The sequence below is a fragment of the Styela clava genome, chromosome 14, assembly GCF_964204865.1.
Source record: "Styela clava chromosome 14, kaStyClav1.hap1.2, whole genome shotgun sequence".
Lineage (NCBI taxonomy): Eukaryota > Metazoa > Chordata > Ascidiacea > Stolidobranchia > Styelidae > Styela > Styela clava.
In genome coordinates, this window is record NC_135263.1 from 18,681,734 (window position 1) to 18,742,681 (window position 60,948).

Here is a 60,948-nt window from a genome sequence, read left to right on the forward strand (position 1 = left end):
AATCTCAAAAGGCATTGTATGAAGTGGCATATTTAATCACAAAAGATGAAAAACCACACACCAGAAACACTAATCAAAACTATTGCATTTAGTCAAATTATGAATGGAGACAAGGTAACTAAGGAAATAAAGAAATATCAATGTCTGTATTTACCATTCGCCGACGTATCAGCGAAATGGGTCAAGATATTAGGTGCCAACTGATTGATATAGTCAAAGGAGGAAATTACGCTTTGCAATTGGATGAATCCACGGATACGTCTGGTTTAGCGCAGTTGATTGTGTTCGTTAGGTATATAAGTTACTCAATTGTGACAATATGATGCTGATCCGAAATAAGCAATAGTGCTCTGGTACGTATAAAGTATTTTTCTTCAACATTTTATAGTAAAAGTGATGCCAAAGATTACGTACGAACTGCGTCCTTTGCAACTTCATTAAGTTGCAGATAAGATAAGTTCAATTTTGGGAGTATACGCTGAATTAAAGGGCAGTTGGCAACGCCACATTTCATGGCTTAAAAATAGTTTGGAAGGGATTACACTCACTGGGAGACATATATTTTTGACTTTTCAGCCTTCTCAGCCACGCAAAAGAAATTTGTATATACACCTATCTGAGTTGGATTAAAAAATGCAGGATATGGCAGGACATTCGTTGAAAAAGACCAAGAGTGCCAAGACCATCGTTTTGCCTTGCACGGAAATACAAGCGACATTGAATGAGTTGATGAAAAGGAACTCAGATATGTCGATATCGAATGACCTGTTAAAATTTTAAAGATAGTGACTCCAAACCTTATGGTTATTGATAACCAATTGAGATTCCAGCCTACATTTACAAATGACGTCAATCATGTTTTGTCGACGTACGATTGAATCATCTCAATGGCATTGTCGACCAGTATAACACATGGAAGTTAGTCGCAAGATGGTAAAGTTTATTTTGACGATCGAGTCGTGATTATAGCGCCGTTAGGTTAAGTACTGAGTAGTATAGAACCGTGGGCTGAAGGTGAGTGAGTTGAGGGAGGTCGGACAGTGGGTTGAGGATGGGAAGTTTGAGGCAGATAGTGCAGTGGATCGAGGATAGAAAAAAGGAGATAGGGCCATGAGTCGAGGATAAAAAGGTTTAAGGGGATAGGAAGGTTGGGAAAAATAGGACAGTGAGTCGAGTATAGGAATGTTGAGGGAGATCGGACGGTGGGTCGAAGATAGGGATGTGAAGCAGATGTGCGAGGGAGACAGATTAGCGGATCGAGAATAGGAAAGTGGAGGGAGTGGAAATCGTATTTTTGAGTTGCTCTTCCAGCACCTAGGATTATCGCAGTGTTTGGTTGTTAAAGGGAGAGTTTGCAGTTATGAAGCCAATTATATTTAATACCTTGATATATTTGATCGAATTCAGTCTATGCATGAATGTATCAGTGATTTCTAGATGCAGTAATGGGACAAATATCGGCCGACACAGTAAAATGATCAAACTTTCATCGAAGGGTTTAGATCAGGCAGTGGGTGGAGGATTTGAATTGGGGTGACTGTATATCTTCACTGACTCTAAAGTCTAAACCAGAAGTCGGCAAACTTTTCTCGTTCGCGGGCCAAAATTAAAGGTTGCAAGTTATTGGCGGGCCGCACGTATTATTAGAAAGTTTAAAACCAAATGAATGGCCAATGATTAAAATTTTTTCACCAAGATTTCAGTTAAATTTCAGGCAGTGCGCGAAGACTGATCATTTAAATGAATCGGATCATTTATCATATCAATCATTTAAACGGATCCGGCCCGCGGGCCGTAGTGTGCCGAACCCTGATCTAAACCCTTCAATGAAAGTTTGATCATTTTACTGTGTCGGCCGATATTTGTCCCATTACTGCATCTAGAAATCACTGATCCATTCATGCATAGACTGAATTTGATCAAATATATCAAGGTATCAAATATAATTGGCTTCATAACTGCAAACTCTGCCTTTAACAACGAAACACTGCGACAATCCTAGGTGCTGGAAGAGCAACTCAAAAATACGATTTCAATCCATTCATTGCTAGTAGATGATTTAACAAGTATTTCATGGTTGCCGTAGTATATTAGTCAACTCAAAGACGAGCAACGATGAACACAATTGAATTGATATGAAAAGACATTTTAAATTCTCGGGTCGGCCATGGATTGAATATTTTACGCAACAGAAATCTCTTTATTCGATGAAAAAGACGTTTTTTATAAAGTGGTCTAATCGCGATGTGTTGTTCGGGAATTTTCTATTCTGAACCCTCTCCCTTTTAGAAAACCATGGCTGCTGCGCCCTTAGTTATAGATAATGTTATATTTGAATCACTACCACATTTCGACACCACCGTCGTCAAATTTTATTAGTGACGTTAATGCTTCTTCACAGATACAAAATTAACCAAGTCAGTTTTTTAAGTGAACGAATAGCTCGCGGATCCCTGAGACTCCGTATGGAGCACTTATAGCAGTGGGGATCAACGCCCGACAAAAGACTCATCTTTTCACCCTCATCAGATAGAAACACTTCTCTCAAACTATACATGTAAGAGGAATAACAGCGAACTAATGTATAAAGATTGGTTTCACGTTTCTTCTTATAAATGATGATTCACGTTCTCAATGTGTTGTTTGTTCCAACGAACAAACGTTCCTCATGTTCTTACCAACAAAAGCTTGAAAGCAGCGATCTTGAAACGCAAAGCATCCAAAATTAATTAAAAAACCAATACATTTTTTCCCGCCTATCAGCGTTTTCATACATAAAATACAATCACAGATCAAGGCTAGAGGTAGAAAAATATTTTCGAGCTGCCGTCTGCCAAATTAAACCTCGATAAGATACGTTGTGTATTATGCACAAAGCTTATAATTTGCATTCGTCAAAATAAACGCTATTATTCACAATTTTATGTGCTAAGTTCCATATAATTTTGTGCAAGAAAAATGCTAGCGTCGACAATAGTCTTAAAATCAATAACTAATTACATGTTTACCAAATGCTTGGGTGGCAAGAAGTCAAAAAAAAATATTTTGGGTCGCGATAAAAAGTAGTTGCGGACCCCTGGTCTATACTGTGACAGATTGAATACCAGTACTAATTCGTTTTCGCCTTGATATATTTGATTATCGCTCACTTGTTTACATTTATTATTGAAGAGCGATCGGTCTGCATTCCGACGCGCTGCATTAGTACGTTTTTATTCATATTTTACACTACAGGGTTAGGTGACATTCTATGCCAGGGGTGGGCAATTTACGATCCGCGGGCCGGATCCTGCCCACTGGAATGTTTCATCCCGCCCACTTGGTCCTGCTGGAATTATGACTATAGTTTTCGTGGATATAAATTTCCGTTGAAAATATCGAAAAAATACCAAATCGTATAGCGTAATTCCCCTCGTATTATCAGCACCTGAATATAATGTGCAAAATCATCCATCCGAATTATTTATGTCATCCAAACACCCTAGGGCCTGATATATCAGCGTTTAGACCTGCCCATTTTTTTTTATTTCCGCAGCACATGTTCTCTACTTTTACCCGGTACATCAATTTCAGTACTTAAATCCAATTATTCTGCCTCCCATCACTTGCTAATCTTTCAATGTTATTACTGCACCCCCTGCTGCAAATACATACCTATTGCAGGGTGGTCCAAGGTTATCGGCCTCGAGGGCCACACTATTATTTTTGTATTATTCGCGGGCCACAATATTGCCAAGAATAGGTAAACAGTGCAATACAAAACAAACACACAGCAGTTAATAATTTAGACTAGCCAAGCACATTATTCGACTACGCTAGTCTCAGCTAGCCATAAATCTAGTCAATTCAGTGACATTAGTGATGTAGCAATATGTCAAAAGACTTTTCTGGCTATTTTTATGACGAAACCACACCAAATGAGATTTTTTTGTTTACCCTGACTGAAATTCGACGCGGAACACAGATAATGAAGCGACGGGTCTGGGTCTGGACCACCCTGACCTATTGCTTTACATCAGTGAATTTGAATTTATCAAAAAACGTCTTAATGACTCTTGTTGCTACATTGTACTGCACTCACTTTTGCTTAATGGTTAAATCGGCGCTGACTACAGAATCCTTGATTTATTATAAGCCTAAAACTAAATAGAGTTAGTCACTTTATTAACCCAAACTGATGCTTTCAGTAAAATCGGGTATTAATGGTATTGAAGCTACGGCGAAATGCTATTTGAACGTTTTAGGACTGGCGATTTTTAACTGTATCACTGTTAAAAACGGTCAGTCATTAAATATTTTACCTAGTATTTCACCGTAATTTTAAGGAGTAACGGTTAAATGCCATTTGAACGTTGAACGACTGTTTTTTTTTAAAAGTATTACAGTTAAAGACGGTCAGTCATCACTTATTTTACATAGCATTTCACCGTAACTTCAAAGAATGACGGTGAAATGCCATTTAAACGTTGAACAACTGGCTTTTTTATCAGCATTACTGTTAAAAACGGTCAGTCGTTTAACAATTAAATGGCATTTTTCTGTAAGTTTACTACTTGAAAAACGTCAGTTGTCAGTAATTCAGTAAAGCGTCGCGGGCCGGATCCGGCCTGTACCCGTATAAGAGTATGCGCAAAGCCATTAGGGAAAAGTGAATCTGACTGAATACGTGAACAGACTGCCATTTCGGCTAAACTTTACTAACTAATATAGGTCTTTCTTTAAACGCCAAACACGGTATGTTGTGATTCCGGTATTCTGTTATCATATAATACGAAACACGGGAAGTTGGAGGGCATATTTTACAGACCACAACCCGTTGGCAGAATGCCATGGTGTAGTGAGAAAGACCCCAGCGGAAACACCACGCCCCATATAATTTCAATGAACGATTATCAAAAATCTTGACCATGTTCATCTTAAGAAAAATATCAAAAAATCTATAAAATATATTCTATCCTTAAAACTACACATGTCTACAATGAAAGATAACCGAAAAATTCCAAAAAATGCAAATTTCTGCTCTGGTGATCACATTCCCCATAATAGCTAATGTTGAAATTGTTTTTGTTTATCCCACTTTTATTTTTCGCGCCTAGGATGGGTTGAATGCCCTAGGTCTATTACGCATTTTTATTGAAAAAATTAAAATGAACAAGAACTAAAAAGGAGATATCATTTTATTTTCAGGAATGAAGCAAACGCAAACGATAGTTTCAGATGAACGACTTCCATTCAGCTATAAATACAATTGCTTTCAAACAATTCAGTACGTGGATTGTAATTTTTGAGAGTTAATTAGCCTCGTCGTGGGCTGTCATGCGTGACGTTGTTAATTAAGTAAGATTCTGATACAACCATTCTTCGTAAGTAGCGGTAGCGCAGGGGGTACGTAGAGACTTTAGATCGGACATTAGTCCAGGCATCAGGAGTTCAAACCCCACCGAGTTGTAGGGCAGGATCAGCATACAATATGGTAGTGTTAAAAAGGAGCCGAGGGCAGGGCGGCAGCCCAGGAAAATAAAAAGGGTGAAGATGCTAGTGGAAACCTGGGTAGAGACAGCAGGTAGAGACGCCAAGGAAAAGCCAGTGAAGTGTCAAGGAAATAAAAGAGTGTAAAGAGGTGAAGAGAGGGAATAGAAATCAGCGAGTGGGGAGTGCGGTCTCAGGGAGGAAGGAGAACAATATAAACGTGCGAGCAACGTCAGTCGAATGTAAAGTCAGTCAGTAAAATGAAATATGGCGAACTCAGCGGCCAGGCACCCGCGTAAGTAAGTAGCGCCCACGTACATTTATTTGCACTTATGGATGGACATTTCTATCTATATTACGGTTACACTCATGGTCATGGGTTAAAAAATTACACTTATGAATCTCTCTACCCATGTATAGGAATTGGTTATATAACCATGGAATTCCTCATTATGTACAGGCAAGACATATTTAAAATATAGTCTGTTGTTGAAGATGAATTAAAAGAAGTAAAGTAATTACTGACGTGAAATATAACAAAGAGAACTTTGCTAAGTATTTGTGTGGTGCAATATCAAATTATATCAATTGACACAATAGTGCAAGGGTAGAATGGTGCGAATTACTAACGTTCGCACCTAATATATGACTAAGTATTTGACTTCGGTACTCCCGAACCAAAATAGCAGATGCCGGGACGAAGTATGTGTACCAGGTTAGGGTCAGGCCATAATTTTGATCCAATTTTCCTTATTTTGTTTTATCACGAGTTCGGGGACTAGCCAAGTGACTCCCGTAGTATTTGTACCTGAAATTATGTTCTATCCCTAACGTGGAACATATACTATGTTCCGCCATCTTGGTACACATACTTAAGGAGCACGACTATCGTGTTCATACATCTGAGTGAGTATTGATCTCTTATTAATTAAAATTTAGTCTGATTGTGAAGATGAATAGAAAAAAAGTAAAGTAATTGCTGACGTGTAAGTATTTGCGTGGTGCAATATCAATCAATATCAATTGACGCAATGCTGCAAGAAAGTATTGGCTGAAGCAATGAGGTATCTAGTGGCACATTGTAGAGCGTATATGCTGTGTAGGCAATATGCTTTGTGTATAAAAAAAATTATGCCAATTGCAAAGCGAAATAAGGATCGCAGATAATCGACTTTTTCAAAGTATACAATGTATTCAATTTCTACGTATAGCGAGCGACTCCTACGAAAATTAGTCTAGTTAGTCTGTTGGCGCTCTTCTATTTTGGTGTTAGCAAAATGTAATTTGGTGACGTTTCTATGCAGACAAACTTGTCCACAGTCTGTACGGAGAAGTAGTTTATGATATCCATACCAAACTCGTAACTATATGATCAGGCTCATTGACTAGATGCGAGCATTGAATTTCCAGCTTTTTCGCGCAATATAATAACCTAAGGCTTTCTCAATTCTTTTCTCACACAATGTAGCCGAATTGTTTAATTTTGGAACGTTAGATAAGTCTTTGACAATATTTAATGAAGCAAAATCGTAAAAGGGTTATTGACCCTGCACACTGAACACAGATCTGCATAATGAATTTCAACATTTATTTTGTCATTACTTGTGACAGGTATCCTTTGTAAGTTAAGTAGAAGTTGCCAACGCCTATTTTTATATAATTTTTGATAAAACTATATAGCACTATAATGTTTTTGTTTCTAAGAAATACATGCCTCCAGCCTTTTTTTTTATTCCATGTATATTTTAACATTTCAGTTCTGTAATTCAAGAATTATTCTCTTTAACTTTTGAGTCGACCTGACATGACTCAACACAGTATGTAACTATGATTTTCACAATATAATATACAATTCCCATTATTTATTCTTCCAGGGAAAAATTAATTTTAAAAATACTCGCAAAGGATTGCAGATATGGCTCAACTCTTCTTATCATATAACGAGGTATTACAAAAACTATTGTGGACATTTTAATATATTTGTAATGGTCATTGATTTACAAAGTACATTATTGGCATACGTACCCGTGGGTTTATGTCCACTAGGCGCCGCAAGAGACTATCACCCCTTAACTTTGTGTTTGAACCACGTGTTCTCGCTTGAGTTAGGCTAATTGCCCTGTCTTCAGTTCTTTCTTAGATATGACTCCCCCAACATAGACTTGTATTTGTAATTGATTCGGGTTCTTTTAGGTGTCACAATTATGTTTTCTCCCAGTTTAGTCTATTGGTACTGCATTTGTTTATACCCGAGTAACACTAAAATTAATTACCGGCTTTTTCCTGAAGGGGCCGTCCCGTCAAGAGCATAAAAAGATACCGCGTTTACAAGTTAATTATAGTACAGTGCTCTTCAACAGGGGTTCCGCGGAACCCTAGGGTTCCGCAACACATGCAGTGGGGTTCCGTGAGTTTATAGGGTTCCTTAGCGGTTCCGCGTAAAGGAAAATTTGACTGCCGGGCCAGTAAAGTTGCAAAAAATGATTATTCTTCTTTTCCGTTTTTGGATGAATTTCCAAGTGCGCAACAGCAAGAAGGACTTCTAGATATCCGTAATGATATTAATTCGGAGGAAACCTCCGAAAAACATAGGAAGGAACATTTTGGATTTCTCTTCACAAAGAGTGTACAGCAATTGCAGAAGAAGCATTAAAACTTCTGTGTCAATTTCCCAATACCTATTTGTGTAAATCAGCATTTTTTGCATTAAACAACTATTAAAAACAAAAAAGAAGTTGTTTAAAGAGTGTAGACATGAGTATGAGAATTGCTTCGAGTGCCGTGGAGCCACGATTCAGAAGATTGCAAAGGAAATGCAAGAACAAGCTAGTCCTTGAATTTCACGCTTGTTACCTTCTTTCTGTTTCGTTGTTGAAGTAGAAATATTTGAATTACAAATATTTTGTGTATACGAGTATTACGAGCATTACAGTAATTAATTTGAGTCGGGGGAACAAACTGCAGTACACAAGTAATACACATGTAATCCAAATATATTGTCACACCCAATTGAAACGAATTCGGTGAGAAATTTGCTGCTGGATTCTTTTCCCGACTACTTTTATCCAAATTTGCTTAAATGGAAGTGCTAGCAATTTGATATGACGCCCATTTTAGAAAAAAAATATGTAACCTAAAAGTGCCATATTTGAAGCCATGACTTTTTTCAAATGTGGAAAGTTATTTTAGTTAAGATGTTCATTTCCAAATACTTTGCTGTCAAATCTTATTCTAGATTAGATTTCCTCGCGGGCCGTATTTGGCCGACGGGCCGCACTTTGCACACCCCTGCACTACAGTAATTGGACTCTCAAGCCGGGTGACAAATAGAAGTGCAACACATCGATTATTTGTGGAACTTGGAGACAAATTGTAGTGTGAAGCAGTGCAATAATCAGTATATTGGAAAACTGTACACTCAATTACTAGTTGGGACGCTTTTGATCATGGCGTCAAGAAATGGTTCATCCAGCACCAGTACGAGTAGAAAAACTGAAGAAGATGCAGAAGACATTTTATTACCGTAAACCTTGACTGAAGGAAATTCAGAACTAGAACAGCCCAGATCTGAAAGTGGCAAGCATCCACAGAAAATTGCTGTTGTCAAGATTTCGTAGGTGATAAAATCAAAGTCCAGTTTGTTGAAATGCTGAAATTTCTAAAGAGAATCATTGCGAGATGAAAAAGGCTACTTTTATGCTGTGATAATAAATAGAAAATTAAAGACTTTGTCAAAGTTATTGATGATCAAAGCTCATTGGACATATATTTCGTGGGATGAAAAATTGTATTTCACACGATGAATTGAAATTATTCGAGAATCAACTTATCAAAATTACCAGTGTGATTGAACACTTGGCGCATAAAGTGGAAGAGCAAATGAGATCAATAAAGAACGTTGAGACAATATCACGTAATTTATATATTAGGAGAAAATCAACCAGGAAAAGTGACATTCCTAAAATTTCTGCAAAATCGAACTTAGAACAATTGCATGAAGCAAGTAGAACTTTGGCATTGCTAAAAGCAATGTTGGGTTTTATGGCAAACGAACATAATGCTGAACGACCAGAAAGTAATGCCCGCTTTAAACGAGAACGCCTAACATTACAGAAGAAGATAGCAGAAAATGAAGTTATTTAGAAGTTTGCTTCAAAACTGAAAAAGTACAGAATCCATTCGGATTAAATGAAGACTCAATGAAACAATCAGGGTTTTAAGAAATTTGTGAAAACTTTTTTTGTAATTTGTGTGATAAGATGCAAAGTTTTAATCAATCTATAGTTTCTGGAATGCCATTTGTATCTGGGCTAGTCAATACTAATTTAAATACCAATGTTACCAGAAACAGTGTAAATTTTAATGTGCCAGTATCATGTAATAATTCCTTTGTGCCTCCTTAGATCACACAAACTGTCAACCCTTTTGTTGTCCAAGCCCAACTACCACAAATGCAACGGTGTCGTCGGCCGGTCCGGTCTTGATCTTGCCCAGAGTTTGCTTTAAATATTAAAGTTTGGAAATTCAGTGGTGACCCCTTGGATTATCCACTATGGAAATCTTCGTTTATTGTTCTAGTAGAGCAAAGGGTAAAGAATAATTTCGAAAAGATAAATTCGCTTCGGCAATTTTTGTCTAGGGTTTTTTAAAAGTGGTAAGTGGGTTTTTTATTGTAAATACTGAGGATGTCTATAAAAAAGATAAATCAGTGCTTAAAAGGAGGTATGGGAATGGCAATGTTGTGGGCACAACTTTTCTTAATAAGCTGAAAAAGTGGCCAGATATAAGTACAAATGTGTCACAAGGTATGAGGGATTTTTTTTGATTTCTTGAAGCAAGTGAAGGACACCATGAAAAAGATAATGGAATTGAATACCCTTGATTTTGCTAGAACCCATATAGAAATTGTAGACAAATTGCCAGTCAAAATTCACGATCTCTGGAAGTCGTATCATCCTTTTTCGAATTTTGTTGATTTTATCAAGGGAGAAGCGATGTAAGATAGGAAAGCGTGTTTCACGAAATAAATTGCGCAAACCTAGTAAGTTTGTTTTTTTCAATACCAATATCAAAGTACCTAATTGTATTTTTTGTAAAGAGAATCATGATATCACCGAATGTGATAGGTTTCTCAAACAGTCCCATTATGAGCGAAAAGGAGTTATTCGCAAACACAGACTTTGTTATGGATGTGGTAGGAAACCTCTAGAGAGCATGGTATTAAAACTTGTACGCATAGAGCTAAATGTAAAACTTGTGGTAAATAGCATTTATCTTGTCTTCGCATTGGTGAAGAACAGCAAGGCCAAACTGTTCCAATGTGTGCTGGATGGTCAATCGAATTCAAGTTTTATAACTGATAATGCTTCTGAACGTTTGGGTTTGAGTGGTTGTGATACTCAGATTTCATTGTCCACCATGGGTGGACGTTTTTTTTTCTGTGCAAGAAATTTCAGAATATTGAAATTATGAGTTATAATCGTAGGGAAATTGTTTGTGCACCCCCACGGTATTTTCACGAAGTGAGATACAAGTTTGCCGTTCCCAGATCCCTAAAGTATAAATTTTCCCAACGTGGGATCATCTCAAGGACATTTCTGATAAGCTTGAGCCATACTTTCATAATTTAGAAGCCTCCATCTTGCTTGGTATTAATGTTCCTAAAGCTATCAGGCCCAGGAATATTGTGATGAAGGGTGATAATGGTCCTTATGCTCAGCAATCTGTAATTGGCTGGGTTGTCAAAGGGAATGTGTCTAAAGATGAGTTTGAAAGGTCGAATGATTCCATGTCCATCGTTTCCAATAAAATATTGGTAATGGAAAACAAATGTTTAACTTTTGTTTTTGCTTCAAGTCCAAGAATGTAATAAATCCTCAACAGGTAATATCAATGTTTGAGATGGACGTTGCTGAACATAGCGGTAAAGATGTACCACTTTCTGTCGATGATCAAAAATTCATTAAGATACTCACGAATGGTATTACCAGATCGGAATATGGGCATTATGAAATGCCACTTCCATTGCGTAATGAACCCGTTTTTATTCTCAATAATAAGAACCTCAGCACAGAAGCGTGCGCTTCAGTTGAAAAGGCCAGACTTAGAGACCAAAAGTTTAAAGGAGAATATTTGGAGTTTATGAGCAGTATTATTGAAAATTGGACTGAAAAGGCCCCGGAATGTGAGTTGTGTGTCGATGATGGTATGATAAATTATGTTTCACATATGGGTGTATATCATCATCAGAGTTGTCTTCGATTGTTCTGCTATGTATGGTGGGGTGTCACTGAATGATTACCTTTTGCAGGGTCCTGATCTTATCAATGGTACGTTGGACATTTTGTGCATATTCAGAAAAGAGAACATTGCTTTCATGACTGAACAGTAGTTGATTTTTCATAAACAATGATGGCCAAGATTATTGCATAGTCCGTAAAATCTGTTTCATCATGCTTAAATAAATAAATACATCTATTTGCTGCATTAAGGACACATACTATTTTTGCTGCAGTTGGGCCACTCGTTTTCTGTGGCATATAGTGAGCTACTCACAGCGTTTTTTTTAGCTGTATTCGATAAAAATGGTATGACAAAATTCCACGCAAGTAATACAGTTCGTTTGAAATATAGTCAAGTTGGTGCCCAATCGTCGTCGCCCAATTCCGAGGGACTACTTTTTTTACCCTATTTGCGGAAATGAGGAACATTATTGGATATGGTTGACACCGCAAGAAATAGATATAGTCATTGGCTGTTTAATCATTGTCCTTCATTAGAAACGTTCACAGCTGCCGCTAAATGCTTTGCTTGTAAGGTAAATTAAACACCGGTTACAATTTGTACCCTGAAAGAGCCGAGAACAGTGGTTTTGCATGTTTTGAGATCTGGCCCTTTTTACAGCTTGATATGTTGTTATTTTGGCGTCACAATTGATCGCTCGCTTCACGGTATGATCTCGATCCGCCGTTCATTCTGATTTCCTATATCTTCATACTCAATGCCCTCACACGGAAGTATAAAGAGTATTTGTGTATATACTGTATATATATATATATATATATTGCGTATATACGTAGGCCAAAGTGTAACCTGAAAATAGATCCAATAGCGATATTTTGAAAAAGATTCCCTAGTTGATTCTAGATAACAGAGTAAAAAAATGGGTTCAAAATATATTTTTTTATCGTTTTTTGGACAAAACTTTTGATATAATAAGAAAAACCGAAAATGTTGGTACCATTCAATTGGTATTTCAGAGACGCATTCAACGGTATATTATTTAATGGTATTGGATGGCAAAAAAAAATAATATTAAAATTCTGAAATTCACAAATAAATGTTAGGAAACTAGTTATCGCATTTCGAATTTACAACGATTTCATCGATTATTTTAATTTTCCGCCTTCGATGTCGTTTTTTTTTTGTTGTATTCAAATATATTTGAATATAAAAAGTGCACTACACGTGCTTTTCATCAACTTCAAGCAAAAAAAAGGAAAATATCGCATTATGATTGATGGTGATGTTATCAAAAAAGCAATTTTCGCCGTAATTGTTAAGTTTTCAAGCGATAATATGTTGTATTAGCAATTAAAAGTATTTATATGAGCAAGTTAAAACTATACCTAGTATTTTGGTACTTGACATCATTAAATCAAACCATCACCTGAATAATTAACCATTTTTTAAACAAATATATATAGTTACCATTCCGGGAACGAGACGAAGAATCGGCGATGTATGAAAAGGGAAATTCCCGCAGAATTAAATCTAGTCCCCGCCTAGTTAGGCAATGAACTTTCCCATCGAATGCAATGTTTCGTGTTCTGATGACCGTGATAATTATAACTGGATAACAAAGGGAATAAAAGTGGAAAACGAAATAACTCGGCATTGGCGTGAGCGACTTGACTTGCGGTATTGAAAGTTGTCTTAATTCCTACCATTCCATGAGGTTCAGTATCAAGTTGTATCCCATTCGTAAATTAGGAATACTGTCGCTAAAAAGATCACAGGGCTTTCAAATATGCCACAGTTCGTTAGAATAAATTGTGAAGCTAATAAGCTCTTTGTAATCTGAATTTCAACTGTGCAGCGTTCAATTTCCGATTTCCGAGTAATGTATTTTTGCGAGTGGGATGCGTTCAAAATAGCTCACAATGTACTAGAACCAAAAACAAACAGTCATCAATACGAAAAAAATACATAACACAAATAAAATGCTTTGGTATTGACTCAGAAAACTATTGGGGGAAGGCATGTTTTATTGAGAACTCATTTACACAAAAGCCCTGTATGCTTTAGATCAGTGGTTCCCAACCGCCGGTCCGCGAAGCTTTTTTGCCGGTCCGCGAGAAAATGTCGGTGTTTTGTGGTTTATGCCGTCTAAATCGCGTTACCGAGGACGAGGTTGCGTTGGTTAATTACGCAATGTCTCTTCCGCCGTCATATTGCGACATCTTGGCGCCGAGTAATCATACTTTTCGCTTTTTCGGCTCCGTTTCATCTCGAATGCGCTCCCATCTCTTTACCGAAGACGAGGTTGATTTATTACGCAATTTTTCTTCCGCCGTCATATTGCAACGTCTTTCGCGACATCTTGGCGCCAAGGAATCACACTTTTTGCTTTTTCGGCTACGATTCATCGTGAATGCGCTCCATCATCATCTCGCAACAGTGGCGTAGTATCCACCCCCGCAACCCCCGCGGTCGCGAGAGGGCCCACAGCGCAAAGGGGCCCAAGAGGTTAGAATTTAGAAATTTAAGCCGCAAACTAAAAGCTGCAGTGCAAAACAAGTAACGCACATCTTATAACGTTGATGTTAGTTCTGCTCAAATCATTTTTGTTACGTAACATTGTCAGGGAGTCGTCGATTTCCGGCGTCTTAAGGTTTGCACCGGCAAAATTACGTAGGCTGTCAGAATGATGTCAAAAGCAAAACCTTTCAGTGGTGCACAGAAACGCAGAAAAAGGGCAGAAGACAAAGAACGTATGAAAATTTTTTAAAATATTCAAGATGAACGGCAAATTTTAGGTTACCACTGCCTTTTTATAGCGACATGTTATGCTTTTTGACGAAATAAAAAAAAGGTTGTTTTAGCTTATGTCCGAGAGTTTTTAGGATCATTTCCACAAAATATTTTTGCGGGGGGCCCACGAGAGTCTTGCTACGCCACTGTCTCGCAAGATTCAGAAACCTAAAAATTGGCACGCTGCTTTTTCTGTACTGCATGCTTTTCCTGATTAATATGATCCTCCAAATAAAACGCTATGCATATTTCTTTGTTCAAACCAAAAAACAGTCAAGAAAAGTATAAGACTCCAGTAAAATATGGCAGGTGGCAGGAGCGCAAAAAAGCATGGACCGCTGAGATCTTTTCCAGTATCTTGAGCAGACAAAGTAGGATTTTGAGCCTGGTGCCAAATTACCGACGACCCTGTCATTGTAATGCAAATTCATCCTGTTTGAAGCATGTATCAACTGCAGAGGGATTAATATGATAAACCCAATGGAAAATCTTGATTCAAATTGTGATTCTACTTTACAGTGCAGATTTAAAAAAGAATCACTGTCACAATTTTGGATATCTCTTGATAACGAATACCCATCGCTAAGTAATCGAGATATCAAACTGTTGTCCGTATTTTCGACGAGTTACTTATATTTTTATTACTTATATATAAAAATATTTTCATCACTAGCTTTAATTAAAGCGAAGCAAGGAAATTGGCTACACGCCGCTGCAGGGCTACGTGTTGCAGAAACTTCCTTGAGGCATCGTTTGCAATCCTATATTGGAAACTAAACAGCAGCAAAATTTTCACTAGAGTTAATTGCGTTTGTACATGATTTGGCATGTACAGGTTTTTTATGTGAGATGTTTTATGTGTGCCTTTCTTACGCAAATATTTTTGGTCGGCACATTATTTGATAGTTTTTCTTCGTGTGAGCTGTTTTTGAGTGTGCCTTTTTTTGTCTAGATGCATATTGAGTGCCCGACATTGCATTGTATTACGCAAATATATGTTATTCTTTTATGTTCCGGTCATTTCAATTTTTTGCCGGTCCGCGAGTACATTTAATTTAATCTTACCGGTCCGCCAGGGTAGAAAGGTTGGAAACCACTGCTTTAGATCAGTGGTTCCCAACTGTCGGTCCGTGGACCGGTACCGGTCCGCGAGGCTTTTTTGCCGGTCCGCGGAAAATTTCATTCTGTTGTTTTTCTAACGTCTCAATCGCTTTACCGAAGCCGAAAAGATGAAGTTACGTTGGTTTATTACGCTATTTCTTTTCCGCCGTCATACTGCTGTTTGATACGTGCGGGATGGCCCGACGACGTCTTGGCGCCGAGTAATCATACTTTTCGGTTCATCGCGAAAGCGCTCCGTCAAATCTCGCAAGATTCAGAAGCCTGGAAATCAGCATGCGTGCTTTTACCGTTCTGCATGCTTTTCTTGATTAATAGGTCAAAGTTATGTTGGTTTATTACGCAATTTCTCTTCCGCCGTCATATTGGTGTTTGATAAGTGCGGTAATAATGGCCCGGCGACGTCTTGGCGCTGAGTAATCACACTTTTTGCTTTTTCGGTTCCGATTCATCGCGAAAGCGCTCCGTCAAATCTCGCACGATTCAGAGAATTGGAAATCAGCATGCGTGCTTTTTCCGCTCTGCATGCTTTTCTTGATTAATCCAAATAAAAGGTTATGAATGTTTCTATGTTTAACCCAGAATGTATCAAGATAGACAGTATAATATTCCAGAGCGTCACCATGCATTTATTAAAGATTGGATACCGAAGTATTTTTTGTAATCATCCGGCCCGCCGAGTACTTCATTTTCCCTCATCTGGCCCGCCGACTAGAGAAGTTGCCCACCCCTGTACTAGAGGTTACCGTAACTCATTTGATAGTCGGAAATTAGGTACGCCAGTTAATGTAATTAGTATTATGTATTTCCAATGTTGTGAAAAATCATAGTGACGTCATACGGTTTTCTGAGTGAAATTAATTTTGGCATCATAAATAAGAGAGATGTTCATGTAATATGTTGTCATGAATTAATTTAAAAACGCAAAATACGAAATTTCCGTTGTACGGAAGATCCGTAGGGCAATCACGCAAGTATACTGGATAACTAGTTAAATAAAATAAAAACTAATAAACCGCGTCACGAGTAAACTTGAAGTAGCTATTTCTATTTGTGCCAAGGGAGCAGGGACTTAACCCAAATCCTACCCTTTTTGTATTTTTGTAAGAAATCGCTTATCTGGGACTTCAAAGAGAGGGTGTTATTAAAAGGTATCTGGGCATTATTTGATATGAACAATAAAGATGTAATGGCAATATTGTTAGCAGCGGATCGTGGCTTTATATAGAAGTATGTTTGGACAGCAAAAATTGCCCAACTTTACAAAACTGCCAAATTCCTCAAAACCAACCGGAAACGTCCAGTAATTACAAGTAAAAAGCTCTTGTACAAGACGACCAATCCAGTTTTTCAATTGTTATAACGTCGCCCCCAAGATCAGTCTGTTAAAATCGGTAACAGCAAAATGACTTGTGCTGACCATGCAGTTCAGTGAGACTGTTCTGTACCATTGAACGACAAACAATTTCATTATGACAAGGTATTACAAGTCATCGTTGTATTAAAATCTCCGGTTCGCTGTATAAGACAGGCACGGTGGTATACACCTGGCCACACATGATTTATTTGCAAAAAAAATGTATTTGAACGAAGTACACTAGCATGCAAAAAGTACATATCCCGAATGCTCCATATATTTTCATGTATTCCATAATTAGGTAGTGAGATACTCTGCAGACTCAAAGTGATAACATTATCCCAAACTATTTCTTTGCATACGATATCTCAGAGCCTTTGTACTACATAATAACATGTCCCGCATCCTTAAGTACTTGGATCGATAACTAAAACCAACTTCTCATCACTCCTGACAGAGCAGACACAGACTATGTATGACTGACTCATAAGTCTCGTCTGAAGTTTGCACATTTTATCAGGATGAAATATACCATAACAGTGTCCCAAGTCCCAGATAAGTTTCCGGTGAATTATTGAAATACAATAGGATAGCGGATATTTTATCCCGCTAATCCTCCAATTCTGGTCAAAAGATAACCGGGTTAGAAAAGATATATATATGATAGATCATGATATATATTTGTGGCCACAATTTGGCAAAAATCACTACAGGAAATATAGCTAGGCCTAGAAACTGTCGACAAAAACCAGAGTTTTTTTTGCTCGAATTTCATATCCAACATTATGTGACTGTAGTTGAGGGTAATGTTAAAAACCACAAAAAGTTTCAGATTTTTGCTGAAAAGACTGAGACTGAAACTTATAGGCAGGGGGTATATGCACTTGGCTAACACAGACAGTCCCCGAACTCGTAATAGAACTAAAACATTCTCAGTTCAACCGGAAAGTTTAGGGAAATTCGGAATAAAATTATAGCCTAACCCTAACCTGGTACATAGGTTACACTTCTAAGGTGTGCGCGCGCACACAGCTTTCAGAGGCTGCGCACACGCATAGATTTACTGCGCACAGATGTATTTCGATGTAATGTAACAATGTGCTCTGTTGGCAGGTTGAGAAAGTTTGTTGTTGGCCCATTTATTACCCGGTTAGAACGCCAAAATTTCTTCATTGGTTTTTGCACAAATTTTCGTCATTTCCAAAAAACTGCGCACACACCAAAATTTCATCGCACACATACTACAAAAAATTAGAGGGATCATTGGGGAGTACCCATATTTTTGTAGAAACTGTGGCGGGACAACTGAAGTATTTGGCGACCTAGGTTTGGAAACAGTTGGTTGTGAATAGTTTTCAATTTTAGCTATTTCATATCGCACTAAAATTGATTATATCACAATGCCGTTTGTGGGTAAACACTGTTCAGGATGCTTGAGTATATTTATGGATATAACATAGACATTATAGATCACAGCACTTAGCAGCATGCAGTACAAGCAAGAGAGAGCGTGAACAAGCAAGGTCAAAGGTGACAAGTACATAAAGAGACTGAGCCCTATAAACAGGGGGTATATTCACTTGGTTAACACAGACAGTCCCCGAACTCGTAATAGAACCAAAATATTTTCAGTTCAACCGAAAAGCTTAAGGGAAATCGGAATAAAATTATGGCCGAACTCTAACCTGGTACATAGGTTATATTACGGGAGTACCCAAATTTACGTAGAAACCATGGCGGAAAAATGAAGTATTTGGCGACCTAGGTTTGGAAACAGTTGGTTGTGAATTGTTTTCAATTTTAGCTATTTCATATCGCACTAAAATTGAATATATCACAATGACGTCAAAACCAGCAATTGAATGAACATAAAGATGTTTACCGTTTTACAAAAATAGGTATTTGGTAGAGAATATCTTCACCTTATTTATATATATATATATTCACGCCTCGTTAATTTTTATTCAAAATCCGACAACATGAAGTTAACACTAAGCTTTAGCAATATAGGGAAATGTTTGTCAAGCTCGATTTAGGCAAATAGGTTGGAGCGTATAGATAAGTGTGTTTTCTGCACGACATGCTTATAGAACAGCAAATAGAAGCACGAGCGATTGTGTACAAGGTACGAACCATATTCCAGCAATCAGTATTACATAAAGTTGTTGGGTTTGGTTAGGTTGCTGTCATGTTTCTTTGGTGGCTGGGACTCGCTATTTTATTTAGGTATGGATTGGCACAGCAAGTGTGCAAAAGTAGTGACACCGATGCATGTAAATGCGATCTCGTCGACGGTAGAGGTGTCGTGGATATTTCCATCGGGAAGCAAGATAAAACACCGTTGTAAGTATATATATATATATATTTAGTTTTATTTTCTTACGGAGCTAAGTTATGTGAATTTTTAATATTTGATTCGTTATTTAATTACATAAACGCAAGTTTAACTTAAACTTTTAGTCGATTGTAAAGATAATAGTTGTGGCGAGCACTTATGCAGGAAGTGATATTGTGAATTCTTGTTCGGACTAGCCGATAAATGATACATGCTTGCAGGCAGAATTATTAGTTGTTCTCTATGTCAAAAAGTAAATATCGATAATATTACAGCTAAGCGCTGTGATAAGCATTATATCAGTGACTGTAATTTGCACAGTTCAGTTTATTTTTTGAAAACGAATTCTTTTGCAATAGATATCATTACATTGATCGGTTTATTCAATCAATCATCATTTTTTTAACACAATATAATATATTACGAAGAATATGGTAAATGCAAAGCAAACTAAAATAGATAAAATTTAATTGTGTGACAGGAGTCACGAGGGACCTCGTAAGGTCTTCAAGCAGAAACACCTACAACGCTGATTCAGATTAACGAATAAATTTAGTAAATGCAGATGCTTCTGATTATTAATTGCTATTATTTTCAAGACGAGAAAGAAAACGTAGAAGCAAAACAATTTAATGATATATGCATATAACAATTTTGGAAAATAAGAAAATCACAAAATAGCTATTACAAACTTTTTCTATAAAAAAACAGATATATAGAAAAATAGAAATTTAAAAGAGTAAATAAATATGAATAAGTAAAAAAATATACAATGTACGTGCTATTTTTACATTGATGATCAGACTGTGAATATAACGACATAACAAAATAAATGATATCAAATAAAAGGTGATTGAATGATTTTTTTCCAAAATAAACCAAAATATTTATTGGACACTTTCAATATAAAGTACTTCTTTAAATATTGATAAACTGTTTTCCTCACCATATATTCTGTCTTAGAACTTCCTTATTTTAGAACAGTATATTGGTAACAATATTCTACATTTAGATTTGACAAAGTAATGGATCCTGGTGGCTACTACATGTACGCCTACAATCCTTGCTATGATTTCACATCACAAAATGGATCCATCTCCGGACTAGCGGTAATTCGATGGCGACTACCATTGTAACAATATTATAGTATTTGGTTTGTGCCACGTATCGATTATTTCGATCAAAAGTGTGTATCTGACAATAACGTTACTGCGAAACAATAGGGCATTCTGCACGAAAACTCCAATCTACTAAATATAGTTAGAATCCTCGAGTGCGTAGTATGAAAAAGGGCCCTCTCCTAGTATGTGAACCAAGATGGCAGACACCGGAACATAGTATGTGTACCAGGTTAAGGTTAGGCCATAATTTTATTCCAATTTTCCTTATTTTGATTTTATCACGAGTTCGGAGACTAGCCAAATGACTCCCGTAGTATTTGTACCTGAAATGATGGCCTAACCCTAACCTGGTACACATACTACGTTCCAGTGTCCGTCATCTTGGTTTACATACTACGGGAGTACCGAAAAAAGTATGATTCAGCATATTATTTCAGAATTAAGCATGTATACATGCCAATGGTGTATACTGGTGAATGAAATAATCTATTACGTTTAGACACTTCAATATAACGATGAAAGTAAACAATTTTATGACATTGGACAACAAAGCGGCGCGACATGGAAAAATGATAGTGGAAGTTTAAAACTGCTTTACACGTCATCAGACGGAAGCTCGTGAGTCTAGTTGTAAAATATTCAGATTTAAAAAATAAAATAAAAAGTTTTCCAAAATGAAATTGTATCTGGACAATGTAAATTTAATTTAAATATTTAATTTACCTGTCAGCTCATCCACTGTGATTCTTTTGTGTGACAATAAAGCGAAGGACAACAGCTTAACAGCTCAAGGATTAGACTCCTCTTTTACTAATTACGTAAGTAAAGATGAAGTTTGATTCTTATAATACAGAACTAGTTATCGATGTGGTTTACGGTATTTATATAAGGTATAGTAGGTATGTCGCTTATTCAAGTCCGAGACGTGATTGGGTAACAACTGTAGCCAGAGAGGGTGGCAAATGAATGTCGTGGTTTGTTAACAAGACCGAATAAGCGGGCTGTGTGTTTTTTTTTTATATCTTGATTATTTTATACTACTTATTACTTGTAGCAGGTGTTCGCATCATTTATTTGTTGATTCGCTGACATTTTATTGTTTGTCAGAAGAATACTACGAATTAAATGAACGTTTTAACTATCATGAATATATCAAAACCTGGTACTCTCGTAGTGTGTGTACTCGTTTAGGGTTAGGCCATAATTTTATTACAATTTTCCTTATTTTAATCTATTACGAGTTCGGGTACTGTCTGTGTTGGCCAAGTGAATATACCCCCTGCCCATAGGATTTAGTCTCTTTACACAACTTGATATAAAGTAGGCGAAAATATTAATTGTCTCCATATAGGAACACATACTTTTGGAGCGCCAAAAAACTTAGTCGATAGCTTCATCATGTAAATTTGTTTTGCAGAACTTCCAATTTTCTGGACCAGCATTATGTCCAGGTTCGAGTGGTGGTGGTGGAGGAGGACTTAGTGGAGGGTCAATATTTTTAATCATGTAAGTCTGATATTGAAATATATATTCGAATCGATTCTGATAAGTAACTCATCTCTTTTTAATAATTTTGCTCATTTTCAGATTTTTCGTTGTTCTTTTTATCTACTTCATTGGTGGAATTATATTTCGGAAGATAACAACTGATGCTGCTGGTTCCGAATTGATCCCAAACAAGGAATTTTGGTTTTCGTTACCAGGACTAATAAAGGTATTTCGAGAGTGAAAATTTTTGTAATAAAAATTTTTCGTAAAGAATTAAATGAAGCTGCATAAATCAATAAAATTTTAAAGGTTGATTATTTTAAATTCAATTATCAAAAATTTCTTTTTCATTTTGTAAATAAAACATTCACTTTAATGCCGGTAAAATTATTTCATGGACACTTGTGGTTTATGATCTTATTGCATAAGGTGTATTTACAAGGGAAAATTTCGAGTAGGTTCATATTCATTTTCGCAAGAGAGATAGATGTCCATAGATGTTTTTATTTAACAGGATGGGGTCATGTTCCTTGTCTACAAATGCAAAGGGGAGTCTGGAAGAGACTATGATAATATTTGAATACGATTATCCGAAGAGAAAATAAAAGAAAAAAAAAACTGTTCACACTTTATATGTGCAATAAATACTATGCATTTTTATAATCTTTTATAATAGCAAAACTATTGGTAGTATTATCTCAATCAAGTTAGTGATGTACATTCGTTTCATTTCAAAAATTATTATTTCTCCAAAATGATGCTAAAATACTACGTAGAACACACAATCTTTAATTGCTTGTTTAACATTCTAATTTATCTTCTGTAAAAATTTGGCTTTAATTTTTTTTATCATATATCACGAATATGGTATATTAAGAATATTTTAAAATATTAAACTGGCGAAAAGAAATCTGAAAAAAAGATTTTGATGTAGAAATGTAAATACAAATGACTAAAACCGATTGCGAGTTCACATATCTAACGAAAGCACATACTATCTATTACGGCATCATGCAACATAAGACGTTACATTTACAACAATGTTGTATTCTGCTATGTGGTAAACGACCTCACTGAATAAATATGTGAATTTCCTGCTGGAAAAATATATCCGATTAAGGACCTTGGGAGTAAAATATTTGTTAAAACAACGAAACAACAACAAAAAAATTATATACAAAATAACAGTATTCCACAATTGCCATGTAGGCACGAAGTATTCCGTTGGATTGGTTAGAACATAATTGTCGAGCCAATAAATCCAAGGACAACCAGTCTGTTAAAAACAGTAAGTCGGTAGAGAAAACATACTTAAAAAGTGTGTGGCAACTGCATTGTTATTAATGGCTTGCAATATCGGTGTCGCTACTAGTTGATTCACTACTATAGAATTTTTCTAATTTGCGTATACTATTGTCTGACGGTAACGTACCGTATTTACTCATTGTTAGGTAAACTGCATGCAGTTAAGGCTCCGCAAATGAATATAATGCAAACAAACGGAGATTTACAAACAGTGTTACAATTCGTCACATGATCATTTTACTTGCATATATTACTTGCATGTAACACACAGCAATGAATATTGCTTGGAAAATTGTTATTTTGGTATGTTTTTGCGGAGGAATTGAGATAGAAGGGGCTGTATGTAAGGGTGGCGATACGGATCAGTGTACCTGTGATCTTGCAGATGGAAGTGGAGCAATTGATATTTCATTTGGAAATCAAGATAACACCGCTTTGTAAGTAGAAAGCAAAAATATGTATATCTAGATAAATTTTTACCTTAAATCCTTGCTATTAGATTTCTTTCATGAAATACAGAATATTTAAATCTGTTTCTGCGGCTATATCTGATAATTGAACAATCATGTCTTCGATTTTGTAAGCTCATTTTATGTGCTTACAAACGAGTTCACAAGTACATAACTAGCAGTTTGATTGAGGATATGTAAACTCACGAGAAATACCTTTCAAAACGACCTATTTTTTTAATTTAGGAATGGTCTAATAACAGGGATGGCGAACCACTGACCCGCGGGTCCCAAAGTCACAAAAGACCCGAAAAGGCACGAATGAAATTTAAAAAAAAATACTAAAATATCAGTGATAAAAATTTATAAAGCTGGCCTTAAATTAACCTAACAATAACTAAACTATTATAATGTACCGTTGGGCAGTCAGGGCTGCGATCTCTCATATTCAAAATGATAATTTCCGGACCAATACCTTGGCTCTGACATCGTTTATGACGTAACAATGCAATTGATGTTCATTTCTCGCAACGCTCGTCTCTTTCGGAGAAGCATCTGCATTCTGCAGACTGTTTTAGGAATTTTACGAGAACTGGGTGCTACTTCGCATTTTATTAGTTTCTCGCCTACAATGCCGTTGAGAAAAAAATCTTTCAGATTTGAAATAAAAACCCAGAAATCTGAAATAACAACGGGGCAGTATGAAAGTGCCTTAATTAATGTGGTTGGAAGCTGATCGAAAAATATAACATTATCATCCTAAACGTTTTGGTAATTCGTACGCGTGTTTCTTACTCTAATTTCATAAAATCGAGTGCCATAATAAGTTACTGATAGAAGTAAAGCCCAAAACTATCAAAAACCCATCACCAACAGAAGCTAATAAGTTTTGTTTCAGAGGTTTCTTATAGATAAAATTTTGAATAAATATATGTGACCCACTCTCTTCATATAATTTTTAACCCCCTCACTGGAAAAGGTTCGCCATTCCTGGTCTATAACATCCTTTTCGGGACAAGTTTTTGTTCATTGGAAGTAACCTGAAACGTTTCGGGAGGCAAAGTGAACACTGAGTTATTTGATTTATACCTACATTTTGGGAATATGATTAAAAATACCAAACAGTACGCGAAACAATTACAACGAGGTAATGTTTGCAGGCATGCTATAAATCTTTCCGCAAAAAAACAGGTTAGGGCTAGGCCATAATTTTATTTTGATTTTCCCTATTTTAGTTCTATTCAAACCCACGAGTTCGATGACTGTCTGTGTTACCCAATCGTATACTCCCCATTGTCATAGTAATCAGTCCCTGTACACAACTTGATGTAAATAAGGCGAACAAAATTAGTTGGACCCTACCTCCATATTGGTACACACACTTCTGGAGCGCCCAAATTTCAAATTATTGCTAATTGGTCATTCTTGTGCAAAGACAAGGACAACTCGCCTAAGATAAATTTCGAGTGAAATTATTTAGTTTGAATAACCACATTTACCGGCTCCTGGTCTTACTCCTTTCAGATACCATGGCGTAACCGGACAAGATTTCACATATGATTACAATCCGTGCTATCCTTTCGATAATGACACCCTAACAGGACTTGCGGTGAAGAACTTTATTATTTTTATTTTACATCTTTCTGAGCGTCTCATAACGAAATGAGTAGCATTCATCCTTTTTATTCTATCTATTCCCTTTTAAAACGCTACGTCCCATTGCTCAATAGATGCTTCAGTACGACGATGGAGGAGATTATTATGATGTAGGACAGCAAAAGGGGGCAACGTGGAAAAAGGACGACAGTGGATCCTTGGTGATAGTGTATACCTCTGCGGATGGTTATGAGTAAGTTCATTTATTGGACACGAAATGAAACTGGGGATTGTTTGCCAAATCCTTGTTTTCTTGTTTGAGGACGTGTTGTTTTGGTTGTTGTTGTTGCTGAAATTTCACATTGACAAACCGATTTGAAAATTTTCACCACGTAAGAATTAGGACACTTGCCAAAAATCTCTTACTTTTCTTTTTTTCCAAATTTTCGGTACTCCCGAAGTTTGTGAACCAAGATGGCGGACACCGGTACACATACTATAAGTTCCGGTGTCCGCCATCTTGGTTCACATACTTTGGGAGTACCAAATTTGCTTGAGTCACATTATTTTATTCAAAAGTAATTCATAGGAATACTTTCATAAGATATAAAAAAAAACTATATTCTGCCACATTTGTCCGCCTCCGCCACACTTGTCACCGATCTTTTAGGTAAACAAGACTTTCTTATCCATATATTTGATTAATATCATCTCCAAATTTTATTACCAAATATATTCACAAATATAATATATAATTGCACAACAAGTATGAAACACGAACAAACGGCAAGTTGAGACTGGAACATATTGCCTCCGAATTATATATTATTCAGATGAAATAGTTCTCTTAGATACATATATATAAAAATATATTTAGATGGCTATGAAAGAAAAAAAACCTTAAGTCGAACAAGATCGAGATCTAATTATTCCGAATTTAACCATTGCAATACCCGCAGATTATTTAAACCAGAATCGCTTCGCTAGTACTTTCTTTTTCATTTCAAAATATACGCACACAACCCAAATACACGCAATTTTGTGCTAGAGCTATAGAATAGCAATCTCATTATTTTTTCAGCACATCGACTGTTAAACTGATTTGTGACAAAGGCACCAGCACTAATCAGCTCACAGCACAAGGACCAGATGCAACGTTTTACAACTATGTAAGTAAAAATTTATAAAAGCAAAATTAACTGAACGAAACAGGGCTATCTTAAACCAAGTTTCTTGTATAATAAAGCTGTATTGGCATTGTGGAGATGCTGAAATTTCTTACGTCAATGTAAACACACTCTTTTAAACGAATAAAAAGCTAATGCAAATTGAACAAACAAAAAAATTAACACAGATAAAATTCTGTAATGTTTAGTGCTTTATTAGGCATTTTCAAAACTTCACTCTAAACAATTAGACTAGAAGATGACTAATGATTTTTTTTTTTATATTAAAAAGAACTTCCAATTTTCTGGGCCTGCATTGTGCCCTGTTCGTAACGGGGGAGGTGGTTTGAGTGGAGGATCAATTTTTCTAATTATGTGAGTTATGCGTTTATTTTGTTTCAATCTTATACTCACGCAACGATTGCAAGATTGTTTTTAGGCCGAGGTCGGGACAAAATTTCCATTCATCTATCTTATTAGGCTACTTCATGTAGTTTTATTTTACAGTCATCTACCCATCAATCATAGAAAGAAAAAAACATTAAATGAGTAAATTCAGTCAAATTTGGTCTACAGAAAACATAAAATTTCCTAAGACGGTCTGACAGCCTAAATATATCTCCCGACAAACGTAGCTGTATTAGAATTAAAATACTAGTGGAGTATGCTTTCCTACGTTCTGCAAATAATGCAGTCAATTCACATTTGTAATGTATTTATCTGGCAGAGTTTTTGTTGTATTATTCATGTACCTCGTATGTGGAATTATTTATAAGAAAACAAGAACAGATGCAACAGGATCTGACTTGATTCCAAACAAGGACTTTTGGTCCTCTATACCTGGATTAATAAAGGTAGATATTGATTTTAAACAGATAAAATACAGGAGAATATTACTAATTATCAGAATATATGTACACATCTAGATACACTTTTCCAACCTACTTGGAGAAAAACAAGCAATTAATATTCCAGTTTAGTGTAATCGTAATGTCGATTGGGCTTCTGTGGGACCAACTACTCATCCCTATATTATGATGTCGCGCTTGCGGATCTTGCCACATACAAATACAAACCTGTAAATTTCTGTAACGTTCCGTCTGAACAAAGTCGGACTTCCCCAGAGGAACATAATTTACTGCATGCATATTTGAACAATGAGCTGGTACTTCAGTGGTCGACAGTAACTTTTCTCAGGTATCACTCCCTGTACTCTTGACTCTGTGCGCGTGTTCTTTCTTTGGGCATTTTTTAGATATGTAGACGTACCTTCACAAACCCAATAACATGTTTCCTCATAAGTTTTCCTTGAAGCTCGTAATTAAATAGAAACTAATTTTTATGATATAAATAATCTGGTGGATGTAAATTTTGGGTGCAAAGAGGAATTTATAGCCTGTGGAGCGTACGGTCCAAGTGTTTAATTGCAATGATTTTTATGCTCATATTTCATAAAACAAAATTATCTTTACCATTGTTGGTGTCAATTAATTATTGTGCTAATTAATACTTCCAGTGTTTACTACAACATATCATACTGGAACAACATATTACCGTTTCATTTACAGGATGGCGTGATGTTTCTTGTGTACAAGTGCAAAGGTACCGAAAAACCTGACTACGACAATATATGAAGCGTGTGATAATTGCCGAGACTTTTGTGATGAGTACAAAAGATAAACCAATACGATATTTCCAATGAATTTTATATAGAATTTTGTTTGCGCGGAGATATTGATTTGATCCGCTCTTTTATCTGATTGATTGAAGCAGATATATGCCATAGTCCGTTGCCGATCGTTCATTTCACTACCAATAAATCTATATTATTCAGCGATACGGAATATTCTTTATGTTCATTTTAATTAAAGATAGTATGTAAAATAGTTTTTTTTTAAAATGCTTATGCATAGTACGTTGATTAGTTGTGTCTACGCATTTTATACGACTCGATATCATTTTATCAAACGTTCAAAGTATACTAAGTGATTCAAGAGTCTTGCTGCACACAAACACACGTATATTTCTGTAACTTAACGTTTCCTCTTCATCTTTATATATTAACTGTTCAAAGGAGCAAACGGTCGTTGTAAGTCAAATCCAACGATCAAAAGCATATTATTAGCGCAGTAGCCTTACTATAATAATTATTTGAAGCGTTGGGAAAATTGCATAGAAATTATGAATTGTGGGTAGTTCTGGGAGACATCTGATAATGATTTGCAATATATCCGGTATTAAAATTCGATAAAATATATCAGGCAACAAAGAATTAGCTTCATTAAAAAGTTCGAATAAGTGGTAGCTTGCTTAGCTAATATATCCATATGTTCATTTTTTAAACCGCCGTATAAATTATCAAAGAATTGGGATAGAGATGTTCTGTCAAAGACATCATCGGGACATCGACTTGTTTGCTCAAACCCTCCACTAAAATAAGATCGATATAACGGCAATCATAGTTCCAGTATGACGAGGAGAGTTGAGAACTTCCTCTTGTATGAGAAGTGGTTTGGGTATTTTCTCAGTTAAATTAAATCTTGCTTTCGAGATTTAAAGTTTGTGACACAATTTTCCGAACTTGAAACAGCAACAAAGGCTATGACAAAAACATTAGAAATGTCATATTCGGTTACAAATTTCTGATTATCTAGTTTTAAGGTTTGGATTACAGAATTGAAGCCTTGTTTATAAAATATCTTCACCACTAGCTCAGTGTTATTACCAAAAGAGTCACAGTGTTCTCCCTAAAAATCGCGTTCGGTTTTCAATATAGTTATCCTAGTATGAGGGCTGCAACGTTTAAACCAATTTATTTATTATATCGTTTTGAACGCACTGCCTTTTCGCTTAACTTATTCGCCAGAAGATACTATTTTTGTACGAGGTTCTGAACGCGGAATGGATTAGACACTGCGATATGATTATTCGACGGCAAAACACTGATTAATTTTCCAATATCATCCGCTACAATACTATATATATATATAGCTAGTTAAACTTGAGCATGTGTATGTATGTGTTTTTTATCCAATCTGCGTATTTGCATTTCCATTTAGGTACGTGCAAATTCAATCTGCGACTAATTTATCTAATCCCGCAGTATGAATTACAAATTTGGCAGATGAACAGATATTGAGGATCCTATTCATTTGATCAGAAATTTTGCCAGTATCTGAACGGTCCTGAAACGAAAACGATGTGTAAATAAAAAAATATGAATTATGTAGAACCGCGTAACATCTCACAGAGGTACAACAATAAAGGTTTCGAAAAAATCATAGACATATGCACGAGCTGCTGGGAGTCCACTGCAAACGTTACTGCGTCAGCCATTCATATGCTTAGATGAATCTTTTTGATTTATTGGCAAATATCCATCGGCCGTAGCCCGCAAATAAGGAGGTCGAGGCAGAGTCAAGATTTGTCTCATAAAGAGTGTATTAAGCTATTCGTACTCCTGAAAACCACTTTATATAATGGTCCAATATTCGATCAATATGATAATCTTTTCTCCGGATTAGGTTTGATTAGTAGATATTAATATGAAAGATATTCCAAAGATAGATCAAAAAACCATACGACATTCTTTGAAATCGGAACTCGGTCGAATAAAAAAAATTATGGGATAAAGAAAGTAAATACTTCTACTGAGTGGGTTGATAGCACAGCCATGATGCAAAAAAAAACAAGCTTAGAATTTGCATTGATCTAACTGATTTAAAAGAGGCAATCAAAAATTTTCATTTATTTATGCAGTCAATTGAAGGTGATGTCAGATGCATGCCCAGTGCTAAATTCTCAGTGTTTTAGACGTAAATTATGGTTTTTATATGCGGTTACTTATTTGACGAAATTCATTCTAAATTTATTTCATATATTTTCTTATTTGCGTAATCTGTTGGAGAAATGTGTTAATTGACATGAGAACATGTGCATAGTAATCATATGATGACTTGGAATCTGGAATAACAGCTACTCCGATGCTAGAATATTTTGATCGAACACAGCCAGTAACACTTTCTGTAGATTCTGACACAAAAAGAGTGGGTGCCGTTTTAATACAGGATGAAAAGCCTGATGCGTATGCGTCAAAATCGTTGACTAAATGTCAACAGCGAGATGTTGGCAAGTACTTTTGACTGCGAACGTTTCAACAATTACTTGTTTGGTCAAAAGATCGTAAATGTTGAATTCGACCATAAAACATCGGACATATTAAAATATGTTGATGAAGTAAATGCAATGTGTACCAGCTCGATTGCAGAAATTGATTTTGAATAATAATAATAATAAATTACAGTTGATATTTATAGTCTCTTTTATGTTTATCAATTTAATAGAAATGTTTGACGTTTTTAATTCTTCTGTGTTTCAGGCTAAATTGCTGGCCTGGTTCAGGATTTTTTTGAATCATCGCTTTAAAATTTGTATATAAGGAAGTCATTCCATCGTTACGAAAAGTGATCCTGGCCGATTAATTTAAAAACAACAATTTTAATAATAATTTCTTATCATTCTAACGTTTTCGGCTATATTCATTAGAAGAATAAAAAATAATATTATAAATCAATCGCTCATTCTTATATTGAATAACGAAACAAGAAAAATATACCAGTATTTTTATAAAAAGTATAAGGTTCCTAATACTCAACAATATCTAAGAATCAATGTATGATGAAAAATACCAAGTACTCAATAAACTGGTGATGTTTAAAACATTACAGGATTATTTATATGTTGTATGTAGGGCTGGGCATTTTCAAAACATTGGTGTTTCGAAATCGAAACGAAATTTTGTCTTTGAAACGAAATCGAACCGAAACAAATGTCACCATTATTACACATCGAATTTAATATACAATAGCAGGCATTTCCATAAATTAAATATACAAAAAACAATTTCGAGCGCTTGAAATGAAAAGCACCTCATGCTTCAAGTTATTCTTTGGCTTCTGCTTGATGACAAAACAGTGACCAAATAACACAAGAATAATACGAGAACAGTAGAAGCTTGTATATGTAAATAAAAGAAAACTGGCGATCAATTAAAAAAACGTGAGAGCAAGGTAGTCTCTTTACTCTGGTTAATTATAGCATGCAGTCAAATTAGAATTTCCCTCTCAAAAACGTATTTCTACCTGTTTCCTTGATGCTTAATCGGGCCCCGGTTCTCTAGCAACATGGCTCGCAGTCGAGAAGACTCTTCCACATGAAGTTGTGGTTACTGGAACTGATAGATATTTAAAGCAAGTGGTGTCAATTGGGGTAACACATTTTATTATCACGTCGCCATGTGATTGTATCAATGTTAGTGGCATATTATCTCATGTATTTTTAATAGGGCTCACTTGCTACTGAAAAAAAATTGAAATAATTTCGACAAAAGTGAAAGTCAAAACGTGATACCTTGACGAATTTAAGTTTATATTTGCCATGACGTCATAATATCCGTTTCGAAATTTAAAACAGCGCTGTTTCGACATCAGTGTTTCGAAACGCACAGCCCTAGTTGAATGTAGAAGGATTTGGTATTAATCACGAAAACAGTGAGAAAATTTATTGAGAAATGCTTCAATTGAACTGATGTATTACGTCTGAATATTTAAAACGACAATAATAAATTAATGATATATATCAAGTATTCATTAAATTAATAAATTTAGATTGTAATTTATTAGGGCTATGAACTTTTCCTAACAATTTCACTAAATCCTGAATTTCGATTGAAGCATTACAAGAATTGAATATTCCGATTGTGGCACTAATCTTATGTTATTCATCTAAAACAGTAAAACGGGGACAACCTCCTAATATTTGTTACAGGTTTTGGATTTCAACTTAATAAGAAGAATTTTAAACATTGATAAAAATAAATCCTGATAAAATTAATAATATGATGAAATTTTTACATCTGCAATAGAAAGATTTCAAAAAAGTAATAAATAATTCTTTATTTTACATTTTCCAAACAGGATAGTATAGGATTTACATATTTATCCTAGGGAAAACCGCTAGGACGGCTTAATCATGTGGCGAACCACGTCCGGTTACCAGTTCATGTCAAGTATGGGATTAGTTAGCCAGTTATTTGTCGCAGATACATGGACTTTATGTTGAAGAAAGTCGTAACAGACCAGCGATTACGTGAACCACCGTACGGTTCATGGCTGAACGGACTTGACGTGTCACATGCTACTGATATTTGACTTATCTAACATTATATGAATTGTGAGTGTTGACTGCAAAGAGTTGCATAATCAAATAATATTTAACAAGAAAGAACAAACAATGTAGCGATATGGTCCAATGTTGAGTTCATTTCACCCGTTGCGTTATCTGCAAGCCGTATAGCATGGTAACCACTGACCTTTTATTCTGCTTTATTATTGTCATTGTGTCTTCAATTAAAATTGCATACACGCACAAGACCTGCAGACATGGAGACATCGACACGTGTAGGTGTGACCTTGTCAACGGTAGTGGTGTCATCGACATTTCTTTCGGTAATCAGGATGAAACTCCCCTGTAAGTATATAAACACTTAATACGAACAAAATTAGGTTACTTCTTTTTGTTATCCATTCCAAAATATCTGTTTTGAAATAAGTTTTATTTTTACTTGTTGGTTTAAAACAACATTGTTTGAACAATATAACTCATTATTTCGACCCGCTCAGGAAGCGGTCTTATATCTTCTCTGGTTGATAAAACACAGTGGGCACCAGCGACATACCCAGGCCCCAGATGCGGCTTTCCGGCAGCTGTAAACGTACAGTCATATAAGCCGCACTATTTCTTTTTACGTCGGCGTGTTTGTATTTTAATGCATATTCAGTTTATTGCTGCTGCATAGGCTGAAATTTTGTTTGTATTCACTTTCACTAATACTGTTATTTCTCTCGCAATTCACACTTATTTTTATCCGAATTTCAGCCTTTTCAGTAACCTACTATTGTTATTTTTTCAAAAAATATTAAGACACAAAAGTGTTTTTAAAAGGACCTACATGTTTAAGAACAGGCAGTTATTTCTTGTTGACAACAAAACCATAAATGTCTTCATGTGTCCTGATATGATAATTATTTGAACAATGAGAACAAATAATTTAATATTTATCCAGTATACCAAGTTCATTTTCATTATCGAACAATAACTCGCTATATTTCTGCCAAGTGTTGCCGGTTAAAAGCTTTTGTTTTTAAGAAATAAAGTGGGGAAGTACAAAGTTAAAATCTTAGATTTACAGCCTGCACTCCATACTATTCAGATACAAAGATTTGAAAGGTCCGGACAACACATACGCATACAACCCATGTTACGCATTTTCGTCAGACGACGGTATCACTGGACTTGCGGTAAAGATATTGACTTATGTTATTCTCCGAAAGGGAAGTTGTTGTAATGGAAAGAGAGCCCCAAAAATTAAGAATGAGTGAAGTGAATCGGCTGCTTTTCGAATTTTTCTAGCATTCGTTTTTTATATGTTTGCTAATGGGCTCACAGAAGTCATGTAATTTCATTTTAATTTAGCATTGTCATGTCTACCCTCCGGAACAACGCAATTTTAGTTTTATTCCTTTAATTGTGCGTAATATTTGAGTATAATAGTTGAAGTGGTCTACTACCAACCAATGAAAAAAACATATGACTGTTTTACTTAAAATTGCTCGGGTGAAACTCACAAATAACTTCAGTATATATTATTACATATATATTGAACTTATGCGTAAAAAATTTTCAGGCACTTGGAAATGATGGATATGGTAATTTTGGCGTTGGACAACAAAAAGGAGCTTCCTGGAACACCGACGAAAGTGGCTCCCTGTTTATACTCTACTCCTCAGGAGACAAATACTTGTAAGATTAATATTTTGATAACTATGCAATCATTTTCGATCCTTATTATCAATATATCTATTTATGGTGAATACAAAACTGTCTTTATTGTATTGTACATATTGCCAAGCATATTGTTGGGGGCAGAAGAAACTTACACATATCTTCAAATATTTTTTGTATTCAGCATAGCCTACCCTTGATTCTCGAATATGATTAAATAAATTATTCGATGAAAAAGCGCTCACATGCGCATTAAAAGTGAATATATCATTCAACCCGAACAATTTTACCGGATTTCTTTCAACTTAATTAAAATAAAATTTCAAAATCATGTACATTTGTAATTGAGAATGTCAAACTCTTTTTTGGCTATCCTTGAGACAGTAAATTACAAAAAAAAAATTAAAATTAACCCAGAAAAATGGTGGTAGAAAAAATAGCAGAGGTGCAAACACAGTTGTTTTAGGTACGAAAATTTGTCAATATTGGTCAAGGTAATCGTAAACTTGACCTCCATCTAACTCAGATCGTCGATCATAGGGAAGCAGCAAACCTTTAACGCTGCCTGTGCCACTGTAATATCAAAATGAGTATATTTAGAATATATCTTGTATAATTTTACAGCAATTCAACTGTTAATCTGTTCTGTGATGACCAAAAAACTTCAAATGATGTCATAGCACAAGGAACCGATAATACCTACACAAATTATGTAATGTATACGTGTTGTTAGAATACGAAGGCCAAGCTTTTAGTAAAGATTCTTGACAATGGCGAAAACGTTGAAAGTTTCTTCATCTTCTGACCTATATTCAAAATTTTCGATTTTACTAACACTTTGTCCACTATTTTCAAATTATATATATATATATATATATTCTACGAGATGTTGCACATCTTTAGGTGTTTGATTTTTCGGGACCAGCTTTGTGTCCGATTGTTGCGCCGGAAGATAATAAACTGAGCATCGGATCAATCTCATTAATATCGTGAGTTTACCTTCTTAAATGTAATATATATATATATATATATACTAGAAAATGTGTGAATATATATTTCATTAGTTTTAATCTCGTCACTCTTGCTCTATGCTCATGGTTTTGGGATTACTTCATATGTTTAATTTACGAATAACGAAAATCTACTCCATTACTAGTCACTCATAGTTTTGGATATACCAACCAATGATATTATCATCCGTTTGTGTCCTATAATAGCCAGGAGTAGAGTAATATGGTAGAAGAAGGTTCAACGTCGGAGATCAAGAATAATTGAAATAAGACTAAAACTATTAGGCCACGCAATTTCACACATTTTCGTCAAATTCCGCTGTAGGAAAACATGACTGTGTGCGATTATATATTTACAGGATTTCGGCGATATTTTTTGTTTATCTTGTCAGCGGAATAATATACAAAAAGACGAGAACGGGTGCAACAGGCACTGACTTGATTCCTAATAAAAACTTCTGGAGTTCCATTCCCGGTCTGATTAAGGTATAACCGATTGAATTCATTCAATTCACGGGATGAGATTTATGTTAAATGCAGTCACTTATTTTGTTGGCATTTATATATATTACTACATGCGTTGCGTCAAAGATTTAAAACCCGAAGTAAAATTATCTTTTTAATGCCGTTTTAAAAACGAATAATATTTTTTAAACAGGATGGCGCCAAGTTTTTAGTGAACAGATGCAAATATCGACCGGAGGCGGACTACGACAATATATAACAGAATTTGTGCTTCCTATGTTCCATGTCTAATATAATATTTTTACCATAATGAAGGAATGTATATTTTAAGGTTCTGGAGTTCAACAATTGTTACTAAAACTGCAAGTTGATACCTATTTTATATATTATCATTAAATATTGGGTTACAAATATATTTTTCTTGCGAAATTCCATTTCAAACCAGTCCAGATTTTACTCAACTGAATGGGAGTAAGAATTAGCTACAACTGATCAAAAAACATTCAGCAGAGGACGCAATGATATGGCAGACCACATCAGGTGTCAGTAGTTTTTAATACGTCCCGGTGTCCCGCGCCATACATTCAAATGTTTTGGTATGGCAGTCATAAATATTTTTCATTTAATATTGACGCAATTTGTTCAATTTATTTTTAACAGAGACATTTATCATTTACTTGCTCACTTCAATAGATTCTAATATGGCGAACAAAAGTGCAAGTTTTCCCAATAAGTTGAATATTACTAAGGCTCGATTTGAATCAAGGTTTGCACGGTTATTTGCTCCATATTTATGGGGACCCTATGCATCAAACTGCCATATTATTTGCATCACCATAATGGATGATTGTTGGAGGAAGCATAACTGCCAACGTGGTACGGTACCTGGAACACCCTGTGATAGTAAACAAGTGCAATTGGCAGTCAATTCGCTGAGGAGTGTATTGTCTTAAAGTGTTCATACTTTTATTAGAATGGTCCTGATTTAAAAGTTAGTTTGACTAAATTGAATATTCATCGCCAAACAAAGGTTAACTACAGGATGACAATAAATTCATTGATTGGAATTGCAAATTATAGCCCCTGATTTTGCACAATTTGGCAAATTGTACAGATTTAAAGTTGAATTCTGAAATGTTTCATTTGGGTTTTGTTGTTTTTCATTGATAATTTCAATCTGAACTTGGATTTCATTGTCCTGAGGTAGGCCATGTCCTTTTGAGCTCGAGAAATATCAGATGCAGAAGAACTGTGCCACCCGATTGCTTTGTACTGCGCAATAAGCCTAGCTAATCGCTTTTGCTTTTTAGATGTATGCCTTTCAACAGGTGGAAAGTTCTGTTTGTAGTATCTCATTAAACTTCTATGACCAATAGATGACCCAGATGGTAGAACCAGTTCTAAATCCTGTATATCTATATCTGCAGATACATTATCATCATCTTCCTCGCCTTCAGAATCCATTTCTACGTCATTCTCTTCCTCATCATCACCAAATTCATAGAAATCTGCATATTCCAATGCAGCATCCCCTGTAACAAGCATATTGCAATGTCCCTTATCTTTCATGTGTTTCAATACAGAAGATATGGAATAAAATGCTTTTCCCTTCTCATTACACCACAAACATATGTTACCCATTCCAACCTTTTCACCAAGATAGTTCAATAATCCCTCCAAGTCGGTTAAAAATGTAATATCTGGAATAAAAAATCCATGCTGCTTTGACATGTGAAGAACATTACACTCAATGTCTTTTGATGATTTAAGACAAAATAAACATTCCTGAGAAGAAATCTGTCTCTGTTTCAAACCAGTGAGTATGTCAGAAGACAGTGATTCTATATCTGCATCTTCATCTTTCATGATAATTTCCTCTTCATCAGCTTCTTCGTCATTCATCTCTTCATCAGAATCTACATCTTCCCATTCATCCTCATGTTCTGCTTCTTTTAGGGCTTTTGCTTGTTTTTTGAACCATCTCATACGAGGATTGTCACCAGATTTAAATTCTTTTGTGGTCTTTACTTTCTCATCTGCCCGTAATATTTTAGGTTTATCTAAATCTGCTTTCGCATCAGCAACAGCTTTTTTCATAGATTGACTTTCGTTTAGACCAGATTCATCTTTTTCATTTTTCAAGTCTTCCTTGGATAAATTTTGTTTTACTTGCTGCAAGTGAGCATTTTCATATTCTCTGTGTTTTTTTGATTGCTTATGATTTTCAAATGAATTATGTGAATTGAAACGTTTTTGACATAGTTTGCACCAAAAGCCAGATATGCCTTCAGTGTCCTTGTCCGCAGTGACAACCTGGCGCTCCCTCACTTTTTCCTGGAAGGTTGATGCAGAAACTGGTGGCATTCCAACAACCTTTCGCTTCAAATTATAGCGATGCCAATCAGTTTTATAATGACCTCTTTGTTGATCAGGGTCAGAAAATGCCACATGACAACTTATGCATGTATAAGCAGACATATTATATGTTTTCAATATTTATTTACTATAAATCTGCCTGTAAATAATGGAGTATGAATTACACAAGATAAATGATTAGGAATTGATAATAATGGGAAAACTAATGTTGTCTTAGCTTAGCATGTGACTATTCACAGCCAGCATCATATTTCAAAAATTAGTGGTTGCAATGAAAAGTTCATTCAAGAAAAAACTGACAGAATAATTGAAAATTCCATAAACCAGAAAAATATTTTGGTCCTTTTTTTGGACAATAAATGTTGCAACTTCAAAGAGAAATTCAGATGACAAGGAGGAATACTGACCAAGATCAAATAAAAGCTGAATACAGGAATGAGAGGGCTTAATCACAGGGCGAACAACAGCGTCTCGTCCAGTTACCAGTCCATGTCAGGTATGGGAATAGTTAGGCAGTTATTTGTTTCAGATGCATGAACTTGATGGTGGACAAAGCCGTATTTGATACCAGTACAGCAGCAACCGACCAGTGCGTACCACCCTATGGAGGTGAGGCTTATATAGTACAATTTTGATCACAATAACATAATTTACTGTGAGCTGAAATTCAGAAATTGATTGATACAATGAAACATTGCTTCAATCCTCTATGCCAGCGGTTCCCAAACTGTGTTCCGCGAGCGTTATTTTTGTTAACCGTCTGCCTAGCTTTTTGACTTTCAAGTTCATTACCATTATCCCAAGTTTAGAGCAATCCTTTTGGTTTTGCTATCAGAAAACAAGTAGGTATAAAGAATAAAGGCAAAGGTCAACTCTTCTTCCTCCATCTCTGCCTGGTTTTACTTTGAAATGCTGAAAAAATTACTCAAGTTCGCTAAATACGATTCAGCAGATAAACTGTAGGTCTGCAGTTCGCGAAATTGCATCAAGTGCTTCTATCTTCATTGGACGTAACATTAGAGGCAAACACTACGTAATGAAAAGTAAACGACATAGAAAGGTGAAATGAATTTGTTGATTCATATACACAGCATTTAAATTAGGGAATAATAAAACATTTATAATAAATACAATATGTAAAATATTCAATATACTCTATTTTCAGTATGTTTAACACAATTCTGTTAGTTTTTGCGGCGCATTTGGCAACTCGTTACGGCGAATCCATTGGGAACCGCTACATTACACCACACAGAGTAATCAGAGACGCGATGGCAAGCGTATTCCTAACGCTTAGCATGATGAGCCACATCCCCGGGCTTTGGTACTCTACAGACTAGGGGCCAGCATTATCCGAATTCCAAGAATTTCCCTCCATTTAGCTCAATAAAACAAACACTCTATGTGTCTCACAAACGAGGGGCTTCTGGAATCACATCAGATGCTTCATATCGTGCCATGCTTGTCTCAATAACAATCTAAAATAATCGCGGCCGTCACATGACTAAAATTGCGGTTTTTTGCCAAAAACTCCTGAATGCTACGGTAAAAATTTTTTTCCTTCAGTAAATCGGATTTTTTTTCCCAAGGAATTCGATGATGACGTTATTAGATTGCGCTTTTTGTAGTATTTTGCGTAACTTCATTATACTGTATTATAACCAATATATAGGGACAACAATGCTCATACGTCTCCCAAAGGAGGGGTGTCTGATTATCTGTAAAATGTGTTTCTCTGAAACGGGACAATGTCACTCGATTTGTATAGTGTGCTGTACGATAGCATTAGTTGTGCTTGATTGTTTACTGAACTCTATTTGATATGCTATTTCTGTATTTAAACAATCAACTATCGTTACCATACCGGTATCTGTTTTCGTAATCGACCTGGCTCTCAAACTCACTCCAGAACGGACAACACTAAGGGTGGAGATCAAAAACCTCACTTAACTTAAACCTGGATTAAGACTAATCTCGGATTAGTTAAACTCGGTTTAACTTCGAAAGTTAAACGGAGATCAAAAACCCAGTTTAGCGGTTACTTAACTAATCCTGGTTTAAGTCCGACGCCACGAGGCATTTCATCAAAACGTCGTGGCATGTTGCTCTTTGACCTCGTATTCCCATGGCGATGACAACGCGAACCCGATTTTGTTGTAATTTGCTGTCTTTGCAAAGTCGGTTTTTGATGTATTTCGTTGATTTTGCCAAAGCAAAACAAGCTGGGCGGCAGACCTACGAAGAGCTGACGCGCATTACCCGAAATGTCAAAATAATAACAATTTATCATAAATCCAACCTTTTTGGTCGAAGGGACACGTGATTCAAAAATAATTGCGCGGGCCACTTGACATGGTAGTTATGATCTAGTTTTGCTACACTACTACAGGTTAAAAATAAAAAAAATACCCTCACATCAAACTTTCCCAATTATTAGAACAATAAAACTTGTTTTCCAACCATTGACGGGCGCCATCAGTGGTTATTCCCAAAAGTTTAGCCAAAGACAAGATGCTTGATCATTTTTATCACAGCTCTAGTCGTACCCCTAACAGGGGCAATGGCTGCAGTCTCCACGGTGATTTTATACCATCATTAACTACCCGCAAGAAGATAGCAAGTCACTAACTGAGCAGTAAACTTAATGTCAGCGCATCGTCAAGCGCCAAGGAATACGATAAAAACATTTTCCGCTTCTGCATTTAAAATTCCCGCATTAGAATTCCCAAGCTCTTCAACACGATGAGTTATGGTCTGTCTTGACAGGCTATTTTTGCAAACACCTAGAAATGCTTCTACATATTGCTCGCGGGCCACGAGTTGGACGACCCTGGTCTACAACACCAACTGAATCTAATATTTTACTCCTAAAACCTCAGCGTAACAACAAACAGACTTAAATTACAGAACCCACATCCTACTTAGAGTGAAAACAGACGAAATGAACACACTTCAGCTGATAACCTATCCCTGGCAAGTTCTGGGCCACAGGCTTCTACATATTTAACATTTTATTATTTTGAAAATTTGTATTGCAAAAATAACTAATATTCATTTGTTCAAATGACTGCTAAAATGTACTGACATTCAAGAAATGGAAAAGCATAGAATCAATTCGGAAGAGGTGCTAAATTTTATCCTGGATCTACAGCTTTGAGACAGGAATGTGTCAACGTAATGCACACAGACACAGGTGCAATCATAGTTGTTGCTTTCGTTGCTATTTGAAGGTTTTATTTATTTCTTCTGCGGAAGACTCGCCAAGTGACGAAAAATTGACATAACTATGTTTCCTCTAAATGTTTTAGAATTATTGCAAGAATTATTTGTTTGTTAAGCTTAAGTTAACCGGGTTCCACATATTTGCTGGACACAGAGGCGTAGAATAAAGCACTGCTGCAACCTTGACTTTTACTATAATTCTATCCATAACAGTTGTTTGTCTTCATGACCTGAACAATAAAAATAAAAATACAGGGTTAAAGATAGTATATTGATGAAGTGCGCTAGATATTAAAGAAGCAAATTTGACCTAGGCAATGACTAAAACCGAATGATTTGTATTCGAATTTGTACAGATTTTTTGTATTCTGAAATGATAGTTTTGAATTACGTAAAATCCAATGTATATTTAATTATATGAATTTGGAAAAGTAAAACAGTAGAGTATTCTTAGTTTTCAGATATTAACTCTTTTGTCTTCGATTGTGATTGCATGTCGAACAACTTTGCTCTACTCTAAAATCATGTGATACTAGTTTTGCCTGCATGTAAAAAGAAATGACTAGAATAAAAGTATCCTCACACTATACGAATAATACAGAATATACACACAAATTAAAAATAATTTTCATTTAACAGCTGATACTACATAAATTTAGGACAGTTCACATACAAATAATATGGCATTTAAATAGTGACAAACTCACAAATTTGCTCTTCCAATAGAGCTGATGAAATTGATCATCATCATGGCACTCAGACAGTTTACTTGACTTGAAACAGCTGTAGAAATAAATGAAAAATCAGAAAACAATGTTACATTAAAGAAATAGTTATGATAGCATGAACCATTGCATTCATAATAATAAGTTATTGGCAATATATAGTTATCAATATACTCATTCCTGCATTTGGTGAAATTCATGGGCATGGTACTACAATATTCTAGTTTCATTTTATATAGCAAGAGTCAGAATCATTAATACCATAAATATCGTACATATGTGCATACAGCATACCAATAACATGCAATATGATTTTACATTGGTGTATATCAAAATATCCACCCAACCTGCTATCTATTCGCTTCTCGCCTATTTTTTTTATCCAACTTCGGGAACTTGCAGACTTGTGAATTAGCCGATGACAAGATACATACACCGGGGTACAGTGCAGTAGTGATACATGGATATCGTAGGTAAATCTCAGTTCAGCTCATACACAAAATATAACCAAGAGGAATATTTTGGGCACTGGTAGATCTAAATATCTGAAAATATATCATTTTTGTTAAAACATTTTGAAGTTTATATTACTGAATTAGGACTAGGAGTATCTGTTCGACGGTACCACTGCGCAACTGCTTACCAACGAAACTATACTAAAATACTGGGCCCTATGTCTGTTTATGACAAGAACCAATATAGCAATATACTACTGGTACAACTGTAGTCTACAATCTAAGCTAAAATAAAACTTCACAAAAACTGCTAAGAAAATCAAAAAAACGCAAATACAGAAATATATCAATACGCCAGGTACCGTATGTATTTACCTTACTAGCCCAATTCCCCGTTGTGAATACTTTTGTTCGGGCGTAGTACGGTAGGTACCGGTACAGCACAGGTACCACCGCAAATGCTACATATCGCAGCCTCGTGGTACAGGTATACAATTATTTATTCGTCGTGACGCTTGTACAGAGCTCCCTGCTACTCCATTTGTCGCCCCAGAATATAATATAGATTGTACGGTAAGCGATAACATCCAACACGACAAGCGCCGCAATCCAAATGCACTCGACAAACCGAGTTAAACCACCTCCAGACCAGGTTTAAAAAATCGCCGATTTTAAGTCGAGATTTACGTCACAGAAAGTTAAACCACCTTTTTGATCCGGACTTAAACCGCCGATCCAAAGTTAAACTCCGATTCGAGGTTAAACTACCTTTTTGATCCCCACCCTAAAAGGCTGAAGGAAGAAACGGATGAAGTGGAGGGAAAACGGAAGTTGAAGTGTTCCCAAAGGTGAAAAATTAAAAAACACTAAAAGGCTGAACACTAAAAGGAAGAAGTGGATGAAATTTCTTCCGACGGGTAGTTAGGTGGCTGAAGTCACTAAAAAGCTGAACACTAAAAGGAAGAAGTGGATGAAATTTCTTCCGACGAATAATGAGGTGGTTGAAGTCACTAAAAAGCTGAACACTAAAAGGAAGAAGTGGATGAAATTTCTTCCGACGAATAATGAGGTGGTTGAAGTCACTAAAAAGCTGAACACTAAAAAGAAGAAGTGGATGAAATTTCTTCCGACGAATAATGAGGTGGTTGAAGTCACTAAAAAGCTGAACACTAAAAGGAAGAAGTGGATGGAATTTCTTCCGACGAATAATGAGGTGGTTGAAGTCACTAAAAAGCTGAACACTAAAAGGAAGAAGTGGATGAAATTTTTTCCGACGAATAATGAGGTGGTTGAAGTCACTAAAAAGCTGAACACTAAAAGGAAGAAGTGGATGAAATTTCTTCCGACGAATAATAAGGTGATTGACGTCACTAAAAAGCTGAACACTAAAAGGAAGGAGTGGATGAAATTTTTTTCGACGAATAATGAGGTGGTCGAAGTCACTAAAAAGCTGAACACTAAAAAGAAGAAGTGGATAAAATTTCTTCCGACGAATAATGAGGTGGTTGAAGTCACTAAAAAGCTGAACACTAAAAAGAAGAAGTGGATGAAATTTCTTCCGACGAATAATGAGGTGGTTGAAGTCACTAAAAAGCTGAACACTAAAAGGAAGAAGTGGATGGAATTTCTTCCGACGAATAATGAGGTGGTTGAAGTCACTAAAAAGCTGAACACTAAAAGGAAGAAGTGGATGAAATTTTTTCCGACGAATAATGAGGTGGTTGAAGTCACTAAAAAGCTGAACACTAAAAGGAAGAAGTGGATGAAATTTCTTCCGACGAATAATAAGGTGATTGACGTCACTAAAAAGCTGAACACTAAAAGGAAGGAGTGGATGAAATTTTTTTCGACGAATAATGAGGTGGTCGAAGTCACTAAAAAGCTGAACACTAAAAAGAAGAAGTGGATAAAATTTATTCCGACGATTGATGAGGTGGTTGAAGTCACTAAAAAGCTGAACACTAAAAGGGAGAAGTGGATAAAAAAATTTCCGACGAATAATGAGGTGGTTGAAGTCACTAAAAACTGTACACTAAAAGGAAGAAGTGAATAAAGTTTCTTCCGACGAATAATGAGGTGGTTGAAGTCACTAAAAAGATGAACAGTAAAAGGAAGAAGTGAATGAAATTTCTTCCGGCGAATAATGAGGTGGTTGAAGTCACTAAAAAGATGAACACTAAAAGGAAGAAGTGGATGAAATTTCTTCCGATGGATAGTGAGGAATACTTGAAAATTTAATATATTAGGAATTGGGTAATTTAATGTTTGTTCTGTTCGTATTTATGAGACAATGTCCTCGTGGATTCGTTTTTTGTTAATTTTTCATATGTTATGCTCAGTTCGAGCCTGGCGAATTGAAGGCCATGACATTCTCGTTATATTTTTTTTAATTTTGATGTAATGTGCAAACAAATTAGTATATATATATTTTCATATCTAGCTGTTCTAGATCAACAAACCTTGTAATTTATAATATGTTTGTGGCCCACCTCAAAATGCCTCTGAGGCTTACCAGTGGCCCATGGCCCATTGGTTGAGAACCAGTGGTCTAACAGGACTTCGATTTGACTAATACATCATTATTCAAAGTCTTCGTGCGTGAACTGCTTGCAAAATTTATAAAAACAAATATTAAGTTCAAGGAATGAAATACGGAATCAAAAATAAATTATATTCGGGCACAATATCACGGCAATCTATTATTAATCACGGCAAATATCACGGCAATTATTATTAATTTTTGATTCCAATTTTCGTATTTACAAAATACAACGGCGATCCATGGACTTAAAATGTGTGGTAAACTGCCCGATTATAATTAATTCTTGATACATATTTTCGTATTTATAAAATAATAAAAGATATATATGCGGACATTGAAGTGCCCGAATATAAAAAAAATCCATTCGTATTTACGTACTCACGAAAAAATTGTCGCAAGTCAGAAATATAATTTATACTTTATCCCGCTTTTTGGCAAATAATTTGGATAATGGTTGGTATTTAAAAGTATGGACTTTTACTAGGATGATTTCGTGTTGCGCAAAATGTTCAAATCTATGACCGATAGCACTATTTTAAATGCTTGCCGTATTAATTTAATTCTGATAACGTAACTCATGGTATATAAAAATATATCGCAGTAATCTGCAAACATGAAATGCATGGTAAATGGTAATATAGTCATGTTGTAGATAACAGTTATTCCATTGTTTATTGTATGCAAATTCCTTCATATACTATAGATCAGTAGTCGGCAACCACCGGGCCGCGGCCCATCGCCGGTCTGCGGAAAGGTCACTACCGGTCCGCAGAAAGGTGACATGAAAACGTACAATGCCATTGTTATCTTCATGTGAGGTTGGGTTTTTAAAATGGCAATTACAAAAACGAAAGATCGAAGTGGGTTTAACGTAAGAAATACGTTACGTGAATAGTATCACCTTCGTTTTTGAATGTATTGTCAACATACATTTTCTAACGCATATTATTTATTACATTAGATTAGTTCGTTTGTATAAAGGTGGTCCGCCAAAATTTTGGTCAGGCTTTACCGGTCCGTTACTGAAAAAAGGTTGCCGGCCACTGCTATAGATCATTGATTTTCAACCGGTGTTCCGCGGAACACCGGTGTTCCGCGAGAGACCTCCGGGTGTTCCGCAGAAAATTGCTTTTTTGCAGTATTATGACGTCATAACTGATATTTAACCGTCCGATGGATTTAAATAAATTTCACAAAGCGCGGTTCACAACCGCTTCCAATCTTGCTATCATTTTCCACTACCTATCTTTGCGAAATGAGTTTTTAAGCATGGCCGGTCTAGGGCTGTGCAAAATATTCGAATAGCGAATACAATATTAAAATATTCGAATGCCATTTTACTATTCGTATGTACAATACCACATAATCTGTACGCTTTGCTTGGGCACGGAATTCACGCCGGTAAATCGATCGCTTGGATTACGCGAGAATTCACCCTCGGCTTCCACTGTTATTATGCAAAAAGCGTGCCGACACTAGTCCGTAAATGTAGAAACGTCAACCCAAATAAGATATCTAAAATAAAGTTACCAGATTTTAAAGATGTTATTAGCCTCCGCATGCATGACCCGAATAGAAAATCATTTTCGGAAATTAAGAGTTACAAAGACGTTTTTTTTGGAGTGTTGAATTTGCAAATTCCGTAAATAAAATTATGAATTTCCCGGTAACGATATTAGCTATGATATTGGTCGGGGTATTGATTTGTTGTAAAATAAATGGTGACTTGAGGTGATTAAATATAATTAGCGTCTTCCCTTCTACTAGGTACGAAAAGCACTTGGGCACAAAATTGTTTACAATTTTTTTGGTATCAGGTCGCGTATGTAAAATATCGTTCAAGAGTGCTGCCAAACGACAACGTAGAAATGCCTTTATTTCAGATTTTAAATCAACATTCTTTATTCACGCAATCACAGCTTCACAGATTTATCTAATCACAGTATCAAATTGATTTATTTCGAAAATAACACTGAGCCTAAGAAAGTCAATTGTCGTCTTAATAATAAATGTGTGCATCCCGTTGACGATAATGATAATATTATTTGCTTAAAACTGGGACATTTAATTTGCAAACGGCGATAAGTTAGATCAGAGTCGGCGCAAAAGATAAATATCAGAATACAATTAATTTGGCTTTGAAATCACTCCTTAATGTCATTAAAATCTGTCGCTGATGTGAACTCATAGTTATATCAATAATATGAAACTTCGATCTCCGCCGACCCACGGGAATTAATAGTTGCGCAAAAGAACAAATGGCGGGAATTTAAAAACGTTCAGGGGGACAAAATATCAGCGCATATGACGAAATTAACCAGTTAAAATCGCTTTGTTGCCGATTTTCAATGTTTCTAATAATTTCCAAATCTACCTCCGACGTTCTGGACCCTGCTGCGTATAAAAAATATTCGGTATTGTACTATTCGGTATTTGTTAAGAATATTCGAATTATTTGATTCGAAAAAAATATTCGATTTTGCCCACCCTTTTCTTGGCCGCCATAAGAGTATAAAAACACGAAAAATTGAGAGTCGTCGAGAAAGAGCTGCGTGTTTGTCTCTCTCAATTAAATTCCAGCCAGAATAAAAAATTGAAACTCATCGAAACAGGCCCAGATATTACATTAAAATACCATTTCTGTTCCTAGCTCATCGGTAGCTCTGAATCGGAATATGTGTAACGTCTTTTTCAGCTGAAGTTGACAAGCTAATATTAAATCTCGTTAATTTATTTGTTTCCGAAATGATCGATGTCAGTTAATTGCATAATATAGTTTATTTCCAAAAATCTCATTTGGTGTTCCGTCACAATTTTAGAATAAAAAAAGTGTTCCGCGATACAAAAAAGGTTGAAAATCACTGGTGTACGAGGTTAGGGATCAGGTTGTGCGACATCTTGGTGCGCATACTTCAGTAGTACCAATATTTCAATTTCAACGAAGTTTAAATTAAATTTCAATCAAAATTAAATGTTTTCTAGAAGTCGGTATCTGATCGTTTATCAAATCATGTCAAGGCGTACCATAACTTAGTCGCAGAGAAGGTGTGCTGTTGCATATTTTTAACAAAATTGCAACGAACTTTCGGGTATACGATCCATTTAAATTTGCGTGTGATAGAAACTTAGGTCAGTCACTCAACTGACAGATTGAAGGAAATTAATTACCCACACAGCACGTCAGCATCTCGAGTGATGATCAGGGTGTGTTGCGCTGAACATGAAAATGAATGAAGGCAGATCAATAAAAGTAAATAACGAAAAATTCATTTACATTCCCGTCTGGCAATTGGTGTTATTTGGAGTGTTTGTTTTTCTTCGCTAAACGGCTCTCTTTCTTTCGAATCGCGTAAATCAGATTCGAAAAAAATTGCGATTTGAATCGATTCAATTCATAAATCTAAAAGGGGCATGCCTACTCATCAGTCCGCTTTCAGGGTCTTCATCCAATCTCACTTCCGTCGGGATATGTTTTGGCTATTTAACTCTCCCAATGTTCGGTATTTTAGTGACTTCAACCGCCTCAAAATTGATAGGACAAAATATCATCTAACCCTAACGTACTTCTTCCTTATAGTGATTAGATTTTTAGTGACCTCAGCCACCTCACCACCCGTCGGAAGAAATTCCATCCACTTCTTTCTGTTAGTGTTCAGCTTTTCAGTGACCTCCGCCACCTCATTATCCGTCGGAAGAAATTTCATCCATTTCTTCCTTTTAGTGTTCAGCTTATTAGTGACTTCAACCACCTCATTATTCGCCGGAAGAAATTTCATCAACTTCTTCCTTTTACTGTTCAGCTTTTTAGTGACTTCAACCACCTCATTATTCGTCGGAAGAAATTTCATCCACTTCTTCTTTTTAGTGTTCAGCTTTTTAGTGACTTCAACCACCTCATTATTCGCCGGAAGAAATTTCATCAACTTCTTCCTTTTACTGTTCAGCTTTTTAGTGACTTCAACCACCTCATTATTCGTCGGAAGAAATTTCATCAACTTCTTCCTTTTAGTGTTCAGCTTTTTAGTGACTTCAACCACCTCATTATTCGTCGGAAGAAATTTCATCCACTTCTTCTTTTTAGTGTTCAGCTTTTTAGTGACTTCAACCACCTCATTATTCGTCGGAAGAAATTTCATCGACTTCTTCCTTTTAGTGTTCAGCTTTTTAGTGACTTCAACCACCTCATTATTCGTCGGAAGAAATTTCATCAACTTCTTCCTTTTAGTGTTCAGCTTTTTAGTGACTTCAACCACCTCATTATTCGTCGGAAGAAATTTCATCAACTTCTTCCTTTTAGTGTTCAGCTTTTTAGTGACTTCAACCACCTCATTATTCGTCGGAAGAAATTTCATCAACTTCTTCCTTTTAGTGTTCAGCTTTTTAGTGACTTCAACCAGTGACTTCGACCACCTCATTATTCGTCAGAAAAAATTTCATCCACTTCTTCCTTTTAGTGTTCAGCTTTTTAGTGACGTCAATCACCTTATTATTCGTCGGAAGAAATTTCATCCACTTCTTCCTTTTAGTGTTCAGCTTTTTAGTGACTTCAACCACCTCATTATTCGTCGGAAAATATTTCATCCACCTCTTCCTTTTAGTGTTCAGCTTTTTAGTGACTAACTACCCGTCGGAAGAAATTTCATCCACTTCTTCCTTTTAGTGTTCAGCTTTTTAGTGACTTCAACCACCTCATTATTCGTCGGAAGAAATTTCATCCACTTCTTCTTTTTAGTGTTCAGCTTTTTAGTGACTTCAACCACCTCATTATTCGTCGGAAGAAATTTCATCCACTTCTTCCTTTTAGTGTTCAGCTTTTTAGTGACTTCAACCACCTCATTATTCGTCGGAAAATATTTCATCCACCTCTTCCTTTTAGTGTTCAGCTTTTTAGTGACTTCAGCCACATAACTACCCGTCGGAAGAAATTTCATCCACTTCTTCCTTTTAGTGTTCAGCCTTTTAGTGTTTTTTAATTTTTCACCTTTGGGAACACTCCAACTTCCGTTTTCCCTCCACTTCATCCGTTTCTTCCTTCAGCCTTTTAGTGTTGTCCCTCCAGAACTCTAAAATGTCTGAATGTTGATTTCAGTAATTTATTCAAAAGGCAGTAGGGAACCGACTCCATGACCTAACGCTTTATATACTCTATATGAATTCGACTATTGAAGTTGTTAGTATAAACAGCCACCTTTCCATCTCCCATTACAAGAAGAGCCTCCGCACAGTTGCAGGCTAATCCGTTTACCGCCGTCGCATGGCGAGTGGTCCATGGCGAGTTAGCCCTCATGGCGAGTTAGCCGTCAGCCCTACTGGAGCCGTTTTCTCTCACTGACTCGCAACTGTCGAACGTGTGGACTGCATGTGGAGATGGATGATTCGGCGAGTTTCAGTTTGTTACCCATGAATCAGCATTATTACAGTTTGCCTTCGAATCTTAGGATCGGTACCTTTCCCCGAGCATCAACTTCCTTGTTTACTTCGTGACATTGGCCAATCAGCAAGATGCAAAAGTGACGTTACCATGCTCTCTTTTCGCAACCGCTTAGAGCAGTGATTCCCAAAGTGGGCGATATCGCCCCCAGTGGGCGAAAACGATACAGAGGAGGGCGAAAAAGTCTAAGGGGGCGATAGGGGGGCGATTTCGCGAAACCTGTTTTATGTTCGGCGCATTTAATTCTGTACTCTGTGTGCATTCGCAGGCTTGAATCATGTGGGTGATATTCACACGCGAAAGGATTTCTGGTCTCGTCTTCGCAGTAAGGTAAGGTAGTTTGCGTATCCCAGTGGTCGGCAAAATATGGCCGGAGTAAAATAATCTGGCCCGGGACGATTCACTGAATGGACCTTTCCCCAACCTTTGACCGCGGAAAATTCTTCCCATACTTTACCATTTTAAAATTTTCGGTGCTTATTTTAAGAGTAGTTTCGCGAGTTGTTGCCTGTAAAATGGGGTTTTTGTTTCAAACTGTCATTCTAATACACACCATTTAACAATTTGTTTTTTAAAAGTACCGATAAAGAATTTCAGCCTAGTTTAGCCTTAATTATACTATATCCCAACAATTTAGTGAACAGCGACTCGTTTAACGAGCCTACAATTTAATTATAATTAGACAAATGGAAACACGCAGAAAAGTTGATGCTGAGTGCAGGGGTTCAATAGCGCAGTAAATATTCGAATATATTGCAAAGCACTAAGGAAATAAAATTCATATTCTATTCGGGAGATTCATCACTGCTTAATTTTTGTAAGAATGTATCGTCTTAAAGAAAATATTTATCAAAATTTCACAAATCATGCGAAAATATTCACTTCGATGTTTGGATGTACATATTTGTGCAAACCATTATTTTCGAAAATGAACATTACAAAGAACAAGCAAAGAAGTGGGTTTGATGATGCCCATTTAGAAAATGTTTCAATCTTGGCGTCGTAAAGCTATCCAGTGTGATGCAGCAACAAGACAGTGTCACATTAAATGTCATTGTGATATTTTTTCAATAAGACGACTAAGTTAAGTTCAAGAATTGTCGCAGTTTTCGCGCGCTGTTCCGTTTTTAACTTTCAAAAAATATATGCGACCCGCAAAAGACTAGCAACCCTAAATTTTGTCCTGCGAGCGACATAAAATTTGCCGACCCCTTGGCCCTAGCCGATAGTCATTCACGGCTTCTTCCCCATCCGAGTCCATGAATCCAAAAGCAATTAATTATGGACTGGTGATCGGACTGGAGGCCGTGATAGGATGAGGAATCGGGGATGAATTTTTCCGAAGTATTTTGGTGCAGGTCATCAGGCTGTACGAATGAATGAGATGTACGAATTATTATAACTTTGGGAAAATTAACTTTTTTTATTTTTTTAATGTGAAATGGGGTGAATTTAGGAAGTGAAATGCTTTAAGGCAAGAGTACAAGGCGGTTTTTGAGGAGGTCGAACCCTGGAATCTTTCATTTCCGACCTATTATACGGTGAAAAAGGAGTTTTCAGTCGTGCTACTATTGCTATTAAAACAACGAAATCACCTTTCCATCAGTAAACGGGGTAATTTTGGATATAATAAAAAAACTCGCTGAAGAACACCAAGCTCATCTATCTCATTAAAAAACACTATAAACTATGATTTGTCTTCTTATTTGGTCTGTAATATATTCGTTTCTGACTTTATATTTTTTTTTGTAGTGGAGGGGGGCGATAAAGTTGTATAAACTACTTTAGGGGGGCGATGGTCAAAAAAGTTTGGGAACCACTGGCTTAGAGTACACTTTACTCACTCAGACAGATTTTTAAGCGTGGTCGTGAACATTACCTCGTTTTCGCGTTTTTGAACTATATTCGTTAGTTTTCTGTTGTGTTTCGGAAACTTAAATATAAATCAGATAATTTAATGATCACTCTTCTTAGGAGTTTTAATTTAATTGCAGTAATAAAAAATTAGTGTAGAAATAGCTGTAATAGACTAGGCTAAAATTCTTTACCGGTACTTTCAAAAAACATATTGTTGCATGCAATGAATCATAATGATGGTTTGAAACAAATACTTCAGTTTGCAGGCGCCAACTCGCAAAGGCACTCCTAAAATACCCTCGAAAATTTTGCAATGGTAAAGTATGTGAAGAATTTTTCGGGGGTTAAAGGTCGGGGAAAGGTCCAATGGACCGTGCGAAATTTATGCTGCAGTGATAACGTACACAGTGGTTACCAACCTTCCATTCTAAGCAAATAAATAGCATTTTACATTGTTATGCATTGTCTCTGCTCTCACATATTAAAGTACCGGGATAAGTACATAACTCCTGGGTCCTAACAACATAAATCGTTTTCTTGACACTGTTTTTTTATGTTTTAACTTCGAATTTAATTCTTAGATAAATATTAAGTCTGTTATGAGATTAAGGTTGGTCAGCGATTTCCCTACACCCCTCATATCGCCGGATGAGAACAGAACAGGCCTAGGTCCCAATTTTGAGTTTTCATTTTACGGGTTAGCGCAGGATCAAATTGATGTTTACAACTGACAATGTATTTCAATTGCGTCGCGTGGTAGAAATAGACTATTGGCTCATCTTAATATTATTTATACTAATTTTCATTTTAACGTCATGTAAGATTTAAATTTAATAATCACTCTTATCTTCAGAGTATTACTCACCCCTTGATTGGCGTATTATTTGACTATTATTTTGAAGTCCTAAGTTTATTTTTTAATTAGAATTCGAAAACCATGATTTATGAACATGCGATAGTTTGTAGGGATGCGACGAATCCAAAAAGGTTCGGCTCGGCCGAATCCGAGTATTAGCGCTGGACTCGTGTCCAAGTCCCGAGTCCAATACTTTTACATAGCTTCGAAATAAATACAAAGTGATGCTGTTGTTCGCGTATATTGGCCGTAAAATAAACATTTTGTAGGATAAGACTATGTACCGGTAATTCCAAACGTTGCACATAAACACCATTGCTTTCGGGACATTCATCTTTTTTAGTTGGCGCTGATAATGATAAATAAGAATGCGTAATTGTTGATTACAATGCGGTGAGGCGTATTTGGCTTTCTTTTTTTCCGACGCAATCACTTTTAATAATACATATCACGGCGCATTGAAAAGCAAAATAAAATTTATTAACATTTATTCAAAACGAATTACGAGTAAGAATTTACCTACGGCTTTCGCTAACATACGGAAACGATAAATGTGAGAAATCTTGTGTTATGTTTTTTTTGTTTTCTTTCTGCGCCTATCATATCTTTTCTAATTTTGCTTAAAGCCCGTCAACATTGCCTCTTTAAATTTTAAAACGTCGAAACAGATAAGTAAGACAAACAATGTATTCTATGGAAATTTCTCGAGATTTTAGAGAAAATAATATTTTGACCACATAGAAATGCCATTATTGCCGATTTATCCAAGTATTTAGTATCAGTGTTTTATTTACCCAAAGCTGAGTTGCTTGAATACTCAACACTACTGAGTATTCAGGAGATGGCCAAGTGGCGAGTTTTTGATTATTATTATATTACAAAAATAACACGAACACGATAGAAATTTCGAGACATAAAAAAACTCAACTATCAGCTTCACAAATATTGCATCCTGGGGACAGTAATGATAATATGGCTTGCTAAAATTGATATCGTAATTTACAAATTGGGATATGGAGCATTAATTCCTACACAGAAGATAAAAAATAAAATTATTATGTTTTGTGGATTTACTCTTTGGTAGCTCTTCATCTTCACCGATGTGAACTCACAATTCTGTTCGAAATATAAAAACCAAACAACGACGTGGTTGCGTGAGTATCAATATTTACATGTAAATAAAAAGAGCTCCAATATAGTTTACCAGCATTAACTGGATTGTTGGCCGCCGAAATGATCGCGGTGACAAAAATCGATTATAACAAAATTATGAAATAAAAAACGACGTGTTGTTACCGATTGTTCAGTCTTCTAGTAAATTTCGAAAAGAGTTTTGACAATATTTTACAACCCGGTATTTGTTCAAAATATTCGAATAATTCGATGGGAAAAAATCGATTTTGGCCACCACTAATCAGGGCACGTGTAATACTCATTGAATGACAGTAAAAATCGACTTGATTGACATTAAGTAATAGTTTCCCATTTCATGCATTTATTCGGCGCTATATGCGAGCTTGTATCTGTGCTTATACATATCAACGAATATAACGCCACTGACATCCGCGAGTTGAACTTCCCTCTAAAATTAATTTTCAGCATTTTTATTGTTTTATTTCTAAATGTGGGTACCCGCTGACTACAGAATAATGGTCGATTAGTAGATGTTCGAAATATTTATTGAACGCCTTACGTCGTTGTGAATGGCACTTTTGACGCACTGTTTCAATTTCACCGTAAGCGTTGGATAAAATAGAGAACACTCTTCGTGACAAAACAGAACGAAAAAGTTGAATTTGCCGTCAAATGTGCCATCAGACTGCGAATAACTATCGCGTGACGTATGATGTCCCGGACTTATCACCGGTAAAATCATCAAAGACTCGGGCCGAATCCGAGCACGAGTCATTGTGTTTCGAATCACATCTGGAATGAGCCTGACTGATTTCTGTGGTTTTAATTTTCCCATCATTACTTCTACGGCTAAATATAAATTAAATGTTTATTCATTGCTTCGTCATAATTGATTTGAGATTAGGATAGATGTTGCGACTCCGAGTAGGTTTGAGTTTGATTGAGAGGATGCTGAATGACTCTTTCAATTCTAAAGGTTGTCGACTGGTGTTATACAGCATGCATTATACGCACACTAACGCAAAGTCATTGGGGGAGACGGGATGTAGTCTCGTGTAACCTCTACTGATAGTTAAATTAGCTTTTTCGCGTGACTTCTGTATTCATGATGGATCCTGCCAACTCCGGACTCCACGACTATCACAAGAAACGCATTAGAAGCATCACAAAATTCGCTTCGTCGACTTTACAAGATCACCGTAAGGGATCAAAGGCTGAGTCTAAAACACTTTGTAGAATGTTCTAGTAAACTTATTGTGAGATCAAGTACATCACGGAACAATTATTTTATGCTGAGGTATCAATTGTGATTTGCTTTCTGTATACAAATAATTTTTTATTCTTTGTTTGGTCACAATTAATCTAAAAATTTGTTAACATATTTTATATTTATCGCCCTTTTCAAATCGTATGAGTGTTTTTTTCTTACCATTGTTGTAAAATACTTGTCAGAAAAACGTTACAGTAATTTGTGTTTGTGTGCAGCAGGATTTCTGAATTGCATAGTATGGTCATGTTTATTCCTGCTACAGCATTCTTGTATCATACGCATACATTAGTGCAGAGTCATTGGGGACGGATTGGGAGTTAGTCTCGTGTGGCCTCTAGCCCTCTACTGATAGTTATATGAACAAAATATTGACCTATTGCCATTCCACATAAATGTAAGAAAGTGAGGTTTTCGAAATTAGTTTTATTCGATGTATTGAGTTATTGATCGAATATTAATTTATCTATCTAAAATTTGTCATGTTTAGTATTTGTGTTATTCTTACACTGCAAAAATAAAATCAATCGATCAGCTCTGTTGATATTCTGCATAACATTGTGATCCGCCTTTCATGACTCATTTTTGAGAAAGTATTTGGAATAGTATAATATTCATAATTGTTCATTTTGGTTATCAAGTAAGTATCAATTTTTGAATTTTGGAGAATTTTGATGTTTAAACTATTTGTTCTATTTAAAACATAGTAGGCTAGGTAAAGTTGGATTGACAATATTCTTCACTTAATTAATATCCTTGATTATATATTTATTGTATTGTAATTTTCATAACTCAGATAAATACGATTCTAGTTTTGCTGCATAGCATATCACATCTTTGTGTCTTTGAGTTAGTGTGTTTAATGATAATTATCATGAGTACTTTGAAAATATATTTAAATTTACCAATAACAAACACTCGCTCGTACCTTATTAAGAAATATCTATCAGCAATCGTTCGTTAATTCAATTGTATCTCGTCTTTGTGGATGCACTATTCTAATTCTTACTTTTCTTCATCATCAAATTAATATTCTGTTTCATACAGCCTTCTTTAGTTTGCACGATCCTACTTGTTTAAACAATGTATATTTGAATCATTATCCAAAACTGCTCATTGGTATTAGTAAATTGTTGTTGTTTTTTCTTTCTAGTATACTCCTTGTTGCTGCATTTTTGTTTTAAAAAAAAATTTCTTTTCTCTTCAACAATTGGACCAACGAACTATTTACACTTTGTGCTTAATCTGTCATAAGCTACTAAGTCAGAATAAAATCAGCAATGTTAAACGGCACCATGAAACGAATCATGAAAACTTCTCACGAGACTACCCTCGTAAATCAGCTATATGGAAACACAAAATAAATGAGCTCAAATTGTTACTAAAAAGACAGCAGGAATTTATGTTATCATAAATATCATTTGGCCTGATACAACAACTGAAGCTAGTTTCGTTATAGCATGAAATATTGCTCACGCTAAACACCCATCATTTGACTCTGATTTTGTAAAAAAAAAAGTTTTGCTGATGTTGTCGCACAAAGTTTCAGCAAATAATATCCCAAACGGGGGTTCGCGCCGTACTACACAAAGGCGTATCTCCCAAATTAGTACCAACGTAACAGTTGCAATGCAAACTGATTTAATGAGCTCTCTTGCAATCAGTTTAGCTCTTGACGAATCAACTGATAGATATATACAAGATAATCCACAGCTATCAGTATTTGTTTGCAGTGTTTCTCGGGATATGATTGTGAAAGAAGAGCATTTGGATCTGCGTGTATTGAAAGAGTCGACTCGTGGCTCTGATATAAAAAACGCACTCGGCTCAGCCTTAGCAAAAGCTCATGTTCCCCTTGATAGGCTTGTTAGTGTTGCAACCGATGGAGCACTAGCAATGGTGGGCAAGAATGCTGGCTTAATTGGACTTATGAAGAAGGATCCAGACTTCCCAGAGTTTCTTCCGGTACATTGCATTAGTCATCGTGAACATCTGGTAGCCAAATACTTCAACTACGAAGAGTCGACTCGTGGCTCTGATATAAAAAACGCACTCGGTTCAGCCTTAGCAAAAGCTCATGTTCCCCTTGATAGGCTTGTTAGTGTTGCAACCGATGCAAGAGCTTCTGGAAAATTTTGAGGCCCGGTTTAATGATTTTAAGGAGTTGAAGCCATGCTTTTCTACTCTCAAAAACCCATTCACCATCAACGTGATCGATGATGGCTGTCCACTTCAACGACTCTGCTATCGAAATAGAGCTAATTGAACTGCAAGAAGATCTGACTCTCGCGAGTTATTTTCATAAAAGCGAATCTGCGATTGATTTCTCGAAAAAATTACTACACGATAAGTACCCTGAAGTTAAATTGGCTAGTGTTCGACTTCTTTCTATTTTTAGCACAACATACTGCTGTGAGTTGTTATTCTCCGTAATGAACTTTAGAAAATCAAAATTCCGTGCCAGTTTAACAAATGAACATGTGACAGAATTGGTTCGTACCGCATTGACCACATATCGCCAGACTTTCGAAAATTTACAGAAATGTTTTTCCTGATATGGCCTCGTAATAAATACTTTTTAATATTATTGGGCACGTAGTGGACCTATGAATCGTTTGACATTTTTGAACACCTAGTGGAAAACCCCTAAAAATCTATTTTCTCTTCGATTACTGGTCCAATTTCTTTAAAATTTTCAGTGGTTGAAGAATTTTTCTCTAGAAGGCTATTACTTTTAGTTATTTCAAATATTCCTGTTAGCTTTGTGTGATTCGTTTTTTGTTGGCTAGCCTATGATGTCACCGAAAGTTCTGCGGACGCACATCAGCTGATTCCGCGCTCGGCGTTTGCCGGTGGATCGGGTGCTTAGTGACGTGGACTGTGGGACCTGATCTGGGAATAAAGGAGTGACCCCGTTACTGGAAAGTTACCGCATATGATTTTCGGAAATTGGCGAAATACTCTGCATGTCCATATATTTGAGCATAGCTCTCTTGTTCATATATTCATTGGTATTAGACTCTTGTGTAAATTTCTTGTCTGTTCATGGTATTCTAATAATAATAAATTCACAAATTCTGCAGCTCTTTTAAAGTTCTGACTTGCAGCATGCGGCTCTTATACTAAAAACTTGTGCACAACCCTGATATAAACCATGGATTCTAAAGTGTAGCACACTGCAACAGGAATAACTAAACCTAATAATTCTCATAACAAAAGGTTAATATATCGTCGCGTAGGATGTTTTCTTTTTATATTGAACTAACTGCTCGTGCCGGAGGTTGAGAGAAATGTCAAACCACAAATATAGCAGAGACGCGGAAGATCCAAAGAAATAATACGACCGTGGAACAAAGCAACTTTCGAAGCTTTACGAGGGAGAAATGTGCTCATGAAGCCTATTGAAAACAAAGGAAGATGGAGTCTTGGTACATGCTCTCAGCAGTTGTCTCCAATATCATATTGCGTGACTGTCGATGGGAGAGACTACAGAAGAGATAAGGCGTTTTTTGAGACCAACATATATGATGACGAGAGTTTGAAACAAACATGAACCCTCTTCGGATGCTAAACAACGACCAACGTCATCTGGAGTAGACGACTCCGAAACTCCTCGTTCAGTTGAAGCAAGCAAGGGACGCCGAATTTCAGACAACGTAAAAATGAGGGCTGTTTCATGTTAATCAGTATTTCATAAAGTTTTTATTGACACATTTAATACACTTCTAAACGTTTAATTGAAAATATTATTACTCTATTTGATACACTTCTATATGGGCACCATTAGTTGCACGAAGCACACCTGGACGGTACTCAATCCTGCCATGTTCGTTGTAGCATTCCCTCATCAATGGCATTGGAAATTCTTTGTTTTAGATTAGTCATGTCCCGTACTTTTGTTCGCTACACAATATCCTTTACGTAACTCCAAAGAAAAAAGTCCAAGGAAGTGATATTTGGTGAACGTGGTGGTCGTAAAATCGGCCCGTCCCTTTCGATCCATCGGTCGGTAAAAGTTTCATTGATGGGGAACTCACGACATGCCCCAGTGTGGTGGCGTACTATCTTGCTGGAATATGATGGTTGGTTGAAAGTCAATCAGTCAATCAGCCACATATTCGGTCAGAAGGTTAAGATACACATTTGCAGTAATTAATGCCTCGTTGAAAAAAAATTGCCTAATTATTCGATTGCACATGATTTCACACCAAACATTCACTTTTGGACTATCTATCTCGCCGAAGTTTTCTACTCGCATGTGGGTTTTCCATTCCCCAAATTCTTTTATTGTGTTTAACTTTTCTGAGACATGAAAAGTTGCCTCATCACCGAAATAGACTCTGCTCCATTCACAGAAATTCGTTTCAGCGTGTTCACTGCAAATTCTTTTTGTCTGAAATTCGTGTGTAGGACTTTGTGCAGTGCTGAACGTAATAATTCCAATAGCCTGGCAGCGGTACGGATGGAATTCATAGAAGGACGTTGAAAGGCTTGCCTTACACGATCCATATTTTCTTCAGATGTTCTTGGTCGCCCATTTCTGCTTGTATCGAACGCTGTCCCTGTCTTCATAAATTGCTTGTTCAATATACGAATTGAAAGACGTGATGGTGGGTCTCTTCCATACTTATGTCTGAAGTTTCGCTGGGTCTGAAATAGGATTTTGTCCCAATGAATCAGGATACAACATTGCGCCTTTTCTTGAGAATTAGTCGATTCATGGGGGTTCGTTTCATATAATTCAATCATTAAACATAAGAAATTTTATCTGAAACAATAAATATTAGTGTCAATAAAAAATTTATGGAATTCCGATTACCATAAAACAACCCTTATTTGCGATATCTCATCATTTCGCTTTGTAATATTTTTTATAAATTGTAAAGAGACTTTATAGACACCCTATAGCAGTGGTCAAGTGTATACCAGACCATAAGTTGGGTATAGAACTGATAAAGGGTATACGAAAGGTGTACAGCCTAAATCAGGAAATCTAAACTCTAATATATGTAATAAATTATAAAATATTCAATTGGAGACAACAATGCAAACACGGCGCACATGATATATAAAATGTTATTAACGCTAAGAACCAACGCGAGCACGTTGTTACATCACAAATTATATAGATAATACGGTCATGTGTCTGGGTTGGTGATTTCGGCTGCCATGCTCTTTGTTTGTTTTACGTCGAACATAATTCCCGTCGACGCTAAGGCAGTCCGTCAAATTTATCACTTGCGGTCACTAGCCTATTAGATTGCATGATGATATTGCAGTACAATATGTGCTTAAAATTTATTGTTTATTTGAGCCTTAAATAAACAT

At 36.1% G+C, this 60,948-nt stretch overlaps 5 protein-coding genes and 1 long non-coding RNA gene across 7 annotated transcripts; 4 read left to right on the forward strand and 2 right to left on the reverse strand.

The window, feature by feature from the left end:
• Positions 1–19,040: 19,040 nt before the first annotated feature.
• LOC120344852 (uncharacterized) lies at positions 19,041–22,163 on the forward strand. Its single transcript, XM_078119705.1, has 6 exons — positions 19,041–19,321; positions 20,326–20,422; positions 20,934–21,052; positions 21,165–21,252; positions 21,852–21,940; positions 22,022–22,163. Exons 1-6 carry the CDS (start codon positions 19,167–19,169, stop codon positions 22,161–22,163), a joined length of 690 nt encoding a protein of 229 aa, XP_077975831.1. The 5' UTR covers positions 19,041–19,166.
• Positions 22,164–23,289: 1,126 nt separating this feature from the next.
• On the forward strand, positions 23,290–28,506 carry LOC120330911 (uncharacterized). Its single transcript, XM_039397902.2, has 7 exons — positions 23,290–23,664; positions 25,201–25,285; positions 25,407–25,525; positions 26,354–26,441; positions 26,731–26,813; positions 27,166–27,292; positions 28,007–28,506. The coding sequence occupies exons 1-7, from the start codon at positions 23,501–23,503 to the stop codon at positions 28,070–28,072; spliced, it is 732 nt and encodes a 243-aa protein (XP_039253836.2). The 5' UTR covers positions 23,290–23,500; the 3' UTR covers positions 28,073–28,506.
• A 4,287-nt stretch (positions 28,507–32,793) lies between these two features.
• LOC120341218 (uncharacterized) lies at positions 32,794–36,529 on the forward strand. The gene is made up of 7 exons (XM_039409693.2): positions 32,794–32,966; positions 33,709–33,796; positions 34,183–34,298; positions 34,905–34,992; positions 35,184–35,269; positions 35,650–35,776; positions 35,949–36,529. Exons 1-7 carry the CDS (start codon positions 32,794–32,796, stop codon positions 36,012–36,014), a joined length of 744 nt encoding a protein of 247 aa, XP_039265627.2. The 3' UTR covers positions 36,015–36,529.
• Positions 36,530–36,679: 150 nt separating this feature from the next.
• On the reverse strand, positions 36,680–38,290 carry LOC120341043 (cytoplasmic 60S subunit biogenesis factor ZNF622-like). Its single transcript, XM_039409469.2, has one exon. It carries the CDS (start codon positions 38,231–38,233, stop codon positions 36,872–36,874), a length of 1,362 nt encoding a protein of 453 aa, XP_039265403.2. The 5' UTR covers positions 38,234–38,290; the 3' UTR covers positions 36,680–36,871.
• Positions 38,291–40,897: 2,607 nt separating this feature from the next.
• LOC144432140 (uncharacterized) lies at positions 40,898–43,318 on the reverse strand. 2 transcript variants are annotated; one of them, XR_013480410.1, is made up of 4 exons: positions 42,909–43,318; positions 42,426–42,623; positions 42,061–42,136; positions 40,898–41,583 (listed from the first exon to the last, which is right to left on the reverse strand). It is a non-coding gene; the product is annotated as an uncharacterized LOC144432140 (long non-coding RNA). The 2 variants fall into 2 exon arrangements; XR_013480409.1 differs by lacking the exon at positions 42,909–43,318 and having other exon boundaries at positions 42,426–42,888.
• A 13,931-nt stretch (positions 43,319–57,249) lies between these two features.
• Positions 57,250–57,759, forward strand: LOC144431928 (general transcription factor II-I repeat domain-containing protein 2-like). Its single transcript, XM_078119707.1, has one exon. The coding sequence runs from the start codon at positions 57,250–57,252 to the stop codon at positions 57,757–57,759; it is 510 nt and encodes a 169-aa protein (XP_077975833.1).
• The last annotated feature ends 3,189 nt before the right edge of the window (positions 57,760–60,948 follow it).

Bases quoted from the DNA above. Each gene is read 5' to 3' on its own strand.
- LOC120330911 (XM_039397902.2), top strand. From the start codon at position 23,501: ATGAATATTGCTTGGAAAATTGTTATTTTGGTATGTTTTTGCGGAGGA. The intron at 23,665-25,200 runs GTAAGTAGAAAG...TACTCCTTTCAG, and splicing joins AATCAAGATAACACCGCTTT to ATACCATGGCGTAACCGGAC. The intron at 27,293-28,006 runs GTAGATATTGAT...TTTCATTTACAG, and splicing joins CTATACCTGGATTAATAAAG to GATGGCGTGATGTTTCTTGT.
- LOC120341043 (XM_039409469.2), bottom strand. From the start codon at position 38,233: ATGTCTGCTTATACATGCATAAGTTGTCATGTGGCATTTTCTGACCCT.
- LOC144431928 (XM_078119707.1), top strand. From the start codon at position 57,250: ATGCAAACTGATTTAATGAGCTCTCTTGCAATCAGTTTAGCTCTTGAC.
- LOC120341218 (XM_039409693.2), top strand. From the start codon at position 32,794: ATGGTAACCACTGACCTTTTATTCTGCTTTATTATTGTCATTGTGTCT. The intron at 33,797-34,182 runs GTAAAGATATTG...AAAAATTTTCAG, and splicing joins ACGGTATCACTGGACTTGCG to GCACTTGGAAATGATGGATA. The intron at 34,299-34,904 runs GTAAGATTAATA...ATAATTTTACAG, and splicing joins TCCTCAGGAGACAAATACTT to CAATTCAACTGTTAATCTGT.
- LOC120344852 (XM_078119705.1), top strand. From the start codon at position 19,167: ATGTTTCTTTGGTGGCTGGGACTCGCTATTTTATTTAGGTATGGATTG. The intron at 21,053-21,164 runs GTGAGTCTAGTT...TTTACCTGTCAG, and splicing joins ACGTCATCAGACGGAAGCTC to CTCATCCACTGTGATTCTTT. The intron at 21,253-21,851 runs GTAAGTAAAGAT...TTTGTTTTGCAG, and splicing joins ACTCCTCTTTTACTAATTAC to AACTTCCAATTTTCTGGACC.